This window comes from Capsicum annuum, chromosome 2 (genome assembly GCF_002878395.1).
Source record: "Capsicum annuum cultivar UCD-10X-F1 chromosome 2, UCD10Xv1.1, whole genome shotgun sequence".
Lineage (NCBI taxonomy): Eukaryota > Viridiplantae > Streptophyta > Magnoliopsida > Solanales > Solanaceae > Capsicum > Capsicum annuum.
The window spans coordinates 123,411,758-123,483,846 of NC_061112.1; the positions used below are offsets into that span (position 1 = coordinate 123,411,758).

The window sequence follows — 72,089 nt, forward strand, 5'->3', positions numbered from 1 at the left end:
TCTTCTAGGAGTAATGGTTCAAGTTAGAAAGTGCGTTACCTAACACATGAAAACTGACATACCCTGACTAGGAAGTACGTCTCTTAGGAGTCAAATGAAATGACTCGACTAGAAAGTGCGTCTTCTAGGAGTGGATGTTCAAGTTAGAAAGTGTGTTACCTAACAAATGAAAACTAACTTATTCAGACTAGGAAGTGCGTCTTCTAGGGGTTGAATGAAATGAATCGACTAGAAAGTGCGTCTTCTAGGAGTAATATTCAAGTTAGGATACCTAACAAATGAAAACTGACTTATTCAGACTAGGAAGTGTGTTTCCTAGGGATTAAATGAAATGACTCGACTAGAAAGTGCGTCTTCCAGGAATGACGGTTCAAGTTAGGAAGTGCATCACCTAACACATGAAAAATGACTTACCCAAACAAGGAAATGCATCTCCTAGGGGTATAGGATGATGAGTTTTTACTATGATTGTGATTACTAAATATGTATAGCAATATTGCCTCTTACATTTGCAAAATGAGGAATTACATCTTTTGATATTTAGGCTTTGAAGCCCTTGATTTGAAGGTAACATGTTTTTGTTTCATATAAGAAAATTTTTTAATTTTAAAACACGATGGTTGATTTGTGGCATTTGGCCATTAAGGCAATCTCTTGCACTTGTCATATTCAGCTCCATTGCAAAACATTGATAGGTATTGTTGACTTGCTGTAGTATTGACCCCAAATTCTAACTACTAAAACCTTTTGAATCAAATCATATTTATCTTGCATGATGCCTCTAGGTTCAACTTCAAATTCACCTCTTATACTTTTGTGAGTCAAAAAATAATCGGGTGATAAGCATTCTTGAATATTTTACTTTATTTTAAAGCATGTTAACTTGGTGCAGCAGCCCTTTGTCATGCTTTATGCAATTGAGGGAGTTGGTAGCAAGTTTTGAAGTTCTTTCTCCCTTGTCTTGACATAAATTTGACTCAAAATACATGAAAGATGTCGATATTAATTTTTCATTCGATGACAAAGACACAAAATCAAAAAGAAAAATAATAATACAAAGAAAAGAAAAAGACAATAGACATCTCTTTTCAAAAACGACAAAAATGAAAACTTATCTGGATGTGGCAGGTGATTCCAGTGATTATGACATGCATTTTGAATTACATAACCTGATCTACCCAAACTAATCGCTATCAACTTTTTCCCACTCATTGAATTTGAATTGGAGTCATTCTTGAACAATCCTTCTTCGACTAGTGACACCTCAATGGATTTTTGCCAATGAGCCGATCTCATTTTCATTTATTTCTCAGCTCACCGTTGCCTTATGGTGTCCGTAAGGATTCTCACCAATAAGACTCTCTCATTTTTTATTGTTCTCACAACTCACTGTCGCCTTATGGTGTCCACAATATGAAACCTCATATACTTATACATGTTTAGCCTTGACATTCTCAAAGATTGATCTGAAAGTCTTTCTTTGGTTGTAACTTGGCTTTTGGATAGGGTAAGAAAGAAAGGACGGCATGAGGCTAAAAAATATACATGACATTAGGTGAAGCATACAACTTTTGAAATCGACTCTTAAGGAAATAAATTTTTGCCCCAATTTTATTTCATACTGGGTAAATTGAATTTTTACTTGGTTAGATCGAACCCTAGAATAGGGCTGCCTACATATCTTGTCATAGCAAGAATCAGGTTAAACGTAGTTCAGACAAATCATTCTCTTTTTTTTTTTGAAATGAACCTGGGCTCTCATTTTTTCTTTTCTTTGATTCTTCTCTTTTTGGTTTTTTTTTTTCAGTTCCATTTTTCTGACTCCATTTTCTTCTTGACACACATTTTTTTTTTGACTTCATTTTTTCTTGACATTTTTCTGACTCCATTTTTCTTGACACCTTTTTTTTTTTTCAAACTCTATTTTGATTTCAAAAGAGGGGTATGAAATAAAATAAAACTAAAGCTCAAAAGGGGTCACAAAGGATGACACTACATTTGGATAGCAGAATGAAATGCCTTCGTCATATCAATCCTTAAAAATGGAAACATTTAACATGCAATCTGTGAGTGAACATAAAGATCATGTATATTTTTTTTCAATATTGACCTTGACTGAATATGTATGTCACTACTTCTCATGCACTTGTCAAACAGAAAGGTCCAATTATATTCACATTCCTCCTATTAAAGGACTCATGAGTTCTTACGCTAACTTCTTTTGCTTCTCCTGACAATGGAGACTATATATCTTCTGATCGCTCTCATTTAAAGTGTTTGAGATTGACCTTCTCATTGATGAACAAGTCATTTTTTATTCACAAAGTGATTGTTTCAATCCATTCAAGTGAGACTTTAACTTAATCAACAAATATCTCAACATTTTACTTATTTCCTTACATGATTTTTTCTTTCAACTCTATTTTCCTGGTCAAGTGTTTCAGGATTAGATTAGGTTTTAAGATCTGGTGAAAATTTATCATGCATATCGTATCATTAGAACCACCATAAAAGAATTGTGTAAAGAAAGGAAAGACGAAGAAATAATATATATATTAAAATAAAGTAAAATAAAATACAATAAATAAATAAATAAAAGAGACACTACATTTTGTTAAAGGAAAAGATGACCGAGTTTCAACATAAATGACATATAGAAAAGATTTTTCCGTATGTGTCCCCCTAAGTATAGTATTGTGTGTAATATATAGGGTGTAGGGGGTTGAGAAGTTGAGGGAGTTGGAGGAAAATTAGGAGGTGGTTGGGGTAGGTTAGGATAAGATAAGATTCTTTTTTTAAAATATTAATAATAACAAAAAATAATAAATAAATAAAATAATAATAATAATAATAATAATAATAATAATAATAATAACAATAATAATAATAATAATAATATAATAATAACTAATTAATTTTTATATTTAATAAAATACAATAAAAGTTTTAAAATAGCCAAAAATAAATATAATTAAGATAGTACTAAAGTTACTAACTTATTTATTTTAAAAGAAACATATTTTATTTTTTATTTTTTGTATTATTATTATTTTTTAAATTAGAATAAAATAAAATAATATCTTAAAATTAACTTCATTTAGATATTTACCTTTTAACGAAAAATTTATTAAAATAAAATAAGAATTTAAATAATATTATATCAAATATAAATATTTAATATTGAAAAATATATATATTAAACTCGGGAGGGTCAAAATCACGTGTCTACACTTATAATATATGTTAATTAATTAATAAAAGATATATTGATATATATGTATAAGGGATAGAGATATATTTTTTATATGAAAAAAATAATTTTCTATTTCTACTTCCCTTTTTTTCAAAAAAAAAGCAGAATTTTTTTTATCCCCAACACCCTTGTAAAGACCTCCTAAGGGGTGTTTAGACAAGTTCCGCCATTAATTTTTGAACCAAAAGAATAATACTGTCAACTTTCACTTTCCAAAAATAATTTCCCATTAGCTTCGGTTCCAAACCAAAGAAAAAACTCGACCGTTGCCTCCAACCCTAATTTCAAATCTTACCAACTCCTACAACTGCTCTAAAGTTGATAGAAATTCAAGAAACCACTCCTACAAGCCCTATCATTTTCTCCATTTCTCCAAAAATGGTGTCCAAAGTCATCAAAAGAACTCCAACAAAGTCCATCAAGAACCGGAGGAATGTTCGTCGTAGTAGCCGGAAGAAATCCCCTGCTAAAAATCCAGCTTCTGTAGTTGTTGCTTCTATTAACAAGTCTTTGTACACTTGTCATCGTCGTCTTATTAAACTCTTCTCCAAATTCGCCCGTCTTTCTACTCCTAAGAGAAGTCCTAGCAAGAAAGGATATCAGCTTCTTGGTAAAGTGTTTGATGAACCTGAAAATGGGATCAGTTTGAGGAGATCTCTTTTTAATGATGGAAATGCTCTTCCTCCGTTGGTTACATCAGAGAAAAAGACGATTTTTCTTGACTTGGATGAGACTTTAGTGCATTCTAATCCAAACCCACCTCCAGAAAAGTACGATTTTGTTGTTAGGCCGGTGATTGATGGACACAGAGTAGAGTTTTATGTGTTGAAGAGGCCGTTTCTGGATGAATTTTTGGAGTTTTTGAGTGAGAAGTTTGAGGTTGTTGTGTTCACTGCTGGGCTTAAGGAGTATGCTTCTCTTGTTCTTGATAGAATAGATAGGAAAGGTTTGATTTCGCATAGATTGTATCGGGATTCTTGCAAGGAAGTTGATGGGAAGTTTGTGAAGGACTTGGCTGACACCGGGAGAGATATGAAGAGGGTGGTGATCGTTGATGATAACCCGAATTCTTACCTTTTTCAGCCGGAAAATGCTATTCCGATTAGGCCATTTACCGATGATCTTGCTGATGGGGAGCTCAAGAAGCTCATTGAGTTCCTTGGTGGGTGTAATGAAGTTGAAGATATGAGGGATGCTGTGAAGGTTTATCTTGCTGAAGAAGAAGAATGCATATCAGTGGAAATTTAATCCTTTTTTTTTCTTTCTTTTTATGCTTAATTTATTTCTGCATTTGCTTTTGGTTGCTTTTCTGGGGGACTGATGTAATAGGTTGAACACCTTTTGTGTTCAATTGGAAATGAGATATGAAACTGGGAACTGTATACAATTCTGAAAATTTTAGTGCAAAACTGTCCGTGTTTGTTCTCCTGAGATTCTTGAGTAGTAAGGTTGAAGTAAAGTTATTGTTCTCCCAACTGAGACGAGTCACTTGGTGTTGAATTCAAAAGCTGTCAATCTTGGGAATTAAGGCTTTAGAATTTAATTCTAGTAGTCAATTCAAGAGTTCAATGTTTAGTAGATTTCTACTCAGTTGCAGCGTGACCATCATCCTCTCCCACAGGCCACAATTGCATTGCTCTCAAGTTCAGCTTCTCCATGAGAGTTGGTCTTTAAGCTGCTTCTAACTTGCCAATTGATTTTCAGCAGCACGGAGTTTTGCAACTGCAGCTGTTCTTCAGCTAACAGCCAGAGTACATGGATCAAAAAGTCGAAACAGTTTCATATAAAATTTTCCCAAGGGAAGGATAAGATTGTCGTCAAGATTTATGTATACGCGTGAGCTGGTGTCATTTTTAACATTCTACGCAACCATGGTCTCCTTAATACTAATACACAGTTCTAGCTTGAATTAACTTCTGCTTTTTACCCTCGTTCAAAGCAAACAATTGCTAATCTTAAGAAGTCCCCATCAAGGTAATTTGCATAACAAGTATACTTATACAGTTTGAATAACAAGTGGAACTAACTTCTTAGAGGAGGACTTCAGATATCAAAAGAGCTGCTGCATGCACCAGACATATACAACAACTACAATCTTCAGATGAAGCACTCTCATAGTTTTAGAATGTGAATTACAGGGGAAAATAATACTAACTTTTTTGTTAACAAGAAAAGACCTCAACTTTATCCTGCCAGCTTCTTCATTAGGTGATTCATAATGTGGGTTAAATATATCAAGTCTCTCTAACACCACTTTTGAAGTTGCTAAGTCCTGCATAACCAGCAATGCACAAGCTCTGAATGGGATAAAGCAGATTTGGCTGTAAAAACATCCATTTTCCCTCACTAATAATTATCATCACATGATAATATGATATCACCAAAATACCTGGTGTATCACTTAGGAGACACAAAAAGCAGCAAAAATAGTTGACGGATAAATAGAAGCGAAGCCCCTTTCTATCAGGAATGACAGTCTAAAGATTAAAATAGAAGCCGATATTGGCTCTCAGGATTTTCAAGGAAACCTTTGTCAAACAAGCATAGGAGCAGATGGCACAGAGATTCAGGATGAATCATTACTAGCTGTGATGAGAATCTCCAAGCTCCCGAAATAAATTTTGCCTACGTAGTAATTATCATCCTTAAAAACTTAAGTTAGCAGATCATGCATAACTCAAAGGTGGACGTGTTTTCTGAGAAAAACACAAGATAAAATTTACTTCACACTAGTGCATTGCCTCCTATTCTCTAAGCCCCTTCCAAAACGATGTCAATCATATAGTAGCATCTTGTTGATGTACTAATTAGCACCAATTCAATAAGCCCCTTCCAATACTATGTCAATCATATAGTAGCATCTTGTTGATCTACTAATTAGCACCAATTCAATAGATATGTTCCACTAGAAAATAAGTCAATCATGTCCCTAACTTAAAACTCAAGGTTAAGGATTCGTAAGATAGTTTAAGAGGGACGACAATGAAGTTCCAAAGTATTCAGAAGAAACCTCCTACATGATCGCCCTATTCCACCTACAAAGAATAGCTCATTTTTACCCATAAAACTTACATTGCGCCTCCTTCCGCCACCATCACCCAACAACAACAACACACCCAGTATAATCCCACAAAGTTGAGTCTGGGGTGGGTAGAGTGTACGCAAACCTTACCTCTGCCTCAGAGGTAGAGAGGCTGTTTTCGATACACAATTGTCTCAAGGAAAAAAAAGAGCAGAGCAGTCCAAGAGAAAGAAGTAATAGAAGTATAAGAAATAACATATAGTAACAGTACAGTAACTACAACAAAATAATATGACAGCCGAAGTGCAAGAAACAACAAATAATATCCCAAATCAAAGCACAATCCTTTTCTTCACCTCAGCCAAAAAGGTAAACCTCAAATAAGGTAGAAAACCATCAATGCAAAGGTAAAAAACTGAAAGCTTAAACGCAGCTCTGGCTATAACAGATTTGGTTGACAACAGTAGTAAACCAGTGAATCACTTTTTTAGCACAAGCCGAACACTAAGCTGTCAATATCAGCATTGAGAAACTAATAGAAATCAAATATACCATCCAAAATTAAACAAACACCATCACTGCAAATTAACTAGTCTCTCTAGTATAAATGGAAAAGCATCACTTCATTTATCAAACACAATATATACAAAAGCATATCTTTTTTCTTCTCCAAAACAGAACAGTAGGCCTAAATGTTGCTAACATCACATTAAACCAAAAACAACTCACCCACTATAATCCCACAAAGTGGGGTTCGGAGAGGATAGAGTACACGCAGACATTACCCCTACCTCGTGGGGTTAGACGGACTGTTTCCGAAAGACCCTCGGCTCAAGTGCAGCTCAAATAAACTTCACCCCAAAGCTCAAAACTCAAAAAAGACAACTGAAAAAACAAAAAGGTAGTAACTTTTTTTTGTTTATCTGAATCTAGTCAGATGACAAGTGAAGATCTGTGAGGGTAATCTAGAAGCTTCAGATTTGACGAAACAAGCGTCATCAAGAACGTCACTTGTGCACCATCGACACTCTTGGTTCTGAAAGCAATCAGATTTTGACCCGATATTCCCGCATTTGGGTACCCGATTTGAGTATTTTCTTCTACTACCCAATGGCCTACGAACTGGATCTCCAACAACAAACCCGTTTGATGAAAGCAGCAGCAGCAGGAGAAGAAGCAGTACAAGTGAGAAATGGGTACTAATGAGCATTTTCATAGGAAAAAAAGAAGGATAATAAAAAGTTGATTCTGCAAGAAATTCGCCGGAAGATTAGCTATGGATTCATTCAACAAGGGTTAAAATAGAGTTTTGGGTAAGGGCTGTGAAAATTTGTTGAGAAACAATGAGTAAAAATGATTGGCCCATGCAGGTCTCGAACCTGCGACCTTCGCGTTATTAGCACGACGCTCTAACCAACTGAGTAATGGGCCACGTTGTCTTGAGATTGCTAAAATTACAATATGTATTATAACTTTTTATTTGACAATCACGTCGATTTTAAATTATACAAGAATTGGCTCAGTTTTTGAGATTATGTAATCAGAATATCTAATACTACTTAAAACTACATGAAGCTAGGAATATGATTTGATTATGAAAGATAGTGAATGAGATTGTACTGTGTGCAAAAAGATATTGTTGTATAACTAACTCTATTCCATCTTTTACTTTTTACGAAACGGATTAAATTTTCAGACACTTAATATTTGTATCACGAATAAATTTATTTATGTACCTTATATAAAGAAAAAAAAACATAGCTTCATACAAGTCATAAGTGGTTCTTGCTTTTATCTCTTACTATTAGTGTTGGAATTGCTTAGATTGACGCAAATAGTAGTGCGGATAAATGTTTTGCCAGTTTAAAACAATTTGTTACAATGATAGTATTAATTAAGTTCAAATAAATGAGACAAACGCGAAGATTTAAAGATAAAAAGATGGCAGCTAAATCAGATTGTGGGATAAGGATTAGGTGCCTACTTAGCTATATATCTTATGATGGGACACTGATAGTGAGGCTATGGGCCAAAACCAAATGTTATTGCTCTACATCCTAATCCCTGTAATTCCATTTGTTCACAAGTCAAAATTATATATATGTGCATCCCTAACTTAATCAAATTGTCTTTAATTTTATATAGTGTTTTCTTGGTCTAAACGCAATTGAGTTGTGGAAGATTCAGTATAGCTTAAAAAAAGAAAAAGAAATAAATATTGTAGCGTAAGAAGATTGCACAACATGATGATACATCATATCAAAAATAATCAAAGTATTAAATACACAATATATCTCTAGTCTTTCATTTTCATGTATAGAAAAACACTTGCAAGAAATAGACACAAAAATATATATACTGCACAAAGGCCACCCCGCCCTTTCATTCACGTTAACCTCTTAACTTTGAAATTCTCAAAATGTTTTTAGGGACATCTCTAAATTATGTCATCGATCGGAAAGGGCATTAATCATAAAATAAAAAAACACAAAGTAGTACACACATGACATATGATGTCACAGGCTTGAAGGGGACAAGCTAAAATTTCTATATAAACACTAGATTAAGAACTTTATTTTCCATATCAATACTAAGCTAAGTATATATTAAGCTTCTGTTACCAATAAAGCATATAGATAGATAGATAGATTAATAAAAAAACTATGCTTCAAGGTCCAGGGGCATCGTTCATGTTTGGCTTGGCAGTTGGGACTATCCCAATGATGTCGATGGCCGTGTTTGGTTCTGCTAATGATTGCTTTAAAAAGCCGAGGCCGCCACCAACGGGTGGTGTTGCTGCTGGTGGAGGAGAAATTGCTTGTAGCAGTACTAGTACTAGTACAAGTGCTACTTCAAGATCAATTGGTAGCAGAAGAAGAATGGGCATTATTAGTGGTAATAATGTTGATGGTGGCAGGGAGAGAACTTATCCTAGTGTTATGCTTGTCAAGGAAGTACTTCCGTCACTTGTCCTGCGCTAGTCAAGGTGTGCAAGCTGGTTCAAACACCGCGATTTTCTTTTTTTTTTAAAAAAATGTGTGCTTAATTTGTGTGGATTTTAATATGGTAGGGTGTTGTGTGTGTAATTCGTGTAGGCCTTTGCGCTAGCTGTGATATGTATGTTTGTTCTTGTGTATTATAAATGTACTCTAGTATCTTAGACTTGTGATCTAGCTTTGCACATGTAACTTACTTTTAATTTGTTTGTATATACATCTTACTTGAGATTTTTGTTAATCAAGATTATGTACATAATCAAATAAAACTCAATTAATTCTTCTAATTAATCTCATGCTATACTATGGGAACGATACAAGAGGTATTCATACACAACTCTTTGTTGTGATAAGTGTTATTTTATGGTGTTCGGGTACAAGAATCTATATACATGCAACACCAACTTCAACTCTAGTTCAAGTCTAAGACAAGAACACTTTTGAAGTTACTTAACACCTTCAATACTAGATTATGAATAATTTATCTAAGAAATGTGTTTATTTTCAGAAAATAGATGAAATAGAATTTGTAAGGCCAAGTCCCCCGACTTCACGGAGTGTCCTTAAGGAATAATTCCTCTCACTGTACCCGAGGTTATGGAATCTTCCTCCCGGGATAAAATGACCTTTAATCCTAACAATAGCGGTACCGCAAATTGTTGGATTCAACGAACTCACTCAATAGTTTGATTGATCACACAGAATGCTTTGAAGACAAGAAGAGAGTTTGTATTTCAGAAAATTCGGGTCTAAACTTGTGGATGAAAGCAGGTTTATATAGCCTTCATATGCCTCTTCTGAAAAGTGACAATGGTTCACTTAAAGGTGTGATCTTTCCTAAAAGATCATGTCTGTTCGTCCAAAGTTTGCATGTTTTTCGAACAGGCAGACCATTTCATGAATCAGTGTCTCACTTCGTTGAAGGATTGCATCCTTCTAAAGCAACAGTGCGAAACAGTGTACCTTTCTGAAGCATCAGTTCGAAACAGTGCATCCTTTTGAAGCATCAATTCGAAACACTGCATGCATGCATATAACTGGACGATTAAAACACATAAAAAACTTACTGCATTTATATTTTTCCCTTCGGATTAAATTTTTGTCAAATAAATTTCGTCCAAAAAGATAGATCTCATCGATCGATCATTTTTCAAATCCGAATTCGAAGCCGAGTGAGCAACGACGACGGTGCGAGGCATCTCTTATTTCTTGCCTCACTTACCAAGTGGAATAAGTGTTTCTTAATATAAACACCTGAAAGTCACATTCTCCCACCAATGTGGGAGAAATAGTATACTTTCCATTTTAAAGTACACTTTTCATTTTAGTGTTTTCTTCTCTATTTTTTCCTTCCACTTAGTTTTCTCCATTTTTCATTCACACTTTTCATATACTTTGAACCCAACAAACCCCCACATGAATGAGAAATGGCTATTTTTCATTAAATTTTTACGGACAAGTATGTGATGATCGATCATTTTTCAAATCCAAATCCAAATCCGAGCGAGCGACGACGACGACGGTGCGAGGCATCTCTTATTTCTTACCTCACTTACCAAGTGTAATAAGTGTTTCTTAATATAAACACTTGAAAGTCACATTCTCCAACCAATGTGGGAGAAATGGTATACTTTCTATTTTAGAGTACACTTTCCATTTTAGTGTTTTCTTCTCTATTGTTTCCTTCCACTTGGTTTCTTCCATTTTTCATTCACACTTTTCATATACTTTTAACCCAACAATTTCCCACATGAATGGGAAATAACTATTTTTCGTTAAATTTTTATGGACAAGTATGCGATGATCAAGTAAAGACTGATTGCATCTGGATAAGTGGGTTTTCCTTTGAGCTTTCCGTAATGAACATGCATCGGATGCACTCTTCAATCGGTAGATTTGATATCTTTGAACTGTCGATCTTTAATGTACACCTAGACAACACATGTCACACAACCAGCCTTTTACCGTTTATGGTTCTCACAGTTTTGTTTTTTCTAGCCATAATGCGTCCTGGTTTCATGAGAGCTTAGAGAATAGGCCTTTGCTAATATTCTCCTTGAAGCGGCATCCACTTCGCCCTCACATAGGTGATTTCTAAACGTTCAATCCTATAGATTAAACTATTTGGTCAAATATGCTAAATTTAGATAATCATTAAAAGACTTTTCACCTTAAGTCTTATCCTTGTTACTAAACATTGTCTACATCATGCGAATGGGTTGGGTAATTGACAAAGTTGAACCTGTCAGACACAACTTTGTTTGTTCTCATTAAACCTAGCTCTTGGGATCGCTAGTTTGCTAGGTAGAGTTACCGCCATGCTAACTTGTCCTAGGCCTTAAACTCATTCCCTTGAATATCCTTTCCACTCATTCTCTAGATAGGCCTTTTATAAGTGGATCCGATACATTATACTTTAATTTTACATAGTCAACAGTGATAATTCCACTAGAAAGAAGTTTTCTAACGGTATTATGTCTTCGTCGTATGTGACGAGATTTACCGTTGTACATCATGCTCTCTGCCCTACCTATTGTCGCTTGGTTATCACAATGTATACATACTGGTGCCACTGGTTTGGGCCAATAAGGAATATCTTCCAAGAAATTTCATATCCATTCTGCTTCTTCACCGGCTTTATCCAATGAGATAAATTCAGATTTCATTGTAGAGCGAGCAATACAAGTCTGTTTGAATGATTTCCAAGAGACTGCTCTTCCACCGATAGTAAATACATATCCACTTGTGGATTTTACTTCGTTTGATCCGGTAATCCAATTTGCATTACTATATCCTTTGAGTACCGTGGGATATTTATTATAATGCAAAGCATAGTCTTGAGTGTATTTAAGAAATTCCAAAACTCTTTTCATTGTTATACAATGAGTTTTGTTGGGATTACTCGTGGACCGACTCAATTTACTAATAATACATACTATGTCTGGTCGTGTACAGTTCATTATATACATTAAACATCCCAATACTCTTACGTACTCCAATTGTGAGTCACTTTCACCTTCATTCTTTCAAAGTGCAAAGCTCACATCCAATGGAGTCTTGGCAATACCGAATTCCATATACTTGAATTTGTCAAGTACATTTTCGATATAATGAGACTGTGACAATGCCAACCCTTGTGGAGTTCTATGGATTCTTATTCCTAAGATCACATCCGCAACTCCAAGGTCTTTCATATCAAACTTACTCTTGAGCATTCATTTCGTTGCATTTATGTCAGAAATGTCTCTAATGATGATCAACATATCATCCACATATAAACAAACAATGATTTGGTGATTCGAAATGTCTTTAATATAAACATATTTATCACATTCATTTATCTTGAACCCGTTTGGCAACATGGTTTGGTCAAACTTTCCATGTCATTGTTTAGGTGCTTGCTTTAGTCCATAAAGTAACTTAACAAGTTTATACACCTTATTTTCTTTTCCTGTAACCACAAAACCCTCAGGCTATTCCATGTAAATTTCTTCCTCTAATTCTCCATTTAGGAATGAGATTTTCACACCCATTTGATGGATTTCAAGACCATATACCGCCGCTAAGGCAATTAACATTCGAATCGATGTTATCCTTGTTACCGGCGAGTATGTATCAAAGTAATCAAGGCCTTCTTTTTGTTTGAAACCTTTTACTACAAGTCTTGCCTTGTATTTGTCAACAGTACCATCCACTTTCATTTTCCTTTTGAAGATCCATTTAGAACCTAAAGGTTTATTTTCTGGAGGAAGATCAACCAATTCCTACGTATGATTGATTAAGATTGAATCAATCTCACTGTTGACTACCTCTTTCCAAAAAGATGAGTCTGATGATGATATCGCTTCTTTAAATGTTTGAGGCTCATTTTCTAAGAGAAATATTACAAAATCTTATCCAAACTAAGTCGACGTTCTTTGACATGTACTACGTCTTGGATTCTCTTCATTATGTACATTCTCACTTGGTTCATCTCGAGGTCGTTTAGATCCTCCACTAGATTGTTCATGTCTAATTTTATACGGGTAAATATTTTCAAAGAATTCAGCATTATCTGATTCAATTACCGTATTTTCATTTATATTCGGATGTTCGGATTTATGAACCAAAAACTGACATGCTTTACTGCTTTTAGCATATCCTATGAACACGCAGTCCACAGTCTTAGGTCTTATCTTAACCTTTTCAGGCATAGGAACTTGGACCTTTGCTAGATACCCTTACACTTTGAAATATTTCAAGTTGGGTTTCCTTTCTTTCCATTTTTCATAAGGAATTGACTGTGTCTTACTATAGAGAATTCTATTGAGTATACGATTGGCTGTAAGGATAGCCTCCCCCCACAAGTTTTGCAGTAAATCGGAACTTATAAGTAAAGTATTCATCATTTCCTTCAACGTTTGATTTTTCCTTTCCGCAATTCCGTTAGATTGAGGTGAATACGGGGTCGTAGTTTGATGGGCGATTTTATTCTCTACATATATTTCGGCGAAGGGAGATTCATATTTTTTGCCCTTATCACTTCTTATCATTTTTATCTTTTTCTATTACTGATTTTCTACTTCAGTTTTGCATTGCCTAAATGCATCTATTGCTTCATCCTTACTATTTAGCAAGTAGAAATAACAATATCTAGTGCAATCGTCAATAAAAGTTATGAAATACTTTTTTCCATCACGTGATGGTGTTGACTTCATATCACAACTATCAGTGTGTATTAAGTCGAAGGGATTGGAATTCCTTTCAACGGACTTATAAGAATGCTTTGCATACTTTAATTCCACACACATTTGACACTTTGATTTATTGCACTCAAAGTTTGGCAAAACCTCTAAGTTAATCAGTTTTCATAACGTTTTGTAATTAACATGGCCTAAACATTCATGCCACAAATAATAAGACTCAAGCAAGTAAGAAGAATTTGAATTTTTATTGATTTCAACATTCATTACATTCATCTTATAAAGGCCCTCGGTGAGATAGTCTTTTCCTACATATACTTCTCCTTTGCTAATTATAATTTTTAAAGAAACGGTTACACATTTGAATCCGTTGTTGTCTAGAAGTGAAACAGAAATCAAGTTCCTACGTAACTCCGGAACGTACAAGACATTATTAAGTGTCAAAACCTTTCCTGAAGTCATTTTTAATCCCACTTTTCCTGTAGATCATTTCTTCTACTTGAGTCGGAGCGAATGACGAAAACAACTCTTTGTTGGCACAAATATAGCGGGTGGCACCTGAATCCATCCACCACTCGCGAGGATTCCCCACCAAGTTGCATTCTTAAAACATAGCACACAGATCATCACATTCTCTGTTGGACTCAAACATATTTGCTTGGTCCTTTTTCTTGCCTTTATTAGGGGCACGACAATCCGTGGACTTATGGCCAATCTTGCCACAGTTGAAGAATTTTCCCTTGAATTTCTTCTTGGGTTGATTGTTTCCATATTTAACTTTCTTCCTTTTCTTAGAATTGTTTTGGTCATCTTCTACAATATGTGCTTCATTAATTGTAGAATTCTCTTTTGACCTTCTCTCGGCAGCTTTATTATCCTCTTCAATACGTAGTCGGACAATAAGATCTTCGACAATCATCTCCTTGTGTTTGTGCTTCAAGTAGTTTTTGAAGTCTTTCCACATAAGTGGTAGCTTCTCAATTATCGCTGCTACTTGAAATGCATCATTCACAATCAAACCTACAAAACAATTTATGTGAGTAATAAGAACATTTTTAATTTGTTAAACTAAGGTATTTTTCAAAGATATACCTTCCGCTAGGAGATCGTGGATGATTACTTGTAATTCCTGCACTTGAGAGACAACCGATTTGCTATCTATCATTTTAAAGTTCAAGAACCTTGCAACGAAGAATTTCTTAATTCCCGCATCCTCTATCTTGTATTTTCGTTCTAGTGCCCCCCCTCCCCACAATTTCTTCGATGTCTTAGTTCCACTGTAAACATTATAGAGGTCGTCTTGGAGACCACTCAAGATATAATTCCTGCAAAGGAAGTCCGAGTGTTTCCAAGCCTCTAAAATTATGAAACGCTCTTTGTCCGAGGTTCCCTCGGGCACCTCAGGAGCATCCTCACTAGTGAACCTTTGAAGACATAGTGTTGTGAGGTAGAAGAACATTTTCTACTGCCATCGCTTAAAGTCAATGCCCACAAATTTTCTGGGCTTCTCTGCAGGTGCCATTGGTTGCGGAGCATTTGCTCAACTTGTTGAGGCAATACTAGTTGCCCCCACAGTCGTAGCCGCATCTTGCATTTGACTTTCGTTAGTCATTTTTCCTGTCACCACATGACAATAAAATTTAGTATTTTCAGAATACTACTTATAAAGTTAAGCAACTTTAAAGTCTACTTCTTGTTTCTAGTTAACGATGAAGTTTTTATGAGTTCCAATCGTCAACCGAGTTATCTTTAACTTGTGATGAAGATTTTATGTCTTTGAATCACTAATTAAGTTCAAACGGAGTAGAAAGCTTGGAGCTTTAATCTCCAAAAATAAGCAATACAGATTCTGCAAGATTTATTCCTCAAGATTGTTATTTTATGATGTTCGGGTACAAGAATCTGTATACATGCAACACCAACTTCAACGCTAGTTCCAGTCTAAGACAAGAACACTTTTGAAGTTACTTAACACCTTCAACACTAGATTATGAATAATCTATCTAAGAAGTGTGTTTATTTTCAGAAAATAGATGAAATAGAATTTGTGTCCTTAAGGAATAATTCCCCTCACTGTACCCGAGGTTATGAAATCTTCCTCCTAGGATAAAATGGCCTTCAATCCAAACAATAGCGGTACCTCAAATTGTTGTATTCAACGAACTCACTCAACAGTTTGATTGATCACACAGAATGCTTTGAAGACAAGAAGAGAGTTTGTATTTCAGAAAATTCGTGTCTAAACCTGTGGATGAAAGCAGGTTTATATAGCCTTCATATGCCTCTTCTGAAAAGTGGCAATGGTTCACTTAAAGGTGTGACCTTTCCTGAAAGATCATGTCTGTTCGTCCAAAGTTTGCATCTTTTCCGAATAGGCAGACCATTTCATGAATTAGCGTGTCATTTCGTTGAAGGATTGTATCCTTCTGAAGCATCAGTTCGAAACAGTGCATCCTTTTGAAGCACCAGTTCGAAACACTGCATACATGCATATAACTGGAGGATCAAATCAAAGAAAAAACTTACTGCGTTTATATTTTTCCCTTCAGATTAAATTTCTATCAAATAAATTTTGTCCAAAAAGATAGATCTCATCAATTGATCATCAAATCCAAAGCTAGAGCCGAGCGACAACGATGACGGTGTGAGGCATCTCTTATTTCTTGCCTCACTTACCAAGTGGAATATGTGTTTCTTAATATAAATACTTGAAAGTCACATTCTCCCACTAATGTGGGAGAAATAGTATACTTTCCATTTTAGAGTACACTTTCCATTTTAGTGTTTTTTTCTCTATTTTTTCCTTTCATTTGGTTTCCTCCATTTTTCATTCACACTTTTCATATACTCTGAATCCAACAATAAGTGTTAGTTTGAATCATCAATTTGAGCTAATTAAACTACCTTGTAGTTTAATCTGTCAAACCAAAGATATAAAAGAGTATGGTTTATAACTTAACTCATAAAAGATCATTGAAACAGTAAGTAAACTTGTCAAGCATGCATTTGGAATACACCCCTTTGAGCATTAATTAGTTCATCGATCAAATTTTAAGCATTAACCTTCATGAAAGGTGTTATATTTGCTTTATTAAGATAATCTATTCATGAGCAATAACAATCTCACGATTTTTTTTTGGTTAATTATGTTTTACGAGTTACTTTGGTCAATCATCAATGATGTTTAAATCGGATAATATGGCCCATAGATACAAAAATCAACGAGCAGATCAAACCTAATCTTGAAGTTGTTTTCATATTAATAGATTTGTATTTGACTTCCTCTCATTAGATTATTCTAATTTCCGCAGTAATAATTAGTAATAACTAATCGATCAGTACTTAATTAGGCCCTATACAGTATACATCATGATGTAGGACAAATAATCTGAACTTCTTACAAGTTTCGTATAAGAAAGTTCGTTATACACTCGAATTCAGAAACAATTTACACGTACGATAGAAATGGTAATGCAATTACTTAGTGAAGGATAATAAGGGTCAAAGTAAACTAATTAACAATAGGATGACTAGATTAATTAGACAATGGACAAGACTAATACGTTGATTCAATGTTCCACCAAACATTCGAAACTAAACCAAATAGTTAAGTCTCCCCCACTATTTTAATGCTACGATTAATTTGGTGTGCCGAAAATCAAGACTTACTAGCATAACTATTAATTTCAGATCAAATAAAGGCTCGAATTAAAATAAAGTAGTTTTTTAATTTATGTGTTTAAAAGTTAACAATAAGTGTGTTTGGATATCATAAATAGTGTTGAAACTGAAAACAAAAAAAATAGTTATCAATACCATAAATAAATTGAATTATATATAAATTTTAATTTTAATAATTCAAGAACAAAAGAGAAAGATGAAGAGGAAACTAGAGGGAAGAGATGGAGAGAAAGCGGCAAAGGAAAATAATATATTTAAGGGTTACAGAGTCAAGGTATTGTTGAAATTTGAAAAAAATATAAGAAATAAAAAGATAAATGTGTTGGTCAAACGTAAAATTAATATAACAAGTTAAAAGTTGCGGTACCCAACTTCTCAATTTTTAATTTCTTTTAAGTACTTTTTTATTTTGTCTAACACCTAAAAAAAGAGAAAAAATAAAATAAAATTTGATTTGATAAAATTTTAGTCCTATACAAACGAGATGAAAAATTTAGGATGGGTGAGACACAACCAACAAAAGTTGTGTGAGTCTCCTCCCTTTATTTGAAAAGTGAAAATATGGGTCCCACAATCACTTTATCCCACACTTTATCCTTTTTTATTCCATTTTCTCTCTTATTTTTTTTCTCTATTCCCTCCGTTTAATAATATCTATTCATTATTAACTTTATATATAATTAAAAAATAATAAATAATAAGGATAATTTTACTATACCACGTTTGAATATTATAAAATTTAGTTCTTTAGTAAAGAAATTGAGTAAAATGAGTAAATTATTTTTGATTTTTCAAATCGAACAAATATTCTCAGACATATATTTTTTAGTAATATGGACAAGTATTGTTGGACAACAGAAGTGATAAATTTGGAGTTGTATTTGATATAATTTTTGTAAAAAATATTTAAAATAATGTTCATACATGAATTTACTTAATTAAAGCATCAAAAGTGAAAAGTGAGTTGAAAAAAAATATTATAACCTATTTTCTAAATTTGGATTCACCTTCAAGTAGGATTAGAAATTTTCATTGTTAAATACCAATTTTAAATAAAATAAAAAGTTATTTCAAAAAAATCAGAATTTTATTAATTTGCAAAACCTTATATATGAAATTAGCTTACGCATAAGTCATATAAGGTTTTGAGAAAAATCAGATAAAGACACATACAAAATATTATTACAGTAATTATCATTTTCCATTTTCTATCCAAATTTAGAAAATAGGTTATAACATTTCTTTTTCAACTCATTTTTCACTTTTTATGTTTTATTTAAGTAAATTCATGTATTAACATTATTTTAAATCCTTTTTAGAAAAAATTACATCAAATACAACCAAATTTATTGTTTCCGTTGTCCAACAATACTTATTCATGTTATTCAAAAATATTATGTTTAACAATAGTTGTTCAGTTTAAAAAATCAATAATATTTTACTCATTTTTATCCATCTTACTCAATTTCTATACTAAAGAACTAAATTTATTATATTCAAACATGATATAATAAAATTATTTTTAATATTACTATTATTTTTTAATAATGTATCAAATTAATAGTAAATAAATATTATTAGACGAAAAAGTATAAAAAAAAATAAAAGAGAAAATGAAATAAAGAATGATGAAATGTAGGACAAAGTCAATGCGGGACTCATATTTCAGTTGTGATACAAAGGGTGGAGACTCACTCAATTTTTGTTGGTTCGCCTCACCAACCCTAAAATTTTCCCAAACTGGATTGTTGATTCTAGAAATTTAACTTGATAGAAGCCGTGCTGAACTTGGCTTCCTCTTCATTGTTTCCCTATTAGGCAGTAAAATCAAGTTATATATATCAAGGCTAAAATTAATATGATATATCATCAATTCTTATTAAATACCCAAAAAATCTCTTAGAACTCAAGGGAAAAAAAAGAGGGAGAGAAAATGGTTAGGCTTTCTGTTAGGGAAAATAGTGCAGACCTTGCATTTCAGGATTCAAAGCTAGCATTCATGGTTAGCATGATCGCTGCTTCAATCTCAATGATGGCAATCGTCATATTTGCCTGTGCCAAATCCTCCACAAAACGTAAGAAGAAGAAGAATCCATATAGTGGTGGTGGTGGTGGTGGTGATAAAACCTCCGCTAAAACCGTTGTTATTGGTGAAAGTAAAGCACAAAAAACTAGTGCAACTTCTGCCCCCGCATGTTCAGCTGCAGAAACTACAACTTTTTTTGTAGATATTCCAACCACTGATGATGTTTGCAATAATAATGACGAGAAAGATACTGGATGCCATGGTACTGGTGATGCCACGAAAAGTTCTGGTGGTGACGATGGTTGCAAAAATAATTACGTTATTAGTACTGATCGTACTGAAAGTAATTATGTTAGCGGTGACACTAATCATACTCATGCTAGCACAAACAGTACTACTAGTGGTGGAGGTGGTCATCATCATCATGACTGCACAAGTACTGGGAACACTGGTGGTGCTCACAGTAGTAGCGGAAGGAGTGGTGGTGGTGGAGGTTGGAATAGTGATCACGGTGGCAGTAGTTGGAGTGGCGGCGATCACGGCGGTGTCGGTGGTTTTAGCGGTGGTGGTGGTGATACTGGTGGTTTTAGTGGTGGAGGTTGGTGATCACAAAATTACTATAATACATTTTGGTGCAATTCTACAACCGTGAAAGCCAACTAAAGATCGAGTACTGTAATATTCTTGTAATTTACTCAAAATCCATTGATTTGTTCTTTAAAGTTATTATTTAGGTGTAATACATATATTTCAGTAATAGATTGAATCAAACTCGAAATTAATCTTCAAAATCGATATAAATAGACACAAATAAATTCTTGAACTTTTTGAGGCCAAACGCATTATTACTATCACCCTGCCTGATCCCAGTTTGATTTTTAGCGACAACTGCTTTCTCGTTCGCTTCTATTGGTCATTATTTTATTAATTGAATTTCTATTTTTACTTGTTATTTTTGAGATATCAAGAAAAAATATTTTTTTTATTTTAACTTTAGTATTAATTATTTATTCTCCAAATCATATTCAAGATATATTACTCCAAACCAATTAATAGAGATAGTATGAAAAAATAATCATATCAATAATTATTTTTTTAAAGAGTGTGTTACGTCAAGAAGTGCTAAGTAAAAATGAAGAAAGTACGAGCTATTGAGATAAAATTATTAGTGTAAAACACAATAAAAATCAATTTAGACATAAAGGGGAGAATGTTCTTTTTCTTTCAACATTCTGTGTAACAGTTCTCATTTTTATGCTCCCTTATTGATTCCAATCTAAAATATTAAAATTAGAAGGTGAAGGAGTGTCTATTGGTCAAAGGTGGATGGGAGTTTAATTTGCAAAGGTAAAACTGACATAGATGACCACTACTCTAACTAAAAGAGTTTAACTAATATGCCCTGACCATGCATGTAAATAGTACTATTATTTTACCCTACTTTGACCAGCTGTAACAGGCAATCAACCTGTTAGTTCCTATTTTGAAGGCGGACTTGCATACTAACTCTTCCCTTCCCTGTGTCTTGTAATCGACATGAACGATCAAATAAATTCTTTGCACGAACGATTAGATAAATTCTTTAACTCTTCAAATGACCACACACTTAAAATATACACGTTGTGTACGTGTCAAATCATGAAACTGATGAACCAATGAAATAATTGTTTCTAATTAACAATTTATCATCACATACAATATAATTTTTTCTAAAAATTACACAAATGTACAACTTATGTTTCCAATATTGTAAAAAATCTAACTCCCTAAACATATTATAAAAATCTCAACATTTACACAGAATATTATGTATATGTCGGCTATGTTATGTATATTAATAGGGAGAGAGATTAAAGTAATTAAAAAAATGAGAGAGAGTGTAATTACTTCTAAAAGGTTGGTATTTATGTTATTTATCCTAAATTTTTTATACAACCCCCCACCCCCGCTTTCCACCTTCTTCTACGTTCAAAGAGTCAACATACTTAAAAGTAAAAAAAGGCCAAATCAATCGTCAGTCCCCTGAACTTGACACGATCTTTCACTTCGACACCTCAGCGAGACCATATTCATTTTTGACACCTAAACCAGCTTTTAACTGTGTCATTTTGACACTTTTTTTTACAATCAATCGATTTTACAAAGTGTGTGTAATACACACGTTTTCTGACATGGCATACGACCAATTAAAAAAGGCATGTGACGTTCTTGTTTAAAAAAATGATTTTAAATAAATTATAATTTTAAAAAATAATTTTTAAATAATTAAATTTAATTTTAAATGAAAAATCAAAAAAAAAATACCCCCCACCCCCGCCCCCCCTCCCCCAACCAAACATCATCTTTTCTAAGTACCCCCACCACTCCAAGATTACCCCCACCACTCCAAGATTGTTGCAGCAACCTCCTTCCCTCCCCATAAACTAATGTTGCAGCAACGCAGCCCCCTCCCTCCCCACAAACAAAACTTCCAGCACCCCCCGCCCCCCCCCCCCCCCCCCCCGATCATCATCTCTAATTTTCATCTCTAAAAATTGTCTTCAAAATTTCTTCAGTTTTCTTCAATAACAATGGTCATAAGTGATTGCAATAGCAAAAATCGCGTCGTTTATCTCTTTTGCTTTGTTCAAAATACAACAAATCTGAGTCCTTAATAATCCATCACTGCAACAACCAACATACTCATAAATGGGGTCTGTGATTGAAATTTTCTGCAACAACAAATCATCATGGAGGGGTCAGAGAAATTAAAATTTTTTGTAAAGGATGATGCCCATATCTGCCTTGTCAATGAATTCGCCATTAATGACCAACAAAAATAATTTTCAAGATGATTTTTTAGTCTATAATTTTTTTTTCTTTTATGCTGAAAAGATGATTTTTTTTAATCAAACAATTAAGAAACAATAGTATTGGGAGAGAGGGACAACAACTATTGAGAGATTTGAAGAACATATTTGAGTTTAAGGTTGATGCAAAGGTGGAAAAATGGTGAAAAAATATGGAAAATGGCTGGAGTAATTGAGAAGAAGAAGAAGAAGAAGAGGAAAAAAAATTAAAAATAGACTAAATTCATCATTCACGCGCCTATAAAGAGTGTAATGAACTCTCTTTGTCATGTCAGCGAAAAATGTCAAAATGACACACTTATAGCTACTTGAAGTGTCAAAAATGAACATGGTCCAATTGAGGTGTCAAAATAAAAAATCGTACCAAATTTAGGTGGCCGCCGATGGATTTGGCCGAAAAAAAATATAAGGGAACCATATTAACAAATGAAGGTTTAGACTTTTTTATATTTAATTCAAATCAACATAAAAATTGAATTTTTATAGATCAAAATCAAGTTAAGTTTAATATATAAACGAGTTATAAATTAATTTAAATTTAAATAAAGACGTAAATCATATTTTCATGAGTTACGATTGACATCTATATAAATCAAAAAAATATAAATAAACTTCGGTGAAGTTCCTACCTGAATAAGATTGATTGAGCATAAATAAAGCGAGGAAAATCAAAGGAAAATATAAAAATATAAACAACATAAGCCCCAACACTTTACTATCTAATTACCCTCTCTCACATCTTTTATATTAATTACCTAATATCCCGGATATGATACATAAGTTTGATTCTGATGCATAAGTTTATGATACATTACAAACTAATTAATTGGAGATAAAAAAAAGAAAAAAATGGTATAAGCGCCTACAGTTGAGTAATTAACGAATGTAATTTAAGATTTTATCTGTTTAATTACATAAAATTCATTTCAACTTCATTTTTTGAAATTTGAATAATCAAGTCAAGCTTCATCAATCATAATCTTCCAAAACTAATTCATTCTTCGACCGTCCTTTCCCTATTCATCATGAATATATCGATTCTTCTAAGATATTCTGAAATTTGAAAAAAGTGAAATTGTGTATGAAAGTTACAAGAGTGATGGAATTGTAGTTAGCAAAAGTATTTTATATACGAGGTTGATTTCCGTTATAGCAACAGAGCTTAACATTGATGAATCAAAGAAAAAAATTGATGTTCGATATGTTGTTGAAGAAAATACATCGGCTATGGTGATTAGGAACGATAATGGTGTTCAAGTTTTCATCGAGTTGAAAAAAACTCTACTGAATTTGTAATATATCAGTTATGCATAACAACGATGGATAAATTGACTGGAGAGATACAAGTTGATGTTGAAACTGGTGTTGTGATTTTCGTAGAAGGAACAGTATAAAATGCATTAGCACTTGTTGTTGTCGAGTTGAGAAACAAGTACTCCTTGTACGTACCGAAAATTGCAACTATTAAATTTATTACTGCAAAATAAATAAGTGAAGGTCAAATAGTTGTACGAGGATAAAAAAAAAAACTCTTGCAGCTGTAATGGCAAAGTATGATTTAGATCACAATTTTAATTTCAGATCTGAGCAAAAAGAGGTATTGTAATCTATGTGTCTGGCTATTTTTGAATTGATGTTATTTGTGTTGTAATATGATATGTTACTGCGCATGACAGTTCTATTGTTTATGAAAACGAATTTCATAAGAGACGGTTAGTAAAATAGCGTTGTTGGTTTGTACGATACATTACTAATTATATTTTTTAATAGTGTATCCGAATTTTAAACAAACATGTCGAAAATTAAAATTTTATGTATCATTTTCTGATATTCTAATTTTTTTCTGATACATATAGCTTCTCTGTATTCTAAGTTTATAATCTATATCTAGAGCTATTTGTTGGTTGGTGTTGCTTGCTGTTGTAATATGATACATTACTGCTTATGACAATTTTAGTGTATAATGAAAACTAATATCATAAGAGACTATGAGTAGAATAGTGTTGTTAGTTATTATGATACATTACTAATTATGTTTTTTTAACAATGAATCATATTTTTAAAACAAAACATGTTGATAATTTTTTGATGCTGAATATTCTGATATTCTAACTTATTTTCTGATACATACAAATTTTCATTAATATCTTATGACAAAATATGCATTTATGCAGCTACAAGGCATCTTGCTCGAAGAATTTGAATATTTTCAAAATTCGTGTGTTCAACAATGAACATATATATTCAATGAGTGATGGGGTGCTAAAGCAGCTGCAAGCGACAGTTTTCGTAGTCCGTAGTTAGAGAGTTTTGGTGTCTTTTGTTTGGTACTGTACATTACTTTTGTGGATGTTGTATCTATGTTAGTTTTATCATGTTTCATGCTTTGACTATTTTTGTATATTGTCATGTGTCTTGAGCCGGGGATCTATCGGAAATAGCCTCTCTACTTCTTTAGAGGTAGTGGTATGGACTACGTACATTCTACCCTCCCCAAACCCCACTAGGTGTGAATATACTGAGTTTGTTGTTGTTGTTGTTTACAGTGTCAAAATTAGTAAATCACAAGAGAAAACACACCCCGACAGACATTATCGAACAAATGAAAGTTGTTGTTTACTCTGTCAATATGATAAATTACTAATTATGTATCTGTAGTCTATTTGTCTAGTGTTTTCAAAAGACATCATTACTAGATTCATAAGTTTATTATGCTTACATATTGAATTTTTTATTTTTCAATTTTAAATACATTAAAAAAAAATTCCTAATACATAAAGCTTTTTGTTTTATGCACTGCCTTGATGTAGTTTATGTTGAGATAATTTGATGTAAATTATGATGACTAAATATGCCTTTTTAAAAATATATACTAAAAAGGTGAGTGATGTAAATTACAGCAATGTAAGTGATGCAAGAAAGATAAACAAATGGTGAGTGGAACATCCAACAATTTTATTTAATCAAAAAATTTCATAATTATTTTGTCCAAAAAAAATAATTACATATAACTTAAAACGATAATACGCGCTGCTAGGCACTAGTCAAAATACTATTCACAAAAAGGATGTCAAAAAATTTGTAACTACTCTAAGACAACAATAGTTGATTTGTCGATCGGTGGGACATGAATTGGCCTTGGTCTTGATGGATCTTAATTGTCGCTAGAATATCCTCTCCTAGCTTTGATGACTCAATAGTTTCATAAGAGTGTTGCGTATCTCTTTCGATGATATTTTGCATCAAAATCAGATGAAGAAACTGACAGTTCATCACTAAGAAACTCAGCAAAATCTACCATAAGAACTCTGCAGTCCCTGAACATAAATGTATCTTGATAAGTTAGGAATATATAAATAATAGAATACAATTGTAAACATTGTAAATAGATAAATTTTTGAAGTGTTATTTACAAACTACCATTTGCTTACGGGCAATGCCTTCTACATATTCAACATCAAGTGGGTGTTGGTTCACAAAATCGATCTTAGCTCGTCTTATCCTTATACACTTCGAGACTAGACCATACTGTACGTTCTGTATTTTTCAGAAAATGACTATCAGTCAGGTAGGTTGGCAACATCACAACCAACTTATGGATCTCAGGAGACGGTTCTCTTTGTCTTGATGACAACATTCAGTCATAAACCCCATGCTCTTAACATATACATATAGTTCATTGGGATTGTCCTTTGCCAACTCAAGCATCAACATGCATTTACTTATTTGTTATTAAAAATTAGATGTGGACATATCAAGAAATATCTCGAAGCATATCTGTTTAAACAACTCCATTAGTTCTAAACCCAGATAATTTTTAAAATCAAGCGCAAAGTTATAGTTACAGGAATTACCAAACCTCAAAGGATGAGGTGGAACAACTTTGATAACATATTTCAGCCCCTGCATTCAGATACATTATACATAATGTAAGAACAAAGAATGATGAAGAAATATTAATTTATATGATACATTACTTAACAGAAAAGAAAATGATTATATTGAATGTATCAGAACGAGAAATTCTTATCAAATACATAAAAAATTATGTATCAGCGAACGAAAATTGAAACCTTTTCAGGTTAGATCTATGTATCAGAAAATTCATTATATTGAATATATTAAGGGCGAGAAATTCATATCAAATATTATAACAAATGATGTACCAGTGAATGAAAATTGAAACTTTTCAAGGTCTATCCATATATCATAACGCATGCATTGACCTTATGTACATAGTTATGTATCAGATTAAAGATTAACTTTAACATTTGTTACATTTTGTATTATGATACGTAACTATAACGTATGTATCAGACATCATGCTATATTTCATACTTATGTATCATACTTAAAAAAATTGTGATGTATCATAACGCATGCACAAATAGTATCTTCGTGATTATGTATCATATTAATGATTAACACTAACATTTGTTACATTTTATATTATGATACATAACAATAACTTATTTTGGAGAAATTCATCTATCAAATACATAAATAACATACCTTTTGTGATGGGTTTCTTTTCACATCTTCCTTTCTTCTTCCCTTTGAAATAGCAGTAGCAGACTTCTTCCCTTTAGAACTAGCAACATCCCGTAACTTCTTCATGATTGTAGGATCGTTTCGATGCTTAGATCAATTTTCACAAAAATTGTTGTCTTCATAATTGAAGTTATCAGGAACAAACCCAAATATATCCATTTCAGTAGAAATTGACTGAAATTGAGTAAGCACCAAACTAAAAGAGGGTCCTGACTCCATTAATGTTGTTATAATGATTAAAGAATATAGAATTGAAAAAGGATTTCTTCAAATTCTAAACTAATAAACAAAATCATCAACCGGAAACAAACTAACCTCTAATTATTTTTGAATAATTAAGTTAATAGAGTAATTGTAATGGAGGATAACAGTTGTTGCAGATCGAATTTTGGCATAATCTTCGCCATTATTATCGTGATTTTAGGCTACAAAACAGTAGTTGGGTGTTGTGTTGAGCTGTAGTTGGTAATATATCCGAAAAAGCACATGTGTTGTCAATTAGAAGGGATTTTTTGTAATATGTTTAGTAGAATGGTATTTTAATTTTAAGTAATATAGAAAAGTTAAAGTGTTGAGTTATGAAATTTTTCCTAAAAAATTAGATGATCAATTTCCTTTAATAGTTTCCTGTCTTATGGCTTATTCCTTCTTTCCTTTTAAAAACTTTTATTTTACTTTTTTTTTTTTTATAAAAACACATTTATAATTTTTTAAAGAAATATTAATTTCTGATATTTGTATTGAAGTTCAATGAATTTAAATTCGTGCCACAAAACACCTTATTACTAAGAATTTATAGAAAATGTATCAAAAGGTCATATCTCAAGACGTTTTTGTTTTTTATTATTATTATTCACACGGATGATGTGAGAGCGATCCTTCTGAATAAATTTATCCGCATAAAGCTTGTCTAGTGTGATATTACACGGCCGACAAGTTTGGGGTTTTAAAAATAAATGAATAAATAAATAAAATAAAATAAATAAGAATAAGGATATAAAATTAGAGAGATCCTAAAGGACACGCCACGATGTTCATGATCATCTCATTCATTCATTCCTCAAATCAATCAAACCCCTATTTCTGCTAACTTTCCCCTCCTATATTCTCTCTTTCTAATCCTCCTAATTCTCAAAAAATTAGGATTATTAATTAATACCTAAGAGAAGATAAACAGAAAAAACAAAAAAAAGATAGGGAGTATATTGATCTGTGAGGTAATTAAATTTAATAATCCGAACAAACGATGCATAAATAATGGAGGCTACTCAAGGAGAAGTCTACCCTAGGGTTTCCAATCCACTTCTTCAATCGGTAATTATCCATATTAAATTCATCCTTTTTTATTTTTGGATTTGTTGAATATGCTTTGCTGTTTGATTTTGTTAATTTTATCAGAAGAATCGGTATTTGATTGAGCAGCTGTTTGATCAAATTTTTACTGGTCCCAAGTTTTGGGTTTTGCTTCAACTGTATGAAAGTTATTGTCTTTATTAGTAAAATTGTGGGTGTTTCGGGAATTTTATTCATGTTTAGTTGTTGAATTTATTGTTGAGATTATCTGAAGAAAATTTGTGTTGTTTTGCATCCAAGGGTGTGACCTAGTGTTTAACCAAGTGGGTTGAGCACCGTGAGGTCTCAGTTTCTTAGGTTCAAGAAGACTAGGTGATTTCTTTCCATCTATTGGACAGAGTTACCTGGTAGCTACACCGGGTGGGAAGTGGTAGATATCCTGCAGTATTAGTCGAGGTATCCCTGGGAGATGCGCACAAGTTAGTTCAAACACCATGGTTATCAGAGGAAGTATGGCTATTTTAGTGAAGGAATGGTAAAAGATTGGGGATTTTGTTATGTTATGAGTATCATTCTTGTGGAGATTTGCCTTTGTAAGAGATACGGTAATATAGACAATGAGATTTCTCTGGAAAGCCACAGTTTTGAGGTTTTAATTTATTCAAAGTAAATAATCTAGGATTTAGGGGTGCGATTATTTGTAGAGAGTAAACTGGCAGTTGAAGTGCAGTGTTAAGTCATCGTCATCATCATCTCAATTAGTCTTTTTTTTTTTTTGATAAAGTAACAACAATCATCTCAATTAGTCATTGACAACAAAGAAAAGATTGAATTTCCTTTGTTTCTCTTTCTTTTTTCTGGTGGATCTTAGAAACAGAAGTATAGATGATAACTGTGAGTCGTAAGATGTAAAAGTTGTTGTTGATGATGATGACGAACACCTTTCTGCTACAACGTAGTTGTCTCTCATCGATGGTTGGGGAAGTGACTTTCTAGTATTGTTTTTTAAATCACAAGTGGAGGTCCAAAAGATCCCAGTTCATATAAGATCAACTGTATGTAAGTAAGCGTCTTCAAAAGTTTTCTCAAACTTTAATATGATCTGCCTCCAAGATTTCACTTGCTTTTTCCTGACTGATTCCATGCAAACGCAGATACACAATTAATTTGTTATTTTGCCAGTGCATTTGCCAGCCCAATCTACTTTGGGGTTAAGGTGCAGTTACTGTTGTAGTTTTTGTTGTGTTTAGCCTCTCCATTATCTAATGCTTGTATGCAACTGACATTAGATATGAAAAATTCAAGATTCAAATGTCATAAATGACCATTTGAAAGGCCAATAATGTGTGTAAATTGTTATATTGTCAAGACTCCTTGCATAATGTTGTTCTTTTATCTAATATCCATTTAGAAACAACATTGACAACTGCAAATAAAAGTTTCACATGCGTGCTCAATTCTTCCATATGAAGTTGTACTCTTGAGATTCCTTCCTTCCACTCTGTCCAGGATATATTATACTGCCCTGCCACTTAGATTGGCTAGATTCTTGTGGTCAAATTGAATAATTTCTATTTAGAATTTTCATCTATAGCTGCTGGTCTGTGTACGATAACCTTTACCACCTTGAGAAAAGGGTGTGTTTTCTTTGTTTAATGAACACCCCTGCAATTTGAACTCAAAGTATGCAGTTGAGAAATTTTCTCCGCCAAAAAGTAAGCTAATAATCATGTGTGGGGAGTTTTAGTTATATGTTGATAGTTACTACTTGTCTATTCATAGGCTTGTGCCATTTCAAATTGTCGAGATGTCTTTCTTTTGTTGGGTGAAGTAGAGATATTTGCCAATTGTTAGTAGTTACTTTTTCTAATGTCATCCCACTAATTATCTATTCATGTAGGTAAAAAGGTACAGTTTTTTGTAAGTGCAAGCACAATTTTAAAGTTTGACATGAGAATACTCACTTAACATGTTTTTTTTGGTGCTAGGACTGTAGTAAGTTTGGAGATAACAGAGGGCTGGATGATTTTGAGCCAGTCATGGGTTCAAACATTGTAAAAACGAGTAAGCATGAAGAATATGACAGAGTAGCTGTACACGTAAGGAACGAAATTCCTGAGAACACATGTTCGACGAGGTGTTTAGATATTCAAGCAGAGGAACTTTTCAGCAAACAGTCATTTCAAGACACTCGAGAAGCTAGTGAGAGGTATCATATGGACGGCTGGAAAGGGGAAGTTGAAGAAGATTCTATAACCCCGAGACAGAACAATATCTTGAGGTGTTCTGAGAAGATTATTAGCAGCAACGGGGATAAAAGAGGAAAATGTGATTCGGAATTATTTGGTCAGAGTGCAGGTCACGTAAACAATGATAAGAGTTATATCATGGGCAAGCCAGTGGATGGACAGCAAGAGACTGATCATGATTCGCCTTTGTGCACCAAAGAAAACGATGAGAAGGGGGCGCACACAACTAATGGAGTGGTTAAAGCTAAAGTCTCTAATGCTAATTTTATGCAACAGACTAATGAAAGTGACGTAAAAAGTAATTTTCTGTACCCACAATTAACTGAAAATACAGTGTGTGAAGCTCAGTCATCTCAAAGTGTAGAAAACAGTACGTGCCACCAAAATCAAGAAAAATATTTCTGCTATGATTCACCACTTTTTGGTGAAACTGGGGCTTGGATACCGGTATCAGTTCCTCCAATGTCAGATAGTGAGCATAAAGAGTGGAGTAGAGGCTTCTGCTCAAATGGGGGGTACCTTCCTGAAGGTGGCACAGATTGGAATCAGTGCATTGGGGAGGACAAGGAGTTGACCATGTGGGATGTGGTTCTGGATATGTTGCTCGCAGCACGAGGAAAAGTGCACTCTCTTGCATCTGGTGATGTAGTAGGGAACATGTCGTGGATATCAAACCATCTTGTTGAGCAGGCTTGGAATGAGATGGCTCAAACCCTCACAGAAGCTAATTTTGGTAATGCCCGGGAAATTCTTGAGGCAGATCCTCCCAAATGGTTGCCTGACAGTGCATCTTCCACTTGTATGTTATGTAATGTACGGTTCCACCCTATCATGTGCAGCAGGCATCATTGTCGATTTTGTGGAGGAATATTTTGCAATGAATGTACTAAAGGGAGGAGTTTGCTCCCGGAAAAATTTCGTACTGGGGAACCACAACGAGTATGTGACGTATGTTGTGTACGTATCGAGTCTGTGCAGCCATACCTAATGGATCAAGTAAGCCGTGCTGCTCAGTTGCCAACCCATGACCTCACTGACTTGAGCACATTGAGATCCTGGGTAAACTTCCCGTGGGGACAGTCAATGGAATACGAAATTTATAAGGCCACTAACACTATCCGGGGATATGAAAGGGTATGAAGTTCTATCTTTTACATTAAATGTTGCAACAACAACAAAGCATACCCAGTGTAATCTCACAAAGTGGGTGGGGTCTGGGAGGGTAGTGCTGCATCCCTTATATATCTGCTTAGTGATACTACTGAATTAAACACTGATAACTCACCCCACAATATGTATATTTCCGTTATATACTTCAGTCTAATTTGAAAGAATTCAATTGCTGCATTATTATACTATTTAACATTCTAGCCTCTCATACCCATTTGGAGTTCTACTGGTATGCATCTTATATGTGAAATTAGCAAGCATGGATCTCTTTTTTGTTTAATTTCTTGATGTCTTACGCTGACATATTGGCTGTCTGAAATATTCTGAACAAAAAATTTCAGATTGGTTTGTTGAGTTCTGAGAAGAAAATTCCAGAAGCTATTCTACAAAATGCAAGAGGCCTTGCCATACTTACAGTCGTGAAAGTTGGAGTGATGGTAACCTACAACATCGGAACCGGATTGGTAATTGCATGTAGAGAAGATGGTTCATGGTCTCCCCCCTCGGCCATTTCTTCTTTCGGTGTTGGATGGGGTGCTCAGGTGAATAAATTTATTACTGCATATTTCTGCTAAATGTAGTTAAGGATAATACCAACCTGTATAGATTGGTGTGGATGTAGAAGATTCATATCGCCGGCAACTTATTTTGGATCAAGGATAATTACCACTTTGCTCATCTGTATTGAGAGGTATTTGTCATTCTAGGAAGAAATAATAGATATGAGCATTGCATATGGCTCCTCGTTGACGGTAGTGTCTTAATTGCCACATGTGAAATCCTTACCCAGTCCCTTCTGGATGTTATCCATGATCATGGGTAACTAGGCAAATTCAAATACCATCTAGAGATGATTTGCAATGGAAAGGAGTCTTCCTTTCATGATAATGTTAGTGCTTTGGCAGTTTTGAACTGGTTTTCATATTAAGCACTGGCCATTTCTGTTTAGAGTTAAACATTGGAGAAAGATGTCTGTTCAGTAGTTTGATACTGAAGATGGTTATCAGTTCCAGCTTTTCTATTTGTTCTTTAATGTAGTTTCTTCAAGAAGTGGCCAAAATTTTATGAGGAGGTTAATCAAAAATCAAAATATTATTTCTATTAAGAGGAACTTACCGTCAGTAAATCATAAAGCAGATTTTGTTTTTGTAGGCTGGTGGAGAACTTACTGACTTCATTATTGTTCTGAGAACTACTGATGCTGTCAAGACTTTTGGTGGTGATGCACATCTTTCAGTTGGAGCTGGTGTGAGTGCTGCTGCTGGGATCATTGGACGAACTGCTGAAGCTGATCTTCGTGCCGGTACTGGCGGCTATGCTGCTTGTTATACATACAGCTGCAGTAAAGGTATCAAGTACACTTTGTTTAAAAGTCCACATGTATTGTGCATGTTGTATTTTGACGTGTATGTTGTGTTATTGCGAGATAGAGTTGGCTTGTGATTTGTATCTGCTTTCTATATCACACAATTGTTAATGGCGAGAAATTATTACACTCTTGCCTGTGGAAATAATCAAATATGCAGAAAATTTGCTCATCTGAAAGTAATTATGGGGTTTGAACTACAATAATTCAGAGAATTCTTATTGATGTTGATTTAACTTTAGAAGAGTATAGGAAAGTTAGGGCACTTCAAACCAATCTTCTCACTGGAAGTTAAGTTGATGCTTTCTCTCTATACCTTGTTATATCTTTATATCCATGTTAAAGTGCTATCTGTTTTTTTGGTACAGGTGCCTTTGTTGGGTGTTCCCTACAAGGGAGCGTGGTGACCACCCGAACACGAGAAAACTCCAGATTTTATGGTAGTCAGTCACTTAAAGCTTCAGAAATTCTCCTTGGCTCGTTGCCGAGGCCCCCTGCTGCAGCCGCCCTATATCGTGCACTCGCCGATTTATACCAAAAGCTCTGAAAGTCACGCACGCCTTAAAAGTGTTGTAAATAATGTTTGGTTTGGAAATTTGGAGTTTGATTACTGCTATTCTTTGTGAATTATGATTATATAGATATAGTGATTTTGTACAGTCTGAAAGAAAGAGAAAATTGTAAATAATCATATCTTTGCTGGGAGAATATCCAAGCTCATCAATTGATTATATTGGCAATTTGGCATTCAATGTTGATAGGCAAAAATTGGATGAAAAGAATTATACAGCGGTGCTTGTTCTCTTACTCGCATGATTGTTAATCCAACTATTCATGATAACCCAAATTCTAGATTTGCAGAAAGTTCAACTGCCACATTTGCCATTGTTACATATTGGCCAAGCTAAAGGGAATACACATTTTCACATTGGCCTTTTATGTTGCATTTGTCTATTCACAGTTTATGAACTGTTAAGAATTTGATGGTAGCCTCAGCTATCTACTCCAGGCAAAATTGTTCAACCCTACCCTTTGAAATGTCATTAAGATTCCCCTCCATTATTGCTTAATAGGCTTGAGATCTCCATACATTCTTGATTACTCACACAGGCAATTAACCTTGAATTTTCACATTAGTCTTTGTGACCATCACAACTTGGGCAAGCCTTGTAGAGCCTACCCTTCAACAAAGCACTCTGTTTAGAAATGAAATATATGACAAAAACAAATTAAAGGTACACAGATTCTTGTTGGTCAACTCTAGCTGCTATATTGTGTGAACAATTACAACAGGGTAACTACAGACATATCCAATACTAAAAGGGAAAAAGAATTAAAAGAACAGGGGAGAATATTAGAGAAAATAGGATAACGTTCCCCCAACCCAATCGGGAAAAAGAAAAAAACAAACAAGAATTGGAAAACTAACTGCTGCTCCTACTCTATATTTGTGACTTCTGGTTTTCAGAGTACCAGAGTATCTTCACATTCAGAAGGGATGATCAACACAAGTTCAAAAACATCTGAACTTTGCGATGATCAGGTAAGCATAGATTTTTACATCCTCTCGCACTCCCTATCTGCAACGCAGCAAAAGAACACTAATCAGTCACTCACAACAAATAAATAGTTGAAACAAACTTGACGAGAGATAAACAGGAAGGGTGACGGGGTTAAGAGTTGGTGAAGTGTGTGTATCACAAAGGTTGAAATAAGAAAGTTTACCTAGTGCTGGAGTTCCCAAGTGTAAGCTCAAGATCATCACTGATGCATTCTTCATGAATTCTTTCTCCTTCCCATGGCTTTACTACACCCTTCATATTGCTGCCAAATGCAAACTCTGCTGAGATAACATCCGACATTGGTACATCAGCTGTCTGGTCCATACAAGCTCCAACTGCAGGTGAACATGTCCCACTTTGCCCAGGTGTCCACATTCGAGACCCTCCATTTGATAATGGTTCCTTAAATCCAAATGGATTTGACGAGACGAGGCTGAATGTGGGAGATGAAGGCCCATCCTGTGGAGTTTGAACACCAGAGAGCCATCCTGAATCTGGCGGGGTTTGGCGACCTGGACTAGGAGGGGTTGAGGACGGCAAGAAGGGATAATGCTGCTGTATCCATGAAGAGTTGGCCTTGGGGTTGTCCCAGTGATCATTCATCCTAGGAGTACGGGCAGTGGGAGAGCTCGAAGGTGGAGTCACAGGAGCACTTATAGAACCTCCAGGAACGCACAGATTATGGGGAAAATTAGACAAGGACGGTGATGAGCCCGATGACAGGTTCTTAAGCCAAGGAATAAGCGAGTTGGGATCAGAATTATTTTGGACATTGGCAACATAATGGGACGAGACCGGACTAGGGATAGATGATGAAGCAGGACTCGGATTATACGAAACGCCAGGGCTCAGTTGGTAAGACGAACAAGGGCTTACAGATACCGAACCACCAATATTATCCATACGTTCTACTGGCTTGCATCCCTGCAGAAGAGAACAAATGATAAGCAGCAACAACAGGGCAAATCAAATAGGCAATAGTGAACCCTTCCCCCAGAACTATGCAATTATAGCAGAAAGAGAACTGAGATTTGCAATGCCCGACTAGAAAGATTATATAATCTTAGTTAAAATATTATTTGTCCCAAAGAGAGAGTCTCTTTTAGAACCTCCCAAAATGATATCCCTTTAAGCAATGTCTTTAAACATAACTCCCAAAATGATATCACTTTAAGCAATGTCTTTAAACATTAAGTTTAATATAACAGTTACATGGAACCCAAAGTATGCTATTTTTATCACAATTTTCGTCTAAATTTTACTCCACAAGCAACAAGGTCAACATATGAACCTACATCTTTCTAACTTATAACAAACAATTCAAATATTCAACTCTTGCCCCTATATCTAATAGTTATATCTGTCAAACTAGACATATTAAATAGAGATGTATGGAGTCTTCAAATTGCAAAATCCTGAAATATCAGTGAATCACTTCTCCCCAAGACAAGATTTCCAGTAGTTTGAAATAGCTAACAAAGTAGTGCAAAAGCCACATTACCTACAGCAAGATGAAGGGTATTCTCTTGGTCCAAAAAGAGCCAAGTCTATTTCCATTAAGCGATTTTCTATTTGACCGGAACATTTTGAAACTCCTAGTATAGTAACAATTACCACTTTTAATCAGTTTAATGATAAATGTTTCCACACAAAAAAGGTTCCCAAATCATTCTAATTGCAATAGTTCTCCATAAATTTAAAAGCATTTATCCGTCCAACCACATCTATTCTCGAACTTTAAATTTCCTAATTTAGGCACCACTTGACGTCTACTTGAAAAAATACAAAATCTTTTTGGCCATCATCTTGCTTATTCATAAATGGCTCTTTTTCAATTTTAGCCATAGCAATCATGTTATGTGGGGACGAGTCTAAATCAGCCATTTCAACTTCTCATCCCGTTGATTTGGACTCGGATAACATGACCACTAAAGCCCTACATGTTAATGATAAAAGCATCCAAATACACCCATAAAAATTGGACATAACCCTATTGCCAAAACAAGCCATAGAAAACATAAATGATGGCACCACCAAAAATATTAGACAACTGTAACCCTACCATCCCAACAACTTTTGAAAAAGGGTGTCCATATCCAATGATAATGTCAACTATATGATTAAACCACAAACCCTGTTAGCCCCTCTCCTCCTAGCCCATCAACAGTTTTTCTCCCCATCAAATCCAAAATTGATATCCCCACACGCTCTACAGCCTCAACTATAATTATGAAGAATAAATATTGAAATAAAATAAATATAAAGCAACCAACAACAATAATAGAACAAAAAGGTTTGATATCTTCTTTCTCCCCTCATAATGGTAGTTTAATTCTGTCCAGCAAGGATTTAAGTAGATCACAAGAAATATTACTCCTTGTTTAAATGAACCTATTTCCTTTTTAGTCTTTTCCAAAAAAGAATGACACCTTCTTGTGTTTCTAAAAGCAAACAGCACAAAAGAACAATAAAATCCATGGGCCTTGAAGCAAAAAGCGAGAAGTGAAGCGCTCACTTTTCTATAATAATCAAATTATAATCAAAATAACTAATTTCAGAACACAGTATAAAACAGTGTTTATATTAATCCAACTCCTCAAAGTTGACTTTCATAGAACCCACTGCTTCTTGTTAGGATTAGTTTGCGCGTCATATTTGAATTTTGAAGTGCACACTTCTATAAAGCACATAGCTTCACCTATGAAACAACAACCCATCACTTCTCACAGTTTTATGCTTTAAGCGACCGAGAGATGACTTTTAATAGAACTGCCCCTTTTTAAATAAGGAAACAATTTAACTTAAACGTCCCATTTTATCCTGAACAACAAGCTCTTATAGCTACACAAATGCTATAAAATATTTAAAATCGCATGCGATAAAAGTCGAAAAACAAAAATGTTACTGTATGTTTAAAACTAGGTGTCCCAATAGTTCGTATAGCCACAGAAATTATATTGCATATTTAAGACCAAAATTTTCAATTCTTTTTTCTTTTTCTTGAACTCAATGCTAAGTCAAATAGGGTCACATAACAAGGAGGAATAACAATTTTCTTTCTAGCATTTGAATTCTGATAGTGATGCAACAAGGGGTTGTACTTCCGTGAATTAACTATTGAACCTTAAGATTAAATTCCTAAACTACCCTTCCATAAAGAGACTGCAGATTCAGGACTTTGAAACTCAGAACTGCAAGCAATCAAAGGACTGGTAAAACCCTGGAATCACCTGAAATGTCCATACAGCCCATAAATTCCAAAGAAAAAAATGTGGGACCTTGGCAGTACAGTAGGGGTAATATCGTCAAATTAGCATCTAGGTGAAATGTTCAGACTTTTCTGAAAGCTCTCTGACCGTGCACAAAATACACGGAGCTGAACAAATCTATCCAGGATTCGTCTTTTCGATCTTTTGCTTTTTCCTCTAAATTTAACATAAAAAAATTAACTAAATTTTTACAAAATCCAAATGACTCAATAAACAATCCCGAACCTCTCCATAATTTACTGGCACATTTCGAATTTCGAGATTCAAATTACTAAAATTTGACTTGCTCAAATATAGAACCTCAACTTTTTTAAAAATAAATTTTATATATATTTAAAAACTAGGCCAAAAATACTATATAAATCATACTAATAATTAAAAACTTGGAAAATACTCGTATAAAAGACTTATAAAGAAATTTGATCAAGGGAAAATTAGCTTCCACTCTCGAAATTTTAACTGTGCTGCATAAGAAGATATTTTCAGCTTAATTCACCTTTACTAGTTGCAATAAATTTTTTGCAGAGAAAGAGAGAAAATTGGTGATGTTTGATAAAAAAGTAGTTTACCTTTCTGTAAGTAGTTCCATCTTCTTCAACCATCCAACCCGCTTCTTTACACAGAGCTTTCAATACCTCGTTATTATCACAGTGTTTAGGTAGCTTATAGTTACCATACATCCTTAATCCGGCGAAGATCTTGGCGGCGATCGCCCTCCGCCGCCGTTCTCTCCGCTTGTTGTTCTCTCTTTCCTTCCATGTCGGTAGCCTTGTGCCGGAAGTCATTACACGCGCCGCCGGAAGAGGGGAGTTAAACCGGGTTGATTTCTAGACCGGTTTAGTTACTGGACCGGGCTTAATACAAAATAGAAATGAGAGAAGGTACTAGTAAGACATTCTTTTGAGCTAAAATATGACAAAAGTTTCTGATCTAATATGAGCAGGTGAATAATCGGATTTTGCCACTGATTTTGATGGAAATTACGGAATTACCACCAAGTGTTTTTTGTTTATTGATTTAAAAGTCCTGGAAATGTGGGCGGTGCACGTGTTGAGTCATTTTACATAAGTTTTTAAGGGGTTGTTTGGCATGCTGGTTTACAAAAATTGCACTGCATTTGATCGACATGAATTTATTTTGATGATATAAACTAATCCAATCTTTAATTTATTGGATTTATTTTAGCAATTATATACATTATAAAATTTATTTCAAACTTCATTTTATTTTATTTTGTGTATCGATTAATTAGGATCGTTTGGTGGTCGGTTAAAATTATGTAAATATTCGTGATATATAAATTAATTATGAAAAAAATTATATATTATGTAAGATTTAGTTATTTATGTATTACTTATTTCATCTTTTATTTGCACAAAATAATACACCGATTCTCTAATAATTTAGTCATTTAGGTTAGTTTCTAAATTATAATTTAAAATCATATTAATGTTATTTATAAATAATTTACCTCTAATCAGACATCAAACATGATTACGCATGAATTAATACATCGACTCATCTCCAAATCATCTGTCAAAAAAATAATTAATTTTATATATTAAAAAAACTAACGTATGCATTAGCCTTGTGTATTACTACTAGTACCTTATTTGATATATTTTTTAGTTTATGTACATTTTATTGTGTATTGAGGTGCGTATTACTAATACCTCAAAATTCATGTCATTAGCAATGTAATGAATCTAATGCATGCATTAACATGATTAAAAATACAATTATCTCTTAATTTTTTTAACATTCTTTTCAATATATATATGGAGGATATTTTTATATAAAAAAAAAAAATTTAAAAAATATATTTTTAATATATCAAATAAAATATAAATATATTTAATACAAACATTATTAATATATTAACCACCATATTTTGCTATGTAGCCTGGTGGATTGTGAGGAAATTGTCAAGAAAGGGGTGTGGGGGTAAGAATGGGATTTTAATATGAATGACCAAGTCAAAATTCAAAAAGGGGTAAAAGACAATGATTGTGTTTCTAAAATGGGGTATGAAATCAATCCTTTTGAAAATTTTGGACGGAAAAAGTTCAAATGTCACCCTAATTTATAAAAGCAGATGTCCTTTCTAAGGTCTCTTTTTGACCTTTTTCGTACTAATTAAGATAAGTATTATCAAGAATAGTTACTATTATACCATAGTTTGGCTTGCTTTAGATATACACACAGTCCCCATCTACAAAGGAAGATCAAGATACCACAAAAGAACAAATGTTTCTTGCCCTTTGAATTTTATTTAAACACTGCAAATATAACTTGTTCAAATTAAATAGGTAATAAATTAATTTTATCAGGTAATACATTTTATTTAAATTTTGAAATGAAATTTATATGTATTTGTATATATTCATTATGTAAATAGTTAATCACTATAATATATCACTTCGTTCTATTACATGTATTTGTCGCAAAAAAAGTTGTAGAGCCTTAAGTCTGTTCCAATTGAGATTGAATAGCTAAATATAACTAAGATGTTAGATGCATTACTTGTACGAATATCTCTATTTTTTATGATCTTTGATTTTCTTCCCCTCAAATTTGTGATTTTTAATTTTTGTCTTTCAATATTTAAGTAACAAAAAAATGACTAAAAATACCTCGACAAAAAAAAATTCACAAGGGACTCATTCTTAATAGGTTAAAAAAAATCATAAGGCATGAGTTATGTCTTCCAAAACATAACTTAGCTCCTTCGTAACTTAATCGGTAAAGGCATAAGTTCAGTTTTAGAATCCACGAAGTTATGTTTCACAAGACCTAACTTATTCTTACAGAACTTTGGTCGTACAAGGCAAAAGCTTTGTAAACTTATATCTTGAGAATTAGATGCTACACAATTTATATCGAAACACTTTTTGCTTTTAAAGATATTTTAGCCTATAAATTTTCATTAAATGAGAAGCAATAACATAAAGTAAAATCTACCAATTTTATGGGCAAAAATTAAAGAATACTCCCTGCAAAAACTTGTCAGCAATGGGCTTTCAACTTGGTGATTTAGTTGGGCCTACTTTCCCAAAGTGCATTAGATAGGAACTGAAGGATCTAAAGTCCAGTCCACTATTATAACTTAATCATTGACGAGTTTGTGTGTAGCATTGGTGGAGGTATATACAACATTACGAAAAAAGGGGCAGTCCGGTGCACTAAAATTTCCACTATATGCAGGGTTCGTGGAAGGGTCACACCACAAGGGTGTATTGTACGCAGTCTTACCTTGCATTTCTACCAGAGACTGTTTCCAAGGCTTGAAAAACCTGACCTCTCCTGCTCACATGACAGCAACTTTATCAGTTACTCTAAGACTCCCTTCATATACCACATTACAAATTACATAAATATTAGTAATATCCATAATCACCTAAAACTGGAAAAAAAATTGCCCCAATGACACTGCTTTACTGTTCTTATTTTATTTTATTTATTTATTGTATATATAAACTAGAGGTAGGGAAAGGAAAAATAGGGTGAATATTACAAAGTGAAAAATCAAATTCTCCTTAATAAAGTAAACTTTCGGTAGCTAATCAAGTGAGTTATGGGTTACTAAGATTCCCTATGATTTATTGATTTTAGTTGGTAAAAGACAATAAAATTTAAGAACTAAGAGCAGGATAGACAATCTATCTTTAGAGAAAGGGACTTCATGTGATTGAAAAATAGGTTGAGTGATTGATGTTAATTTAAAAAAAAAAAATCGAAATAAAGAGGTTATGTTTCCAAGGAGAAAATTATATGATTAATGTGCATGACTTAAATGCATTTTTGTTATAACACCAGAAAGAACAAAGAAGAAGAATAGAGAGAATAGAGAGTAATTTTTATTTCTTCTCTTAAGGGATGAAAGATCATAAAATTGTAAATATAATGAACAAAATCCTTCTATTTATAGGAAAAATTTACTCCTAGTCTTAGTAAAAGACGAATGCTTCAAATCCTAACAGATATCAAAGTAGATCTTAATAGATCTTGATAGACATTCAATATAATGTAAATACATTTATAACACTTCCCTTGAATGTCTAATTGGTAGATAATGTGCCTCGTTAAAATCTTACTAGAAAAAACCCGGTAGGAAAAAAATCTAGTGAAAAAAAATTAGTACACATCTCTAATAATACGCATTTCGGCTGCCTCATTAAAAACCTTACAAAGAAAATTCAGTGGGACAAAACCTCATAAGAAAAAAAGAGTACAACGCGTATTAACTCCCCCTAATAAGAACATCCTTGAACCTTTGCATCCCGATCTTGTGCACCATCTTCTTAAAAGTTGTAATTGGAGAAGACTTGGTGAATAAATCAGTCACATTGTCAGTTGAACGAATCTGTTGCGCGTTAATATCATCATTCTTTTGTAGCTCATGTATGTAGAAAAGCTTTGGCAAAATGTGCTTCGTTCTATCTCCATTTATGAATCCTCCGTTAAGATGTGCTATGTATGCTGAATTATCCCTATATAAAATTGTAGGTAGATTGTCATATTTTACACCACATTTTTCTCGAATGAGATGTATCATGGACCTCAACCATACACATTCTCGGCTTGCTTCATGAATAGCTATTATTTCAGCATGATTCGATAAAGTGGCTACGATAGACTACTTTGTATATCTCTAAGATATGGCAATATCCCCATATGTGAACACATTGTATATTTGAGACCTAGATTTATGCTGGTTAGATGAGTATCCAACATCAGCATGATCAGTAAGATCGGGACTGTAATATTTAGAATAAAATTATTCTCATTTATCTTATCCCATTTCGATGTCTCCTAGTAGGAGTAGAAATATACCTTGCTAACAAATTGAGCGAAAGGCTATATTGGGTCTTGTAGTTTTTTACAAGATACATGAGTGCACCAATTGTACTAAGATATGTTACTTCATAACCAATCCAAATTGGTATATTTCTCATTTCAGCAAATAATCTTATTGCTTTTAAAAACTCTCCAAGAGTTTCAATAATTTTCAAGTTATAAGCTTATACAATATAAGGATTATCAATAAGTTTTACAGAAACTTTTATATTTTGAATCCTTAAAGAAGTTTTCATACAAATTTTGTCAAAGTGACAATATTCAACATTTTATATGTGACATCTTCAAGTGTCTGGACTGCAAATCAAATAAATTTTCACTTACCAAGATGCATCATTTCATGTCACTTGATAAATGTTTCTACTTCAGCATGCTTAAATTAACGTAGAATTAAGATCCTCGTAATCTTTCACAATATTGCGTCAATATTGTGTCAAAGATATTGATGATATATCATTTAGTATCGGTTCACAATGCGACATAATAATTTGAGATCTCATCACTTCATTATTTTCAGGTACATGAACCTCTCACAAGGTTTCATGAAGTGTTATGTCGTAGGCTCTTCAAGAGCTCATTGCCTTCTTATTATGATTATTTGCTCCTAATTTTTCAAGGACTATTTCATTCGAAACCGATTAGTCTACCACGATTCACGCATGCATAGACTTTGTCCTTTAGGAACACAAAATAAGAGCACTTGCGCTTAATATGAGATGTTTTCGGCATTTGACTTAAATTATCTTTTGGATGAGGATCTGGTGATAATTCCTAACATATTTCATAGCGCTTTATAATCTCCCCCTTATGTTAGGAAAACTAACATACATCCTCTACTTCTTTGAGGAATTCATCTTTGTGTATTATGGTATATTCATTAATCGTATAGCGCACATCAAAATTATTAGATGGAATAATTAGTTCCCGACCTTGAACCAATTGAGAGGGAAGAAATAATCATAATTTATTGGTCTAATGCATACAAGTGTTATTGTATTCAAAATATCATATTTCAGACCAATACATGAAGCTTTGTTCTCATTAGCGATGGTTTAGCTATTTATCAAAGACATTCAATGCTAAACTATCATCATCAAGATAACTTTCTTGATTGCACAATTTGAAAATTATGTTCTTAACTCAATTTTATTGAGCAAACAACTTTCTGAATGTCAAATTGCAAGTTGACAATGAATGTACATGTGATCATCTTATTGATGCATCTTTTCAACATATCACATGATAGGTGAACGGGTCCTTATTCACCTTTTATAATTTTCAGATTTGAAGGGATTCAATCCCAATATTAGTTGGTCCAACCAACTTATCATGAGAACAAACGACATAAATAATTCTTGAAGAATCTTCTAGTTCTTCAATACATGCACATCTTCGAGATGTCACAATCGTTCATATCAATTTATGAACTTTTATTCTAGCAAACTCCAAGTTTACCATGACATGTACTTTTTCTTTAGTAAATTTCAGATTTACTATTACATGAATAAATTTCAGATTTATTACTTCAGAAGTAAATTTCAAAATTATTCAACCTCTTTCGGAGGTGAGTTGTGATACAATCACAATCAAGTGCACGTTTTGCATTAATAAGTTTCTCATTCCCCAGGAATGGAATATAATCGTGCCTTAAGTCTATCAAATTATGATAGCTTATAACCTCTTTCAAGATTTTGTCATTTCAGAAGCAAATCGAGGCATACATATGATGTAGAGAATTTTTTTTCTCTAGCATATCTTATAATTATATAAGCGTGTGAAAATATCATCATTTTTTATGATCATTATCATATTGTCTCTCCACGCGTATATTCGTGCATTCAATCACTTTTCTTCATTCAGACATATTATGCACTGCTACCACATACACCTTAAGAATGAAGTAAGTTGTTATATTTCAGACTTATCATATATTGCTACCACATTCACTTCATGGAATAGAGCATATTCAATGGGTCGAATTTCATGACTTTTCATCAAACACCCATTATTTTACCTTAACCATCACAATATTATCAATATGGTGTATTGAGATTCAAACTCAATATTTGATCCATATAAAGACGTCTTAGGCATGAATCAATGAGACTTGAACCCAACATATTATCATCTTTTTTGATAATATTGTTCTTGAGGAATAAATTTAAAATATAAATGGTTCCAAACTAATTATTTTTTTTCAAATCCAATAATAATTATATTAGTAGTAGCAAAAGAAAGATAACATAAAGAATTACTAATCTTGAAATCCTTTAGATTTATAATCTCACCTTGTTTGGCAGAGTCTTGTGCTGATAACGTGTTATAAAACAAGAAAAAACAAAGAAGAAGAGTAGAGAGAATAGAGAGAGTAATTCTTATTTCGTCTCTTAAGGGATGAGATATCATAAGATTGTAAATACAATAAACAAAACCCCTCTATTTATAGGTGAAATTTACTCCTAGTCTGAGTAAAAGACGGATGCTTCAAATCCTAATAGATATCAAAGTAGATCTTGATAGACATTCACTATGACGTAAATACATTTATAACAATTTTAACTTAATCTTCACTCTCTATAATTACTTCCTCAGTTTTGTTTTAGTTGATCATTTTTCTAAAAATATTTGTTTTAATTTATTTGTGCAAGTTGTAAAATCAAGACTATTTTACACATATTTTTTTTATTCTACCTTTGATAGTATTAAATATAATCATATTTTTCAAAATTATTGAAAGTAACAATTTTATATTTTCAATACTAACTTTAAATATGAAACTTTACTTTTTCTTCTCTTTTCAAGAATACTATATCTATAAGTACAAGTCATGCACGTACAACTTCTCCATCTTTTTTTTCGAAAGTAGTATACTATTCTTTCACTTATTCCATATATATTCCAAAAGAGGAGTATTTCTTTTGAATATTTTTTAATCAATTTTTTTATTTTGATTATTACGGGTATATTTGAAATACGAAGATTGATATGTAAAACACATCTATCGCTAATGAATCATTTATAAAAGTTGAAGATTCGATGAAGATTATAGTTAATGATTCAATAAAAAAAGTTGAAAATTTTAATTTGAACGTCAAAAACTGTGTACTCGATTTAAACAAATTTCCTATAAAAAATGAGGAAGGACTTGATAGGTCACACATATACAAATGATAGAATATAAATCATTAATAAACTATAGAATAGAGTTGATAGGTTACACATATACCAATGATAGAATATAAATCATTAATAAATTATAAATTTTAAAAACTATAAACTCTATAGCTTAATGAATAATTAAATTCAATGGTGTAGTATTACTCTATTCTACAGCTTAATATTTTATTTGCTGAACATTTAAATTTTCTATTCTATTTCATGGATTATGTGAATTTGCTGAATGTTCACATTTGTAGCTCAACATTCTTAAGTGATGCATTTCTTTTAGATAGAGTAGTATGGAGTGGAGTGCTCAAGTTTTTACTTCTCCAAAAATATTTTTAATGATTTATAGATTCTAGACTTACTCATGCATAAATTGAAATAATTGCATCAAACTTTCATATTTAATTGATTATTGAATTTTACAATGTCAAGAAAGGTAAAAAAATAAAATACACTTCTAATTATTGAATTTCTTAATGAGTGTGCCAAGACTATTATTCTCAATATTTTGAAATATATTTTTTACTTTATTTCGGAATATCTGTTTGATCATAATATTTCAAAATATATTTTAACAATATTTGAATTTTTGAAAAGCAACTCAAGAGGTATTTTCATCATTTTTTAATTCACTTTTTTGCTACTTTTAATTTTGTTTTTAATTTTTTAAAATCTAAGATTTTATTTTTCATAAAATAACTCAATTTTCATAGAACTCTAAATCTTTTAAATTTATTTTTAAATTTTAAAAATATCTATTTCTAAAATACTATAATCAAATACATATCCAACTTTATTTTCAACTTAAGAAATAATAAATAAAATAAATATATTTTTGATTTTCATTGTCAGACGAATTCTAAAAACTTATTCGGCAATTAGACACCAAAATTTTATTTTTAGAATAAGCTAATTTGTAGGCGTGATGTTATACGCTTGGAAAATAATGGCGACACGGTTTCGGAGTCCCCAAGAAATTCTAATTAGCTGATCAAAGCAGTGGCGTCATTAAGTATTCTCTCTATTTATTTTTATTTACTCCCTTCGTTTTAAAAAGAATGACTTACTTTTTTTTTTAGTTCGTTTTAAAAAGAATGATTTTTTTTTGTAATACTTTAATTTCAACTTTCTGCATATTTAGAACCACAAGATTAAAATTTTTTTTAGTATATTTAACACAACTTTAATTTAAGGCACAAGAATAAATTTTTTTCTTTATTTTCTTAAATTTTATGTCAAATCAAAATAATTTATTATCACTTTTAATATGCACATTCATTAAAAAAGTAATTATTAATATAATTATTTTATATATTTAACATAATTTATCTTGAAAATAATTTGAAGAATAAAAAATAAAAAAAATTCTTCTTGATAAGTTAAAAGTAACAAGTAAAATTAGAAATTAAATTAAAAAAATAAAGTCAAGTAAAATCGAGTACGTATTTTTCATTCTCTTCGCCCCAAGCTAACAACACAAACTGCCATCTTTCTAAAAAAATATTTATTTTAATTTAATTATATTTTTATTAAGTTAAAAATATTTCATTATATTTTTTTAATATCATTTTTACATTAATTGATTAAATAAATTTGATAAATAAACTTCTATAAATACCTTTTTAAGGAGAATATTAAGTCAATAAAATTTAATTATTTTAAAATTTAATCATTAATGTTTCACGGAGCCCGAAAATAGGTGCACAAATTCCAAATTTTGATAGAAGCTTTGATTTTGTGAAATTCTCATCACATATTCCAAGAAAAATAACCAAATCCGCAAAGTAGCAACGGACCAACCGTCGAGTATTTTCATCATAAAAAAAAAACAAAAAAACGAAGCAGCCTAAACAAATTTCTTCTACATATTTCTGGGCCTCAAATTAATTTTACGAGTTTTTCTCAGTCTGTCTCAGCTGGTAAATTATTTTTCAATTCTTGATGGTTTATGTTTTGGTATATATTTGGATGCTTTTGCGTGAAGTTTGGGACATCATTATTTTTTTTTTTAATTTAACGACTTTGATGTAATGGGTTTCGAAATTTTTATCTAATGGCTTATTATTGGTCTTCTCTTTGTTTTTCTTATTACTTTTTTCCCCTCCAATTTTGACTCTTGGCTAGTGTGAACGCAGGAAAAAATTGGCTTTGATAGTGATTCTTGCGCATGCATAGAAAAAGGGCTGATTTTTTGGAGGATAATGGGATTTTTGCAAAATTTCAGGTTTGGAAAATTATTGGGTTCTGCAAATGATAGTAAAAATGTTGGCTTTGGTTGGTTAAAGCATGGTAAAAGGTGTAGAGCTTCTTGAATTTGTGAGTTTGAGTTTCTGTTTATCTTGGGGTTGATAATAAGAGATTTGGGGGTTATTTGTTTAGTGTGAATTCCTTCTGGAATGTTCCAGAAGGTGTTTATTTTTAATTCTTTTTTAAAATGATGCATTTTGAAGTTTCTTTTAGTTGACAATAGGAAGAAAAATATTCGAGAAAGTTGAATTCTTTGTCATCTTGGATCTTGTCAGATATATATAATATAAAAGATAAGAATCTGTTTTCACAATTGAGCAAGTTGCCTGTAGTGTGGGGTTCTGGAAACAAGCATGTGCTTGTGAATTGATGGAGATCTGATCCGAGCTCATAGCGATCCTTACAAGTTGTTTGTGTGATCTGGAGTGTGATAATAAGGTGTTTTGGTTTAAGTAGATGCTTTGTTTCTTTATTTTTTAGTTTAAGGGTTGTGATTTTTGTTTAAGCCTGTGATGGATGAAGGTGCGTGCAGCACGAATGCATTGCCTCCTTTTCTTACAAAGACATATGAAATGGTGGATGATCCATCCTGTGATGCCATTGTCTCCTGGAGTTCGAGTAATAAAAGCTTCATTGTATGGAATCCTCCAAATTTTTCAAGAGATTTGTTGCCTAGATACTTCAAGCACAATAATTTTTCCAGCTTTATTAGACAGCTAAACACTTATGTAAGTGGGTTAGTTCCTCTCATATTGATCTTTTGTTTTTATCTATTGTAACTTATTTGTTAGTATTCACATGCCTTTGGCCTCTTTGGTGAACCAGGGATTCAGGAAAATTGACGCTGAAAAATGGGAATTTGCGAATGAAGATAATAATTTTATTAGAGGTCAGCCGCACCTTTTGAAGAATATCCATAGGCGTAAACCTGTTCACAGTCATTCTGCACAGAATCTTCATGGCCTGTCATCTCCGTTGACTGAATCAGAAAGACAAGGGTACAAGGAAGATATTCAAAAGCTGAAGCATGAGAATGGATCACTTCACTTGGACCTACAAAGACATGAGCAGGATCACCATGGACTTGAATTGCAACTGCAGGTTTTGACTGAACGTGTTCAACATGTGGAACATCGTCAGAAGACCATGCTCTCTGCTTTAGCTCGAACCTTAGGTAATTCAGTAGCGGATTTGAGCCACATGCCACACCTTCAAGTAAATGACAGAAAAAGAAGGTTGCCAGGAAACAGCTGCCTCTATACTGAAAGTGACCTGGAAGATACGCGAGGGTTTTCATCGAAGGCTCTGACTAGGAAAAATATGAACCCATCCTCTCTTTTGACAATGAATACAGAACGGTTAGATCAGTTGGAATCTTCTTTGACTTTTTGGGAAGATGTTCTACACAATGTTGATCAAGCTGGGATACAACAGAATTGTTCACTGGAGTTGGATGAATCTAGAAGCTGTGCCGATAGTCCTGCTATATCTTACACACAACTAGATATTGATGTTGGGCCTAAGGCTTCTGGAATTGACATGAATTCTGAGCCTAATGCAAACCCTACTCCTGATGCTTCAGAACCAGATGACAAAGCAGCAGCAGGAACATCTACTATTGTTCCAACAGGAGTTAATGATGTATTTTGGGAACAGTTCCTAACTGAGAATCCTGTTTCTGAAGTACAGTCGGAGAGGAAAGATATTGCTAGCAAAAAGAATGAAAACAAACCAGTTGACAGTGCAAAATATTGGTGGAACATGAAGAGTGTAAATAGCCTGGCAGAACAGTTGGGACATCTTACTCCAGCAGAGAAAACTTAATTTGGTAGGTTATATGATAAATGCCTTATTCATGTTGTGGCATTCTGGCTTGTTGTATATCTAGTGTACTAGTTGTTTTATTAGGAAGTAGATATATGTGTTGATATGTAAATTGATTTTGTTCTTGCTATGCATTGCATGATATGAGGGAAATATCGAGCTTCTGAAAATTCTCTTGCATGAATTCCTTGTTTATGTTGGTTTGTTCTTATTAGCCTTGCTCGTTGTACTTCCATCTGGATACAGTGATTTCTCTTTATTATTTGATTTAAGATCATACGTTTACAGTCTTTTGCGCTTAACTGATTTTTGTTGGTCATCCTGTAAAATGCAGCGTCTCTTGTATCTAAAGTTTACCTTATTTTTAGGTATGCTGAAAGTATTGGGTCTACACAAGTCCATACATTCCTTTTTCTTCCCCTTAATTTATCCCTGCACTGTTCTGTGTGTGCACATTGTTGTGTCACTTCAGACTTCAGAGTATAGAAATTATGTTGCTTAAAGCCTCACATATTCTGTAAGCTTATGTCTCCTCTGGGTTGAAGGCTAATGAATGTTGCTGAAGCACAACAAGAGCAAGGCAGAATCAAAGAAAGAATGTGGTGAAGGAAAGACGCAGTACAATTTCCCTTCCTTATCTACTTTGATCTTCTCAATAGATTTTCCTACGAATCCTAGCAGTCAACACAAAATGTTAGAAGACAAATAAAACATTCTTGCTTTTGATGTTGTACCAGAGAAGAAAAGAGGGAAAGGGAAGGGGCCTACGAATCCTAGCAGTCAACACAAAATGTTAGAAGACAAATAAAACATTCTTGCTTTTGATGTTGTACCAGAGAAGAAAAGAGGGAAAGGGAAGGGGGAGAACTGTGAAAGGGAGAAGAGAGAGTTAAGAGGATCTTAAGACGGAAATAGAAGAAGTACGTGTAACAGATGTTTCCCGTGTGGAGGTGGTGGAAGGTTCAAGGCATTTAAATCTGCATTGTTCTATATCCAGGAAAATTTGGGGGCTTGTTTACCAATTCTTTTAAATATATAATTCGGTGATGCCAAGCAATATGTAAGACACAATAAATAATTAGAGAAATCAGAAGATAAAGAAGAGTCTCAAGGCAGCATGGAACACCATACATTAGAGCCTGTCTTGGAGTATATGTAAGGAAATGGATTTCAGATGTTTTGAAGGAGAAGCAGTATCGTTTTTTTAAAAGTAAGATAGTAGTGGATTGAGAAAGCAAAGCTTAAAAGTTGCATTGTATGAGACACAGGTGTATACAGTTTTCTGGTGTAAGATGTGAATCCTTTTGCTACATCGCTGAATTATATTGACTCCCTTCAGTTGGTAGGGAGTACAGCCCTCTTCTTCTATAGATCCCAGCATCCTCTTGGTGATTTCTTCTCAATAAAATTTACTTGAGAGGAAGAGGAGGGAGCCTTGGAGTAAAGGGAGCCTTGGAGTAACTGGTAAAGTTGCTGCCATGTGACCAGGAGGTCATGAGTTCAAGCCTTGGAAGCAGCCTTTGGCAGAAATGCAAGGTAAGACTCTGTACAATACACCCTTGTGGTGGGACCCTTCCTCAGACACCGCGCATAGTGGTAGCTTTAGTGCACCGGGCTGTCCTTTTTTTTTTTTTAGGAAGAGGAGGGAGGGTCATGGAGCAGGAAGAAGGGTAGAGGTGGAAATTGCACTATTAAATTAATACATCAAATGTTATTCAAGTCTGTCAAAAAATACATGAAAGCCCTATTTATATGGTACAAAGTACTGAACAAACTAGATCACTTGAAAGTAATAGAACTCTGTCTATAACTGAAAAAAGAAAACCTCATCTCTAAAAGAAGATTTATCTTTTTTTAGTTTAAATTTCTAACTAATTAAGAGATAAATAATATGTAAATGATATCCATGTGATCCACATCAGTTCTCTCTCCAAACTTTAACTCCGAAATTTTCAACTGTAGCTCCTTTTTTTTTTCCTTTTCTATTGTAGCTCCTTATCCACACACAAAATGGAGAACAGAAAGAAACATGAATATCTAAAGGAAGAAAATGAAAGAAAACTTCAAGTTAAACAAAATTTGTTTCATTTCAGATTCTGGAAGAAAGAGACCTTCAAGAGACCCTACCTATTTTGGCTTCTCCATATTTCTTTCATGTGAAGAATTCTCAGTGATTTCTCTCCAAAACTAAGGGGCTTATACGCATACTCCTATTTTCTTGTTATGGAATAAGTAGAGGTAACAGGCAAAAGAACTTGGAATTGTTTCCTCTTGGACTCAGGGGTTCTTAGTTGGGATGAGGAGTGAAGTCATTTCATTCTTAACTTGCTTAGCAATTTTTTGTGAAACCAAATGAAAGCAAGAATAGGGTTTCTCCTTTTTTACATTCCTCTCTGTTTCCATTTCTTTTTCCACTCCAGTCCTTTATCACCTGAATGTTACATCTTAAAGTACCCCACTTCTATCTCAGGAAGCGGAGAAAAAGTAGTCACATCCAACCTTTACTAATTTAGAAGCCTCTTTTCTTGTCCATGAAGTTTTAATAGTGACTTACTATCATTATTATATTTGTAGACTAGAAGCTTAGGAGTGAGTGTTAGAAATCTAGAAACGTCAGATCGCGACAGTTATATCTAGTCTAGATAGATGGACTGTAATGTAATTATTAGATCTCTACACCCTGTCATGCTTTAGGTTGTATAATTAATTAATTCGTAATGTCAACCATTTCCATTTCCTCAACCTGATAACCTTCTGTTAGATTGATATGCCTGGCGTTCCCACTTCGCATTTGTTCATGATCGTTGTAATGATCAGGAGAAATTTCCTCCCCCACTCCAACATTACAACTCTGACTTAATTATAGATCATTGCTGGGCCTTTGGTCTACACCACTTTTCAAGAATGATTACCTGGCCTTGGATAGACACCAAAGATGATGATGTTACTACAGTTTGATTCAATAGCTCGAACTATCTCCTGGGAGTAAGAAACTGACTGATAAACTTCTTCACTGCATTAGTTTTTGAATTAGTAGAAGTCCCTTAAATATGCATTGCATTTGTATACTGAAATAATCTAATAGAGTGAGTCTTGTTGAAATTAAGGCTGGCTAGAGCTTCTCACTTGTGTGTATTCGTTACAGTGTTTAGCACATTAGACAAACTAGAAGATTTTTTGACCTACGATCAAATAACAAGTTCCATCATGGTCAGTGTCGATGTGTCATTGAAGCTATTAGTACAATGGCCTCGCATGTGATGTGTAGGTGTAGAGGCGTACTGGAGAATCAGACAGTTGTCCAGATTGCAAATCTTGATCCTAAAAAGTGCTGTGTGGCTATTGTGTTGAATAAAAGCTTTTATGGAAAGAAGTGAGGTTCTAAGTCTCCCTGTTACGTTGGTGTTTAGCAGGCTAGAGAACCAAAAGCCTTCTTTTTTTCATTTCAATAAAGGTGTATTTCGTAGCGTCTGCTTTTCTTCGACCCTGACATTCTAACGTCATTGTTTCCATGTGTGAAGGCATCGATGAGTAATATAGTAAAAGGGCTTTGCAGATATTGTCTTTAATATGTAGTTGAAAGTCCGTCTTGTTTTGTTTCAACTAATTTGAACTAATACTTAACCCTTCTGTTAAGCGGCCTCTTAGTCTCCTGGAAATTGCAGTGTTCTGTAATATTCATTAGAAAATCTACGTTAATGCTATGGTATCGTGATACGATTTGAAACTTATAATTGAGATGTTGATTTCCCACAATCTTCTTTTAAAAGAGAAAAAATAATTGATATGGTGATAGATATCTTAATGTATGTCATTTTCTTGTCAGGTTCATCGTCATTTACTTAAATTTTTTGTGTCTGATCAGGGATGTGTGATTCATCGTTAGCTTTTGCTACCTTAGCTATGCGGATTGTTCATTTCATTGCTAAATCAACCTTGATTAATGAGATGGTCTCTCATTAGGTTTATGCATTAGTCAGCTGCACCTAGTTTCTTATGCTCCAAAATAGCACAAAAAGACACAGGTTATAAGATCAAGTAGTGGGGGGGGGGGGGGGGGGGGGGGGGGGGGCGACTTCTGGAGATTGCTCTTTGTCTGAGATCACTGTCTTGTCTTCCTGTTAAAAAGTAAGTATTTTTGGTCTAAGATTTAGGTGTCTTGTGGCTGTAGTCTATAAGTACTAAAGTATATATTTCTGAAGTTGTGCAATACAATCTGGGCCAAAATCTTATCAGGCCAGAGAGCAAATTTGAAAATTTCAGAACTATTTGAGATTTTGGAAAAGCACGGTTCAATCATGAACAGGGAAGGGGTTTTGTTGGAAAATCACACTATATACTAATATAAGGCGATTTCTCCATATATATATATATATATATATATATATATATATTTAGATGTTGAATCCATTGGTGAAAAACATGCCTCTGCTACAGAAAAACGAAATCCTTATAATTTCATCGTTGCCACCACCCAAAACTTTTTTTTTTTTTTTTTTTTTGCTCTTGCTCGGATAGAGAATGGGCACAGCTTCCTTATTCCTGTCCTACTGTGGTTTTTATGTTTCTGCATAGAGAAAGGGCACAACTTTCCTTCTCCTCGTCTTACTATGGTATGTTTCTGCCCATGCCTGGATAGTGGACGAGCCCGCCTCCCGCCTCTCTCTTCTACTGTCCAAACAGGCTTGCTGTTCGAAGTTCCTAGGTTGGATTAGATTGGGCCAGATTCAAATGCTTCGGATTCTGTTGTCATACTACAATTGGATCAAAAAGGTTGCTTGCTCACTCTCCAGAAAAAGGAAATAAAACATTTCCAGAATACCAATTAGCATGGCCAATTGATTCGGGTGCATTAACATTAACTTCAGTATTTAAAGGGGCCATTCTTGAATCTTACTGCAACTTCAATCGGTACGCGAGTTCCTTGTACTCGTAATTTCAGATTTTCACTATAGACGTGTACTCTCTCAATCCTAATTTGGGCATAAAAGGACAGCCCGGCACATTAAAGCTATCACTATGTGTGGTGTCTGAGGAAGGGCTCCACCACAAGGGTGTATTGTATGCAGCTTATCTTGCATTTTCGCCGGAGGCTGTTTCTAATGCTTGAACCCGTGACCTCCTGGTTACATGACAACAACTTTACCAGCTACTCCAAGGCTCTCCGTCTAATTTGGGCATCTTGAACATTGTTAAAACAAAAATTAAATTCTCAATTGCAATTTTAGTAACGTTCTATTTCATACCAACGTTTCTACATAATTCTCTAAGATATAATAACCTATCGTTTTCCTATCAAAAAGTTTCAACAATGGTCCAAGTCAATCAGTTCAGGCTATGAGTAGAATATTTGGTTGAACATGTATATGATACTTGATAATATTAAAACTCGGAAAGTATGATGGGCAACAACAATGAACGAGTAATATTTTGTGTAATATGCGGCACGAATGTCCCAATTCGTAGGTGTGAGAGGTTGGCCTTGGAGGGTTTCAAGCGGGGTAGGGATAGACCGAAGATGTACTGGAGAGGAGTGATTAAACGTGACATGGAGTAGTTACAACTTACTGAGGACATGACCCTCGATAGAAAGGTTTGAAGGAAGAGTATTAAGTTAGAGGGCTAAGGTGTGTGGTCGAGTCGTAGTCTGTAAGTAGAAAGGTTAGGCGTAGCTTGGTTGGTAGTTCTAGATTTGGGGGAGGGGGTCTTTGGTTGGGTTATTGCACTTCTTTTTTGTGGATGATGCTTCTTTGTTATTTTATTATTTTGCTCGTCTTTTGGTTTACGATCCTTCGTCTTGAGCTGGGGGTCTATCGGAAACAACCTCTTTACTCCCTCGGGATAGGGTATGAACTGCGTACATTTTACCCTCCCCAGACTCCACTATACGAAAATATACTGAATTTGTTGTTGATGTATGGGATCTAACAAGGAAAAAATAAGCATAAGTTTAAACTGTACCTCGTTAAGACAAAATGAGCTGTTCCGATAGATAACAGATCCTTAGCTTAAATAAGACACGTCAGACCGTGTGAAATACAAGATACAATGGAGCAATAACAACACCAAAGCTATTGTAAAGTCAGAAATACCCTCAATTACCAACTAACTTCTGCCATGTCGTACCTGGTCATCGGGGGAATAATTGAAAAAAAAAACACCTTTCAAAACTAATTTGTCAAATGTCGACTTAATTTCTTTTTAATTTATTTTTTAGGTTTTAAGGTGTAAAAAATGGGGAAAAGTGGGGCCCACACGTGGGCCAAGAGATCAATTCATCACTTTTACAACTTTATAACTTTAATATAATACATCTAACACCCTCCACTTATTTCAATATAAAAAGAAAAAACTTTCTCTCTCTGCTCTTCAATTCTCAACTCCCGCTTTTGAAACTTCTTCTCCCAAAAACGTCATTTTCATTTCGTCTTCTTCTCCAGCTGTTAAGGGGTCGTGTTGCTTCGCAAGGTTAGTTAAAATCAAGTTTCGATCATTTCTAGATCCATTTAAACGGTTTTCTTTGCTAATCGATTCGTAGTGATGTAGGAATTTTTTTTATTTTTAGTTTGGTTGATTAAGTAGTTAAAAAATGAGAATTTTATAGGTAATGAGTTTGATTTTGAAGCAATGGTTGAGGTTTTATGCGGCCTTTTTGACAGATTTTTTCGTCAATCACGGTGTTGAATTTTGAAACTTTTGTTTAGGTGTTTTGGTTTAGTCGTGATTTTTTTTAGCAACGAAGTGTTGAATGGTGGGATAATTGCTATTTGAAGAGTTATTTTGGCATTTTGATCTGAACAGTGACCTGTTTCTGTCCGTAGACCCACGGTCTATCCGTAGACCCGTGGTCTATGAAATGAGAATGCCCTAGATTGAAATCAATTTTCAGACGTATGAAATTCTTTTAAAACATGATTGCTGAAATAGTAAAAATTGAAATATTAATAGCTAATTAGTTTGATTAGGTGCACGAGTTTGATTTCTAGCTATTGTTGTGTTTTGATACTGCATGTTGGATTTTGGTTCAGTTATTGTATGTTTGTGTAGTGAACTGTTTAATGGTGGGGTGTTTCATAATTTTTTGTGGGGGGTTTCATTTAAGCATTGAGTTATTTCTATTGATAGACTTGTGGTCGATGAACTGAAAATGAGAGATTTGTTTTACAGGTGTAGATTGTGTTGAAAATGGTTAAAAAAATCATCCTTCCTAAACGCAAAGACGGTACCGCTTCTGATTCTGCTGGTAGCAGTAGAAAAAAAAAGCTGAGGCAATTGAAAATGTCTCAAAAAGGAAGAAAATTCAAGAGGCAGTGTCCGAATCAGATTCTAAGTTAAAGGAGATAAGCGACTACGTCGAGTCTAGTGAAGATGTTGCTAAGTGCAGCGTCAGTGGTGACAGTGAAGAGAGCGAGGGAAGTGGGAGAAATAGTGATGATGAGGATAATGATCCCTTGTCCGTGTCATATCTTTCAAGGTGTATTTCCATGGAGTTGTATGACCTTCGAACGATAATTGACGAGGTGGGATCTTTCCTGGTAAAGATATCGGTTAGATCAAGAATGCGTCATGAGATGTGGTTCTGCGTTAACAACAAGCCTGCCTGTTTTGGCTTGATAGAATTTTGTTTGATCACGAGGCTGAACTACTCATTATACCCCAGTGAATAAAAAATGAAGAAGGTGTTAGCAAAAGGGGACAATTTTTTTTAAGGTGACGAAAAACAAAAACCTCACGGCGGCCAACTTGTTCTACCTGATCAGAGGGAATAAGCTGAACGAGGACCAGAAGTTTAAGTGTTGTCTACTATGGTTCTTGCACACCATGTTGCTTGCAAAAGATTCGACGAAGGTTGTCGATACAAAACTGCTTCTAATAGTTGATTCTTTGAGTTTCTTCGAGAAGTATTCGTGGGGGGAAGAGACATTTCAACTGACCATGGACTATCTGAAGAAGAAAAGTGACCTGAAGAAGCAGAGGGAATTATTTGATGAGAAGCAGAAGGCATCCTATGCTCTATTCGGATTTTCCTGGGCATTCATGGGGTCTACCATAAATCCTTTAGTGAGTTTATCGTAGATTCTCATTTTATTTATACTCTGTCATAGACTCTAAGTTATTTTTTTCACTGTTGTACTGCTTACAGATTTAGATCTATGAGGCTTTTCCTCATCTTGGAGAATTTGCTGAAAAATCAATGGATGAGGCTTTTCCCATTCTCCGCATCCTCAGATGGCACACTATAAAAAGTGACAAGATAATCGAAGGCGACCCATTCAAGTATAAAGAAAAAGTTATCGAGGTATGAACTTATTTTCTATTATGCAATAATACTACCATTGTATTAAATGTTACGTAATTATTAGTTGATATTTTATAGAATGTGCACCCGTACATCATCCCTACTGTTCATGAGACGAGGATGAATTATATGATTACGTTTGAGCCATATACGGACGAGGTGAATAATAACATTCTCGATGGCTTGAAGAAAGAGTTAGAAGGGGTGACTGTCCTTACTTCAAATGAGGATAGTGATGATGACGGGGATTTGGGTGGTAATCCCGTTGGAGTAAGCATTGGTAATGATGATTCTCCGAACACCTCCAAAGATGCAGCGGGAACCTCATCTCCCGGGGATCTTCATAAGCGTGTTGCTGCGCTCGAGGAAGCAGTGTTGGATATTGTTGCCTATATCAGAGAGAAAAGAATGAAGAAAAAAGAAAAGGATTAGTGACAGCACGAACGAGGTAACTTCATTCAATAATTGATGTTATTAATGAATTTCCAGCTTTAAATATCAGTAACACTTTGTAATATGGTGGACCTTTATGAATCGGAGAGGAATGAAGAAGGAGAAAAAAAGAGCAAAATAGATGAGTTGGCCTCTGTTGTGGCAGAAGAGGAAAAAGAAGAAGAAAAGAAGGATGAAGAAGAAGAAATGGAAGAAGATAAGAGCCAAGAAGAAGGTGGCAAAATAGCAGCTGCAGATGCAAAAGAAGAAGCGACAGCAGATGAACAAGAAGGCGAGGAAAAAGAAAAAGTCGATGAAGAAGAAACTGACAACGTTGACAAAGAAGAAGTTGAGAAAGAAGTAGCAGGTGAACGAAAAGAAGAAGTTGAGGAAGAAACAACTGCTGCAGGTGAAGAAAGAGAAGAAGATCTAGAAGAAAAGGAAACTGAAGAAGCTCCAGCTGCTGCAAATGTTGAAAAAGAAGGAGAAGAAGGTGAGAATAAAGAAGTAGATGCAGCTGTTGAGAAAAAAAAGAGCTGAAGCTGACCAAAAAGATGTGATCATGATATTGTTGCCGAAATCAACAGTAACACTTGTGTTGATGAGGAACATAGCGAAAAAGACATTTGAATCCTAAGTCGTTTAATGTGTTGTTGAATGATGAGTTGTTAGGATATGACAATTTTTTTTATTTCACAAATATTAAGGTTAAAGGATCTGGTGGTAGGATATGACAATTATTCTTTATTTTATGAAATTTGTTATGATTTTGTACTGAATCTATTTCTATCAAACTGATTTGTGGCATAAAATTTGAATATGCAGGGTGTGGTCATAGTTGGTATAGTGTATGCTTGATATCATAGAATGTATACTTAATCTTTCATATACCGTATGCATAGTCTATCATTACCCTGCTGGTCGAATTTAAGTTGACGTGTTGTTTAATCGACTATGATTCTATCAAAAATAATATTAACATTATAGAAAAATAGAAGTATTATTATTTATTCAATATCACTACATCCATGTTACACTTTTCTAAAGAATGAATACTAGCATTATAACACATAACATCATTTTTAGGACATTCTCCCTTTCTTCGGCCAAAATTAATTTTTGTTTTAGTTGATCCCTCTCTATTTGGGTGTCATGTAGCAATAGTTTAAAGTGATATCTTTATTCTTCGGTTTCTTTGAACAAAGTCATAAGAAAATCTTTATTTTCTTTGCATTGTTGGAGTCTTTGTAGTAGATTAAATTTTGCCAAACCTTAAAAATTTGATGTCTCGAGTCCCAGACTCAATGTTGATGGACTGGTTGGAGGTGATAGTTCATCAAGCCATTTAAAAAATGAGTATGCGCCATCATCCTAGGAAAAAAATAATAATTACATAACAATTAACTTAACTTTTTTAAAAAAAAAACACACAGCTCACCTTCGCAATTGCATAATTATAAATTTACGACCTAGATTAGAATCCGTGTGAGACGTCCTCAAGACAACCGCATTCCCAGAATGACAAATTAGTTTACAAAAGTAGTCGTTTATTACCGTTGGAAAAGTATCTTCAAAACATACTTATGCTTTTACAAACATTACTCGTAGGATATTGAACATTCAACCACTACCCATTTACATACTCCTTAATTCACTCCCCCCTAACTAATATGATTATGTGACTTATTTACACTCTTTCGCATGTGTAGAAATTCACACTACATTTATTTTTAATTTATTTATTCATTTTTTAACTGCATCCAAGTGATGGTCTATAGTAGTGTACATAGATCACTGTGGTCTACGCATAATCATGATATCAATCGATGCACTACTAAAGGTGTACGTCTATGGTAGACCGGACTAATCGATGGCTGACGTAGGTCATGATCTACGGCGGTCGATTAAGTGTCACCACCAGTTCAAGATTATCTATGTAAATCTTTTTTAATTAAATTACTTTCTTCCACCAGCCCCAAAATAGATGATTATCTATTTAAATCATTTTTAATTTAATTATTTCCTTCCACCAGCCATAAAATATGTGATTATCTATTTAAATCATTTTTAATTTAATTATTTTCTTCCACCAGCCACAAAACATGTGATTATCTATTTAAATTTATTTTTAATTTAATTATTTTCTTCCACCAGCCCCAAAACATGTGATTATCTATTTAAATTATTTTTAATTGAATTATTTTCTTTCACCAGCCACAAAACACATGATAATCTGTTTAAATCTTTTTTAATTAAATTATTTTATTCCACAAGCCCCAAAACATGTTGTTATTTGTTTATATCATTTTTTATTCAATTATTTTATTCCACCAGCCCCAAAACTTGTTATTATCTGTTTTAATTTAACTGATGGCTCATCGATTCACATGATCGACGATCAACTACTATGTTAGGTCCATGACAGATTGAGTATACGAACGATGATTGACTATATATGTGATCGACGATAGACTATTTATGTGATCTGTATTTACAGATGCTCCCCATTCACTTCAGATGCATTCACTACAGATGGAAACACCAAAAATAACAATAACCAAAAAGAGAAAATCGAAATTTGAAAATAGAAATACTTTGTTCATTGCATAATCATACGATTTTTACATTTCCAACATTGGCACATCATCCAGAACAACCAAAATAAGCAAAAAACGAAGAAGCTTTCTTCTAAAAACAATCCTACAAGAAAGCTTCTACAATGAACACAAAATAAAAACTTATAAACATAAAACAAAATAAAAAACTAAAAAACAGATTTCACGGGGATGGTGGTGTTGGTGGGGGGGTCATGTAGTTAGAGTCATCCATTCCAAACCTTTCCAGAATTTCCCTCAAGAAACGGACAATTCGACGGATTTCCCACTCTAGGTGTAGACACATGATTTTTGATCCTCCCCGAGTGTAATATATATATATTTTTCGATATTAAATATTTATATTTGATTCGATATTAATTTAATTATTATTTTATTTTTAGTAAAGTTTTAGTTAAAAATAAATAACTAAATAAAATTAATTTTAGGATATTATTTTATTTATACCAATTTTTTTGAAAAAAATAACACAAAAAAAAATATGTTTCTTTTTAAATAAATAAGTTAGTAGTTTTAATACTCTCTTAATTGTATTATTTTTAGGCTATTTATAAACCTTTATTATATTTCCTTAAATATAAAAATTAATAAATATTTATTATTATTATTATTTATTCTAAATTAAAAAAAAAGAGAGGATGATATTCAATTTGAATCCTAAACTACCCATACTACTCCCTCCCAAATTCCCTATTTAAGTACAACTAACGTACTATTCTACAGACATCATCAGATACTTGAAAAAAAAACATCAGAAAAAGAAAGGAAAACGAAAGAACGAAAAGATCAGAAGTTTAAAGTTTCCACTTGAAGTTTTCGGTGACAACATTCTTGCATCGATACTTGGTTCAGTTTGTAATACAGATTTTTATCTCATCTTATATCATATTTCATAAGTTTATCATGAATCAAAAGTATGAATGAAGTTGTTTAAAGGATTCCATGCATTATTTAGTATGTAAAATTTCTCTTATTTCAGTCTGTTATTCACTTATTAACATCTTCTATATAGTATTGTTGTTATGGTATTTGTATTTAATATAGGCGTGTGCATATTTTTGTTTGATTATATTTTTCTGTTAGTTTGACAATTTATTCAAGTTAAAGAAATCTGTTAGTTTGACAATTTATTCAAGTTAAAACAATTTAAAATCATTTGTTAAATCTTACGTGAGTTTCAAAATTGATTAGTTGTATTGCTAATGATATTTAAGGATTAACAGCGATGACCTTGTTTATAAAAAGTTATAGTTAACATTATTTATTCATTCTAAGTAGAAATTGGGTATTCTTTTAAAATTAAGTGTTAGCGATTATTGTTAATGGATTGGTTGTTTGAACTTCAAACTGCTATGAATGTCATCACAATGACATATTAAAATTCAAATGGAAAATTTTAACAAAAGATGAGAATATGAATACATCACTAACTATATGTGACAACAATGTAGAAATCTACCACAAGCATGTATTGCTTTTCTCCTTTAAAAAAATTCTAAGGGGCGAGTGTTCAAAACTAAGAGAGAGATCGAAAAATTACGTATTTTTTTAAAAAATGATTATGTAACTTTGGTAGCCTTATTACGTGATTATAAAAATTTTACTATTAACTTCGTTATGTTGATTTTGATTAAGATGTAGCTACGTAATTTCATTAATTTGAAATTTAAATAATAATAATTAATTGATTCATGTTTGTTATCGTTGGAGTCCAAAAATAAAAAATAGTTAAATAAATTTTAATCACAATGAAAATATTCGTCTCAATAAAGAATGCGGCGTACGTATCTTTTTGATATATTTTAAAAATATACTTTGGTAAATATTTTTCTAAAATTAACTTGACAAATATTTTTAAACTTTCACCGATTTATTTAATATAATATATATACGGTTTTGCTATACTAAAATGAGCGAATTTAGGTCCTGACATAATTTATCAAAATAGTTTAAGTATAAGTCAATAAAGCAACCGTGCTAGAACCACGGGACTCGAGGGGTGCCTTACACCTTCCCCTCGGTCAACAGAATTCCTTACCAGTCTTCTATTTTCACAGACCATAATAAGAGTCATTTTTTTTAATTAGAGATTCAATAAGGTGACTTGGAACACCATAACTCAATTCCAAGTGGCGACTCTGTAATTAAAATAATCCTTATTCAATACTGTCACTTTAATTGGAAAAATTCTTTGACTCGAACCCTTCGAGCGAAAAAGGGGTGTGACATCTCTGGCGACTCCGCTGGGGAATAATAAGAATTTGAGATTTTATATTGACTTATACTTGCTTTAATTATTGTTGATTTTGTGTTTGTTGTCCTTACATGCTACTTGTCGCTTATTTACTGTTTTGATATTGATTGAACTGTATTATATACTGTCTTCTCTTGCGCACCCCCTTTGAGTCTCTGAAATAGGATATAAGGAATGCAGCGCATGCATCCTACTTTTTTTTTAGATAGCCGGAGTGTCAAGGCACCTGATGAAGGATTATAGTCACACATGTTAGGCGGGGTTCGGATCGGCAACGAAGGCGGTGTTGCCTTACTACCGACCAAGTTATCCCTCCCCAGCTCGAGTGTCCGCTCGGGTAAGCCAGTTTAGACACCTATTTCTATTAAGCTTAAACTTAGAAGAACTGTAAACTCAGAATCTGGTTATCCCTATTAGGTGCCGCTTTATTTGCATCATATGTATTTGACTTAGCGGGACTCGGCACAGGGATCGGGTCTGTCTAGGACAGGTGACCTACTTTATAAAAACCAACATGTGCATCCTACGTGCTCTTTGACATTTGTTTGGAAGACTATCTGATTGTTGACCGACTTTTAGGCAACTTTAAAATGCAAGAGATTATATTATCCTCAAATTAGTGAATTATTTTTCAAAGAAAAATTTTATTTATTTATTTTTTTTAAAAAAAAAAGAAAGGAAAATTTTAAATTTATAATAACATAGTTTTACAGTTTTCATGAACTACGAGAGTTTGATTCTACTCTTAATTGAGATACGTAGGAAGCCCTTTTTCGGGGTACGATCCTATCTTTTGAAGAATTATTCATAAATTTATTGAGGAATGTTTTAAAAATATAATTACTTTCATAATTATTTTTCTTATTCTCAATTTCAATTTTATATATGTATATATATATATATATATATATATATATATATATATATATATCTTAATATCTCAAAATCTTTAGGGATCATAAGGCTAAGTTTTACAAAATAAAAAATATATATAAATCTTAATAGCCCTTAATCTTTAGGGATCATGAGGCTAAGTTTTACAAAAAATATAAATCTTAATAGCCCTAAACCTTTAGGGGTCTTGAGGCTAAATTTTGTACGACATAATTTTCAAGAACTATGCACACCTGATTCTCATTTTATTAAGATACGTAGGCAGTCCTTAATGGATTCGGTGATCTTTTAAAAAATGATTGTCTTTCCTTTTAAACTACAAAAAAAAGTTATTTTCAAAAATGAAAAATATATTATTTAATAAATAAATAAATAAATTTCTCATTATTAAAAAAATGGGTATATTTCTTCGAATCTCCAATTTTCAAGAACTACGCACACCTGATTCTCATCTTAGTGAGATACGTAGGCGACCCTTTTGGGGTTTGGTGATATCTTCACAAAAGAAGAGAAAGGAAAAACAGTTTTTGAAAAAATATTGCATTCTGATGCCTTTGTTATTTCTTATACAGTTAGTTTAAGGTGGTTGGTTTGTGGTTTTTTGGCTGGTCCTCTACATCACACCAAATCTAAAGAAGGTTTAACTGTGTCCAACAAGGATATAGAGAGTGACTTCATGGATTAAACAAAGAGTCAAGAAAATAAAAATTTAAAGAAAGAGAATTTGAGACTAAGACAACAAATGATGGAAATATATAAAGCTTGGGCCAGTGGGCATCCTTCTCCTCCTTTCCCCACTATTAAAGACTGGGGCATGTCTTCAAGTGTCAACCTTCTTCAAAGCTTTAAGATATCAAAATTTAAGGAACATGATGGACATAACGATTCTGTGAAGCATTTGGGACGATACTGCAACCGAACAAGGGAAATTGAAGGAATGAAGAAGGAAAACACATTTATTGTCATGCCAGGGCCAAAACGGAGTTCGACAGATCCAACCCACCAATACTGTCAGCCTCAATCCCAATCTTACATATTAGATCCACACAACCACATGCAACAAGGTTCCTTTCTCCAAAATCCAAGAGATCCCATTCTATTTCCTCAATATCCTTTGAAAAATACACAGTCGTATGCTCATCTATCTTCCTATACACAATGGTGCTCCCCGATCCCTCAACGTCGTCCTTGACCCTCACAAATTTACCAAGAAACCTCTAAATCCAAGTTTCATCCGAGGTTAGAGTTTGCAATGAGGAGGAAGGCAAAGGATAATTTTACGCTAATTGGGGAGTCCTATACCAATTTATTCCAGACATTAAGGCAATGGAGCATGATTACTCCTATCCCTGGGTATATTTTCGATCCACATTCAAAACATTTTGATCCTAATGTATGATGTGCTTATCATTCTAATATGCAAGGTCATAGTGTTGAAGATTGTCGTATTTTGAAAAGAGATTTAAAGAAAATGATTCAAGAAAAATTTATTGTGGTGCAAAACATTGGCACCTCAACCGTCCCACAAAGTCCTTCACCAGCACATGGAGCTGCACGATATGTGGGAAACAATGAGTTAAGTATGGGGCCCCAAAACTTATTTGTTGAAGGGAATGTGTCTGATTGTGGTGGAAACTCTAGTCATGCTGATACACAGACCAATGGCTAAGTTGTCAGGCTGAGCAATCGAGAAGTCACCCCTCTCCTTACTAGGAAGAGGTCTAGTAGTTTGTTTTCTTTTCTTTTCTATTTTTTGAATTATTTTAGGATTGTAGTTTGAGATTTATCTTGTTTTGTCCCTTTGTCGTTTATGTTCAAACCCTTTTATCTTCTATTTCAATTAAATGAAGTGTCCCTTTCCCTTTGTGTTTTAAATATGTGTTATTTGTTTGTTTTCTTTAAACGCTACATTTTTTGTTAATTCTAGTGATATGACATGCCTGTGAAATTTTTCGCCAGATTTTAAAATCCAATTTGAGCATAAACTTTGAATCAGAGGGCTAAAGTTAGAAAAAACATCTGAGACAATAGGTAAAGTGTTGAAATATTTGGTGACCAAGTTATAGCCTTCTTTAAAAGTTAAGACAATTATTTTGAGAATTACAAGAATAAGTTGGTCATCAATTGAAAGACATGTCTCAATTAGGTCAATAGTGGATGCGAGATCCCTATTCAATAGAAACAAAAATAAAATCAACTCCACGAAAGCATGGATCATTCGATGTGAGGCATGTACTGCAAAGGTGGAGTAGTATGCTGAACAAGTGTAAAAGAAGAAGTGGCATACATACTCAGTTAAAGTTAGTGTTGTTAAAGTGTCACACATGTTCTTCATCTCCTACTTTCATATTGCATGTTATGTACTTGCATTTTCAAGGATTGACATGACGAAGACATTTTATTCTGCTATCCAACATTGTGTCATCCTTTGTTTACTTTATTTGAGCTCTAGTGTTATTTTCTTTCATACCCCTTTTTTGAAATCAAGATAGAGTCAGCAAAGCTAAAAAAAAGTGTCGAGCAAAAGACTAGAGTCGGAAAAGTTTTAAAAAAAAATTGTGGCAACAAAAAAAGAAAAGGGAAAAAGAGTCAATAACAACTGATAAAAAAGAAGAAGAAATCAGAATCAAGCAGAAGAACAAGTTCTGAATTACGTTTAACCTGATTCTTGCTATGACAAGATACGTAGGCAATCCTACTCTGGGGTTCGGTCCAACCAAAAGAAAATTCAAATTACCCAGAATGAAATGAAACTGGGGCAAAGTTTATTTCTTTAAAAGAGTCGATTCCAAAAGTTGTCTGTTTCACCCAATATAATGTAAATTTTTTAGCCTCATGCCTCCCTTTCTTTCTAACCTTTTCCAAAATCCAAGTTACAACCAAAGAACGACCTTCAGAACGATTTTTGAGAATGTCAAGTCTAAACATGTTATGGGTGAATCATGTTTCGTATGTTGGACATTACTTTTTTTTAAAAAAATGAATAAGTAAAAATGAGAGAGTATTATTAGTGAAAACCCTTTTGGGCACCATAAGGCGACAGTGAGCTGAGAAAGAAATAAAAATGAGATAGGCGTTGGCAAAAACCCATTGAGGTGCCACTAGCTGAAGGAGGATTGTGATCTAGAGGGAGCATATTTAAGATTGATTCCATTTCAACTCAATAAGTGGACAAGAGTTGTAATAATTAGTTTGGGTAGATGAGGTTGTTTAAATTCAAAATGCATGTCATGATTGCTGGAATCGGCGACCACACCCAAATAAATTTTCTTCTTTCGTTTCAAAAAAAAAGATGCCTATTGTTTTTCCCCTTTTCTTTTTATTTTTCTATTTTTGATTTTTCTTGGTATCTTTGTCATCAAATAAAAATTATTGTCATTTTTCTCGTGTCTTTGAGTCGAGTTCGTGTCATAACAAGTGAGAAAAATTTTTAAAACTAGCAACCAGTTTTTTCAATTGCACAAAGCAAGACAAAAAGCCAATGCATGAAAGAGACATGATTGTGAGCCGAAATAAGGCATGCAGAAAAGTTGTCAACAGACGAGTCTGGAAACTCATGAAAATACCAAGGTTTAAAGATTTTATTTGAGGAGCATGGCAAAGCAAAGATACTGTGTTTGTTTCAGAGTCACTTCTAATAATCTAAGTTTGGGTCAATGATACAGCAAGTCGGTGACAAATGCTAATGATTGGAAGCAAGGTTAAATGTGACGAGAGCAAGAGTGATTGCCATGGAAGCTAAAGCCACAAACCTACCACCATGTTTTTGAACTCATAAGTTTTCTTTGATGAAACAGGAAACATGTTACCTTCAAATTAAGGACATCAGAGCATAAATATCAAGGGCTGCAATGCCTCATTTCCAAAGATGCAAGAAGCAATGTTGCTGCACAAATTTGATAATCAAATTATGGTAAAAATTTAACCCCTAGGAGACGCACTTCCTAATCTGGACAATTCAAGTTTCATTTGTTAGGTGAAACACTTCCTAACTTGAACCATCACTCCTAGAAGACGTACCTTTTAGTCTAGTCATCCCCTTGATTCCTATAAGACGTACCTTTTAGTCGAGTCATTCCCCTTGATTCCTATAAGACGTACCTTTTAGTCGAGTTATCCCCTTGATTCCTATAAGAAGAATCTTTTGGTTGATTCATATAAGACTTACCTTTTAGTCGAGTCATCCCCCTTGAATCCTATAAGACGTACCTTTTAGTTGAGTCATTTCCATTGATTCTTATAAGACGTACCTTTTAGTCGATTCATCCCATTGATTCCTATAAGACAAACCTTTTAGTTGAGTCACTCCCTTAATTCCTATAATACGTACCTTTTAGTCGAGTCATCCTCCTTGATTCCTATAAAACGTACCTTTTAGTCGAGTCATCCCCCTTGATTCCTATAAGACATACCTTTTAGTCAAGTCATTTTCCTTGATTCCTATAAGAAGAACCTTTTAGTCGAGTCACTCCCCGTGACTCCTATAAGACGTATCTTTTAGTCGAGTCATCCCCTTGATTCTTATAAGACGTACCTTTTAGTCGAGTCATCCCCCTTGATTCCTATAAGACGTACCTTTTAGTCGATTCATTTCTCTTGATTCCTATAAGACGTACATTTTAGTCGAGTCACTCCCCGTGATTTCTATAAGACGTACCTTTTAGTCGAGTCATCCTCTTGATTCCTATAAGACGTACCTTTTAATCGAGTCATCCCCCTTGATTCCTATAAGACGCACCTTTTAGTCGTGTCATCTCCTTGATTCCTATAAGACGTACCTTTTAGTTGAGTCATCCCTCTTGATTCCTATAAGACGTATCTTTAAGTCGATTCATTTTCTAAGTATAAATTGGGGAAAAAATTTCGTTCGTGTTCATTGAATTTTATTTTCTGCTCAGGACCTTCCTAAAAAATGGGAATTTATTTTATACTCAGGACCCTTCTGAAGAATGGAATGTTATTTTTCTGTTTTACTGTTTACTTTGACTCCAGGAGCCCGCCCGAAGAATAAGATGAACAAAAAGAAAGTCCAGGAGCCTGCCTGAAGAAAAAGGTGAAGAAGTAACAAGTCAGGAGCCCACTTGAAGAACAGGGTGAAGAAGTAACAAGTCAAGAGCCCACCTGAAGAACAGGGTGAAGAAAAAAAGGAAGTCCAGGAGCCCACCTAAAGAACGGAGTGAAGAAAAAAGAAAGTCTAGGAGCCCGCCTAAAGAACAGGGTAAAGAAAAAGGAAGTCCAGGAGCCCGCCTAAAGAAAAGGGTGTAGAAAATCAAGTTCAGGAGTCTGCCTGAAGAACAGGGCGAAGGAAAAGCAAGCCAGGATCCAGCCTGAAGAAATGGGTGGATTTTTCAGTTCGAACTAGAAGAAAATCTGAAAAATAAATCAATTGTCAAGTTCCTCTCTAATGTCAAAAGCCAACGAGGAGGAACATTTTATGTTTCAAGTTCAACTCAAAATAAAGACTATCTCACCATTTGAGAAGTCATGAAGATTCAAGTCAAGATTCCAGAATAACTGAATAGATATGATCTTTCACTTGTATCTTCAATTTTATGTTTATTATTCATGTGAATGTAAAAGGAGAAGTCGTCAACCGGAAACTCGATGGAACCTCACTCGATCTCTAACTCGTTCTCTCACCATTTTACCTTCGAACTACACATGACCTGATTCCCTTATAACCTGATTCCCTTATAACCCGGGATATGTAGGTGATCCAAAAGCAGGACTCGGTCACATCTTCTTTTTCTTTTTATATTCTTTTTGAATAATCGGAGGATCAAAAATCATATCTTTGTCTACTTTGTATGAAAAATATTCGAGATTTCAAACAAAGAGGGGCAAAATGTAGACACGTGATTTTTTATCCTCCCCGAGTGTAATATATATATTTTTCGATATTAAATATTTATATTTGATTCGATATCATTTTAATTATTATTTTATTTTCAGTAAAGTTTAGTTAAAAATAAATAACTAAATGAAATTAATTTTAGGATATTATTTTATTTTATACCAATTTTTTTTAAGAAAAATAACACAAAAAAAATATGTTTCTTTTTAAATAAATAAGTTAGTAGTTTTAATACTCTCTTAATTGTATTATTTTTAGGCTATTTATAAACCTTTATTATATTTCCTTAAATATAAAAATTAATAAATATTTATTATTATTATTATTATTATTATTATTATTTATTCTAAATTAAAAAAAAAAAGAAAGGATAATATTCAATTTGAATCCTAAACTACCCAAACTGCTCCCTCCCAAATTCCCCTATTTAAGTACAACTAACGTACTATTCTACGGACATCATCAGATACTTGAAAAAAAACATCAGAAAAAGAGAGGAAAACAAAAGAAAAAAAAGATTTGAAGTTTAGAGTTTCCGCTTGAAGTTTTCGGTGACAACATTCTTGCATCGATACTTGGTTCAGTTTGTAATACAGGTTTTTATCTCATCTTGTATAATATTTCATAAGTTTATCATGAATCAAAAGTACGAATGAAGTTGTTTAAAGGATTCCATGCATTATTTAGTATGTAAAATTTCTCTTATTTCTGTCTGTTATTCACTTATTAACATCTTCTATATAGTATTGTTGGTATGGTATTTGTATTTAATATAGGCGTGTGTATCTTTTTGTTTGACTATATTTTTCTGTTAGTTTGACAATTTATTCAAGTTAAAGAAATCTGTAGTTTGACAATTTATTCAAGTTAAAGAAATTTAAAATCGTTTGTTAAATCTTACGTGAGTTTCAAAATTGATTAGTTGTATTGCTAATGATATTTAAGGATTAACAACGATGACCTTGTGTAACACCCCATATTCAAGTACGTGTATTGGCGTATTCAAGTACATGTATTGGTCTTATTTATATGGAATTAATTTTTTTATTTATTATTTTATTTATATCGAAATTTGTCTGTCGATGGTTCCATGCGAAGGTTATTGAATAAGCTTTCTAACGATATAAATATTTTCAAAAACGGATAGGTTTCGGATATAATTGAGCACGTTCGAAACTATAAAATGGTGGCCGGAATATTTGGGAATAGTAAATGTGCAGGAAAATTTCCTGCGCACAAACTACTGAGGCCAGCCGAATTTTTGGGTCAACTTTGAATGATCATAACTCCCTTAATATAATAAACTGAGAGAGCTGCAACCTATGAAAAGAAAGATATTTGAGTCTTCTTTCCAATGAAATTGGTTTCATCCAAATCCAACGTCTGAGTAAGGAGTTATACTCGTTTTACTTCAGCCTATCAAAATAGATTTTTAGGGTCAACTTCAAACAACCATAACTCCTTGTACAGGACGAACTGGGTGGCCTACTTTATATGAAATGAAATCCCTTTGAATTATCCTTCCAACGATATCAATTTCACCCAAATCCGATATCGAAGAAAAGAGTTATGGTCGATCTACTTTAGCTTATCAAAACAGTCCACCAAAGGACAGATTTGACATTATTTAAATTTTAAAGGCATTTTGGTCATTTCCTATTATATTATGGACGGGTATA

The 72,089-nt window shown here is 33.5% G+C and overlaps 4 protein-coding genes and 1 non-coding gene across 9 annotated transcripts; 3 read left to right on the forward strand and 2 right to left on the reverse strand.

The window, feature by feature from the left end:
- The first annotated feature begins 3,489 nt into the window (after positions 1-3,489).
- On the forward strand, positions 3,490-4,684 carry LOC107861157 (CTD small phosphatase-like protein). The gene has a single exon (XM_016706527.2). The coding sequence runs from the start codon at positions 3,632-3,634 to the stop codon at positions 4,499-4,501; it is 870 nt and encodes a 289-aa protein (XP_016562013.2). The 5' UTR covers positions 3,490-3,631; the 3' UTR covers positions 4,502-4,684.
- Positions 4,685-7,633: 2,949 nt separating this feature from the next.
- TRNAI-AAU lies at positions 7,634-7,706 on the reverse strand. The gene has a single exon. It is a non-coding gene; the product is annotated as a tRNA-Ile (tRNA).
- A 20,299-nt stretch (positions 7,707-28,005) lies between these two features.
- LOC107859205 lies at positions 28,006-33,890 on the forward strand. Its single transcript, XM_016704127.2, has 5 exons — positions 28,006-28,374; positions 30,342-31,736; positions 32,114-32,314; positions 32,925-33,120; positions 33,507-33,890. The coding sequence occupies exons 1-5, from the start codon at positions 28,318-28,320 to the stop codon at positions 33,683-33,685; spliced, it is 2,028 nt and encodes a 675-aa protein (XP_016559613.1). The 5' UTR covers positions 28,006-28,317; the 3' UTR covers positions 33,686-33,890.
- A 447-nt stretch (positions 33,891-34,337) lies between these two features.
- Positions 34,338-38,906, reverse strand: LOC107859206 (BES1/BZR1 homolog protein 4). Of its 2 annotated transcripts, XM_016704129.2 has the most exons (3): positions 38,539-38,906; positions 34,864-35,624; positions 34,338-34,718 (listed from the first exon to the last, which is right to left on the reverse strand). In XM_016704129.2, exons 1-3 carry the CDS (start codon positions 38,752-38,754, stop codon positions 34,715-34,717), a joined length of 981 nt encoding a protein of 326 aa, XP_016559615.2. In that variant the 5' UTR covers positions 38,755-38,906; the 3' UTR covers positions 34,338-34,714. The 2 variants fall into 2 exon arrangements, with proteins under 2 accessions (XP_016559615.2, XP_016559616.2); XM_016704130.2 differs by lacking the exon at positions 34,338-34,718 and having other exon boundaries at positions 34,860-35,624.
- Positions 38,907-47,637: 8,731 nt separating this feature from the next.
- LOC107859203 (heat stress transcription factor A-4c) lies at positions 47,638-50,242 on the forward strand. Of its 4 annotated transcripts, none has more exons than XM_047406816.1 (4): positions 47,660-47,910; positions 48,116-48,215; positions 48,745-48,966; positions 49,064-50,242. In XM_047406816.1, exons 2-4 carry the CDS (start codon positions 48,159-48,161, stop codon positions 50,060-50,062), a joined length of 1,278 nt encoding a protein of 425 aa, XP_047262772.1. In that variant the 5' UTR covers positions 47,660-47,910; positions 48,116-48,158; the 3' UTR covers positions 50,063-50,242. The 4 variants fall into 4 exon arrangements, with proteins under 4 accessions (XP_047262773.1, XP_047262772.1, XP_016559607.1 ...); XM_016704121.2 differs by having other exon boundaries at positions 48,127-48,215; XM_047406817.1 differs by having other exon boundaries at positions 47,638-47,910; positions 48,127-48,966.
- Positions 50,243-72,089: the final 21,847 nt, after the last annotated feature.

Bases quoted from the DNA above. Each gene is read 5' to 3' on its own strand.
- LOC107859206 (XM_016704129.2), bottom strand. From the start codon at position 38,754: ATGACTTCCGGCACAAGGCTACCGACATGGAAGGAAAGAGAGAACAAC. The intron at 35,625-38,538 runs GTAAACTACTTT...TCTCTTCTGCAG, and splicing joins ATGGAACTACTTACAGAAAG to GGATGCAAGCCAGTAGAACG.
- LOC107859205 (XM_016704127.2), top strand. From the start codon at position 28,318: ATGGAGGCTACTCAAGGAGAAGTCTACCCTAGGGTTTCCAATCCACTT. The intron at 28,375-30,341 runs GTAATTATCCAT...TTTTGGTGCTAG, and splicing joins CCAATCCACTTCTTCAATCG to GACTGTAGTAAGTTTGGAGA. The intron at 31,737-32,113 runs GTATGAAGTTCT...AAAAAATTTCAG, and splicing joins CTATCCGGGGATATGAAAGG to ATTGGTTTGTTGAGTTCTGA.
- LOC107859203 (XM_047406816.1), top strand. From the start codon at position 48,159: ATGCATAGAAAAAGGGCTGATTTTTTGGAGGATAATGGGATTTTTGCA. The intron at 48,216-48,744 runs GTTTGGAAAATT...TTTTTGTTTAAG, and splicing joins GGATTTTTGCAAAATTTCAG to CCTGTGATGGATGAAGGTGC. The intron at 48,967-49,063 runs GTAAGTGGGTTA...TTGGTGAACCAG, and splicing joins TTAGACAGCTAAACACTTAT to GGATTCAGGAAAATTGACGC.
- LOC107861157 (XM_016706527.2), top strand. From the start codon at position 3,632: ATGGTGTCCAAAGTCATCAAAAGAACTCCAACAAAGTCCATCAAGAAC.